The sequence below is a fragment of the Podarcis liolepis genome, assembly GCF_965112155.1.
Source record: "Podarcis liolepis genome assembly, contig: HAP1_SCAFFOLD_22, whole genome shotgun sequence".
Lineage (NCBI taxonomy): Eukaryota > Metazoa > Chordata > Lepidosauria > Squamata > Lacertidae > Podarcis > Podarcis liolepis.
In genome coordinates this window covers 4,909,379-4,980,837 of record NW_028148947.1, presented here as the reverse complement: position 1 = coordinate 4,980,837, position 71,459 = coordinate 4,909,379, and the positions used below count along the sequence as shown (strand labels likewise).

The 71,459-nt window shown below is 49.3% G+C and overlaps 1 long non-coding RNA gene across 1 annotated transcript; it reads left to right on the top strand.

The window, feature by feature from the left end:
- The first annotated feature begins 10,917 nt into the window (after positions 1-10,917).
- On the top strand, positions 10,918-71,001 carry LOC310698971. Its single transcript, XR_014521863.1, has 3 exons — positions 10,918-11,007; positions 53,506-55,933; positions 70,229-71,001. It is a non-coding gene; the product is annotated as an uncharacterized lncRNA (long non-coding RNA).
- Positions 71,002-71,459: the final 458 nt, after the last annotated feature.

Below are 71,459 nucleotides of genomic sequence, written 5' to 3'. Positions count from 1 at the left end.
TGCGCGGTCACAATTTCTGCTAAAAATCTGACGTTCTGCAATTCACTCAAAAATGTTGGCAAACTGTTGCAAGTGATCACCTGAAATGTTTTTCGGTGGAAACAGATGGGTTTTTAGCATCGGAAACAGAATTAGCGCTTGACTTCTGAACAACTTTTTTTGAAAAAATCCCTAAGCCGCGCGTTCACAATTTCTGCTAAAAATCTGACGTTCTGCAATTCACTCAAAAATGTTAGCAAACTGTTGCAAGTGATCACCTGAAATGTTTTTCGGTGGAAACAGATGGGTTTTTAGCATTGGAAACAGAATTAGCCCTTGACGTCTGAACAACTTTTTTTGAAAAAATCCCTAAGCCGCGCGGTCACAATTTCTGCTAAAAATCTGACGTTCTGCAATTCACTCAAAAATGTTAGCAACTTGTTGCAAGTGATCCCCTGAAATGTTTTTCGGTGGAAACAGATGGGTTTTTAGCATTGGAAACAGAATTAGCCCTTGACGTCTGAACAACTTTTTTTGAAAAAATCCCTAAGCCGCGCGGTCACAATTTCTGCTCAAAATCTGACGTTCTGCAATTCACTCAAAAATGTTGGCAAACTGTTGCAAGTGATTCCCTGAAATGTTTTTCGGTGGAAACAGATGGGTTTTTAGCATCGGAAACAGAATTAGCCCTTGACGTCTGAACGACTTTTTCTGAAAAAATCCCTAAGCCGCGCGGTCACAATTTCTGCTAAAAATCTGACGTTCTGCAATTCACTCAAAAATGTTAGCAAATTGTTGCAAGTGATCCCCTGAAAGGTTTTTTGGTGGAAACAGATGGGTTTTTAGCAACGGAAACAGATTTAGCCCTTGACGTCTGAACAGCTTTTTTTGAAAAAATCCCTAAGCCGCGCGGTCACAATTTCTGCTAAAAATCTGACGTTCTGCAATTCACTCAAAAATGTTGGCAAGCTGTTGCAAGTGATCCCCTGAAATGTTTTTCGGTGGAAACAGATGGGTTTTTAGCATTTGAAACAGAATTAGCCCTTGACGTCTGAACAACCTTTTTTGAAAAAATCCCTAAGCCGCGCGGTCACAATTTCAGCAAAAATCTGACGTTCTGCAATTCACTCAAAAATGGTACCAAACTGTTGCAAACGATCCGCTGAAAGGTTTTTCGGTGGAAACAGATGGGTTTTTATCATCGGAAACAGAATTAGCCCTCGACGTCTGAACAACTTTTTTTGAAAAAATCCCTAAGCCGCGCGGTCACAATTTCTGCTAAAAATCTGACGTTCTGCAATTCACTCAAAAATGTTGGCAAGCTGTTGCAAGTGATCCCCTGAAATGTTTTTCGGGGGAAACAGATGGGTTTTTAGCATCGGAAACAGAATTAGCCCTCGACGTCTGAACAACTTTTTTTGAAAAAATCCCTAAGCCGCGCGGTCACAATTTCTGCTCAAAATCTGACGTTCTGCAATTCATTCAAAAATGTTGGCAAACTGCTGCAAGTGGTCCCCTGAAATGTTTTTCGGGGGAAACAGATGGGTTTTTAGCATCGGAAACAGAATTAGCCCTCGACGTCTGAACAACTTTTTTTGAAAAAATCCCTAAGCCGCGCGGTCACAATTTCTGCTAAAAATCTGACGTTCTGCAATTCACTCAAAAATGTTGGCAAACTGTTGCAAGTGATCCTCTGAAATGTTTTTCGGTAGAAACAGATGGGTTTTTATCATGGGAAACAGAATTAGTCCTTGACGTCTGAACAACTTTTTTTGAAAAAATCCCTAAGCCGCGCGGTCACGATTTCTGCTAAAAATCTGACGTTCTGCAATTCACTGAAAAATGTTGGGAAACTGTTGCAAGTGATCCCCTGAAATGTTTTTCGGTGGAAACAGATGGGTTTTTACCATCGGAAACAGAATTTGCCCTCGACGTCTGAACAACTTTTTTTGAAAAAATCCCTAAGGCGCGCGGTCACAATTTCTGCTAAAAATTTGACGTTCTGCAATTCACTCAAAAATGGTACCAAACTGTTGCAAACGATCCGCTGAAAGGTTTTTCGGTGGAAACAGATGGGTTTTTATCATCGGAAACAGAATTAGCCCTCGACGTCTGAACAACTTTTTTTGAAAAAATCCCTAAGCCGCGCGGTCACAATTTCTGCGAAAAATCTGACGTTCTGCAATTCACTCCAAAATGTTGGCAAACTGTTGCAAGTGATCCTCTGAAATGTTTTTTGGTAGAAACAGATGGGTTTTTATCATCGGAAACAGAATTAGTCCTTGACGTCTGAACAACTTTTTTTGAAAAAATCCCTAAGCCGCGCGGTCATGATTTCTGCTAAAAATCTGACGTTCTGCAATTCACTCAAAAATGTTGGGAAACTGTGGCGAGTGATCCCCTGAAAGGTTTTCCGGTGGAAGCAGGTGGGTTTTTATCATCGGAAACAGAATTAGCCCTCAACGTCTGAACAACTCTTTTTGAAAAAATCCCTAAGCCGCGCGGTCACAATTTCTGCTAAAAATCTGACGTTCTGCAATTCACTCCAAAATGTTGGAAAACTGTTGCAAGTGATCCTCTGAAATGTTTTTCGGTAGAAACAGATGGGTTTTTATCATCGGAAAGAGAATTAGTCCTTGACGTCTGAAAAACTTTTTTTGAAAAAATCACTAAGCCGCGCGGTCACAATTTCTGCTAAAAATCTGACGTTCTGCAATTCACTCAAAATTGTTGGCAAGCTGTTGCAAGTGATCCCCTGAAATGTTTTTCGGTGGAAACAGATGGGTTTTTAGCATTGGAAACAGAATTAGCCCTTGACGTCTGAACAACCTTTTTTGAAAAAATTCCCTAAGCCGCGCGGTCACAATTTCTGCTCAAAATCTGACGTTCTGCAATTCACTCAAAAATGTTGGCAAACTGTTGCAAGTTATCCCCTGAAAAGTTTTTCAGTGGAAACAGATGGGTTTTTAGCATTGGAAACAGAATTAGCCCTTGACGTCTCAACAACTTTTTTTGAAAAAATCCCTAAGCCGCGCGGTCACGATTTCTGCTCAAAATCTGACGTTCTGCAATTCACTCAAAAATGTTGGCAAACTGTTGCAAGTGATCCCCTGAAATGTTTTTCAGTGGATACAGATGGGTTTTTAGCATTGGAAACAGAATTAGCCCTTGACGTCTGAACAACTTTTTTTGAAAAAATCCCTAAGCCGTGCGGTCACGATTTCTGCTCAAAATCTGACATTCTGCAATTCACTCAAAAATGTTGGCAAACTGTTGCAAGTGATCAACTGAAATGTTTTTCGGTGGAAACAGATGGGTTTCTAGCATTGGAAACAGAATTAGCCCTTGACGTCTGAACAACCTTTTTTGAAAAAATCCCTAAGCCGCGCGGTCACAATTTCTGCTAAAAATCTGACGTTCTGCAATTCACTCAAAAATGTTGGCAAACTGTTGCAAGTGATCACCTGAAATGTTTTTCGGTGGAAACAGATGGGTTTTTAGCATCGGAAACAGAATTAGCGCTTGACTTCTGAACAACTTTTTTTGAAAAAATCCCTAAGCCGCGCGTTCACAATTTCTGCTAAAAATCTGACGTTCTGCAATTCACTCAAAAATGTTGGCAAACTGTTGCAAGTGATCACCTGAAATGTTTTTCGGTGGAAACAGATGGGTTTTTAGCATCGGAAACAGAATTAGCCCTCGACATCTGAACAACTTTTTTTGAAAAAATCCCTAAGCCGCGCGGTCTCAATTTCTGCTAAAAATCTGACGTCCTGCAATTCACTCAAAAATGTTGGCAAGCTGTTGCAAGTGATCCCCTGAAATGTTTTTCGGTGGAAACAGATGGGTTTTTAGCATTTGAAACAGAATTAGCCCTTGACGTCTGAACAACCTTTTTTGAAAAAATCCCTAAGCCGCGCGGTCACAATTTCTGCTCAAAATCTGACGTTCTGCATTTCACTCAAAAATGTTGGCAAACTGTTGCAAGTGATTCCCTGAAATGTTTTTCGATGGAAACAGATGGGTTTTTATCATCGGAAACAGAATTAGCCCTCGACGTCTGAACAACTTTTTTTGAAAAAATCCCTAAGGCGCGCGCGCGTTCACAATTTCAGCAAAAATCTGACGTTCTGCAATTCACTCAAAAATGTTGGCAAGCTGTTGCAAGTGATCCCCTGAAATGTTTTTCGGTGGAAACAGATGGGTTTTTAGCATTGGAAACAGAATTAGCCCTCGACGTCTGAACAACTTTTTTTGAAAAAATTCCTAAGCCGCGCGGTCACAATTTCTGCTCAAAATCTGACGTTCTGCAATTCACTCAAAAATGTTGGCAAATTGTTGCAAGTGATCCCCTGAAAGGTTTTTTGGTGGAAACAGATGGGTTTTTAGCATCGGAAACAGATTTAGCCCTTGACGTCTGAACAACTTTTTTTGAAAAAATCTCTAAGCCGCGCGGTCACAATTTCTGCTAAAAATCTGACGTTCTGCAATTCACTCAAAAATGTTGCCAAACTGTTGCAAGTGATTCCCTGAAATGTTTTTCGGTGGAAACAGATGGGTTTTTAGCATCGGAAACAGAATTAGCCCTTGACGTCTGAACGACTTTTTCTGAAAAAATCCCTAAGCCGCGCGGTCACAATTTCTGCTAAAAATCTGACGTTCTGCAATTCACTCAAAAATGTTAGCAAATTGTTGCAAGTGATCCCCTGAAAGGTTTTTCGGTGGAAACAGATGGGTTTTTAGCAACGGAAACAGATTTAGCCCTTGACGTCTGAACAGCTTTTTTTGAAAAAATCCCTAAGCCGCGCGGTCACAATTTCTGCTAAAAATCTGACGTTCTGCAATTCACTCAAAAATGTTGGCAAGCTGTTGCAAGTGATCCCCTGAAATGTTTTTCGGTGGAAACAGATGGGTTTTTAGCATTTGAAACAGAATTAGCCCTTGACGTCTGAACAACCTTTTTTGAAAAATTCCCTAAGCCGCACGGTCACAATTTCTGCTCAAAATCTGACGTTCTGCAATTCACTCAAAAATGTTGGCAAACTGTTGCAAGTGATTCCCTGAAATGTTTTTCGGTGGAAACAGATGGGTTTTTATCATCGGAAACAGAATTAGCCCTCGACGTCTGAACAACTTTTTTTGAAAAAATCCCTAAGCCGCACGTTCACAATTTCAGCAAAAATCTGACGTTCTGCAATTCACTCAAAAATGTTGGCAAGCTGTTGCAAGTGATCCCCTGAAATGTTTTTCGGTGGAAACAGATGGGTTTTTAGCATCGGAAACAGATTTAGCCCTTGACGTCTGAACAACTTTTTTTGAAAAAATCCCTAATCCGCGCAGTCACAATTTCTGCTAAAAATCTGACGTTCTGCAATTCACTCAAAAATGTTGGGAAACTGTTGCAAGTGATCCCCTGAAAGTTTCTCAGTGGAAATAGATGGGTTTTTATCATCAGAACAGAATTAGCCCTTGACGTCTGAACAACTTTTTTTGAAAAAAATCCCTAAACCGCGCGGTCATGATTTCTGCTAAAAATCTGACGTTCTGCAATTCACTCCAAAATGTTGGCAAACTGTTGCAAGTGATCCCCTGAAAGGTTTTTCGGTGGAAACAGATGGGTTTTTATCATCGGAACAGAATCAGCCCTCGACGTCTGAACAACTTTTTTTGAAAAAATCCCTAAGCCGCGCGGTCACAATTTCTGCTAAAAATCTGACGTTCTGCAATTCACTCAAAAATGTTGCCAAACTGTTGCAAGTGATTCCCTGAAACGTTTTTCGGTGGAAACAGATGGGTTTTTAGCATCGGAAACAGAATTAGCCCTTGACGTCTGAACGACTTTTTCTGAAAAAATCCCTAAGCCGCGCGGTCACAATTTCTGCTAAAAATCTGACGTTCTGCAATTCACTCAAAAATGTTAGCAAATTGTTGCAAGTGATCCCCTGAAAGGTTTTTCGGTGGAAACAGATGGGTTTTTAGCAACGGAAACAGATTTAGCCCTTGACGTCTGAACAGCTTTTTTTGAAAAAATCCCTAAGCCGCGCGGTCACAATTTCTGCTAAAAATCTGACGTTCTGCAATTCACTCAAAAATGTTGGCAAGCTGTTGCAAGTGATCCCCTGAAATGTTTTTCGGTGGAAACAGATGGGTTTTTAGCATTTGAAACAGAATTAGCCCTTGACGTCTGAACAACCTTTTTTGAAAAATTCCCTAAGCCGCACGGTCACAATTTCTGCTCAAAATCTGACGTTCTGCAATTCACTCAAAAATGTTGGCAAACTGTTGCAAGTGATTCCCTGAAATGTTTTTCGGTGGAAACAGATGGGTTTTTATCATCGGAAACAGAATTAGCCCTCGACGTCTGAACAACTTTTTTTGAAAAAATCCCTAAGCCGCACGTTCACAATTTCAGCAAAAATCTGACGTTCTGCAATTCACTCAAAAATGTTGGCAAGCTGTTGCAAGTGATCCCCTGAAATGTTTTTCGGTGGAAACAGATGGGTTTTTAGCATCGGAAACAGATTTAGCCCTTGACGTCTGAACAACTTTTTTTGAAAAAATCCCTAATCCGCGCAGTCACAATTTCTGCTAAAAATCTGACGTTCTGCAATTCACTCAAAAATGTTGGGAAACTGTTGCAAGTGATCCCCTGAAAGTTTCTCAGTGGAAATAGATGGGTTTTTATCATCAGAACAGAATTAGCCCTTGACGTCTGAACAACTTTTTTTGAAAAAAATCCCTAAACCGCGCGGTCATGATTTCTGCTAAAAATCTGACGTTCTGCAATTCACTCCAAAATGTTGGCAAACTGTTGCAAGTGATCCCCTGAAAGGTTTTTCGGTGGAAACAGATGGGTTTTTATCATCGGAACAGAATCAGCCCTCGACGTCTGAACAACTTTTTTTGAAAAAATCCCTAAGCCGCGCGGTCACAATTTCTGCTAAAAATCTGATGTTCTGCAATTCACTCAAAAATGTTGGCAAACTGTTGCGAGTGATCCCCTGCAATGTTTTTCGGTGGAAACAGATGGGTTTCTATCATCGGAAACAGAATTAGCCCTCGACGTCTGAACAACTTTTTTTGAAAAAATCCCTAAGCCGCGCGGTCACAATTTCTGCTAAAAATCTGACGTTCTGCAATTCACTCAAAAATGTTGGCAAACTGTTGCAAACGATCCCCTGAAAGGTTTTTCGGTGGAGACAGATGGGTTTTTATCATCGGAAACAGAATTAGCCCTCTACGTCTGAACAACTTTTTTTGAAAAAATCCCTAAGCCGCGCGGTCACAATTTCTGCTAAAAATCTGACGTTCTGCAATTCACTCAAAAATGGTGCCAAAGTGTTGCAAACGATCCCCTGACAGGTTTTTCAGTGGAAACAGATGGATTTTTATCATTGGAAACAGAATTAGCTCTCCACATCTGAACTTGCGGGAAAAACTTTTTTTTGAAAAAATCCCTAAGCCGCGCAGTCACAATTTCAGCAAAAATCTGACGTTCTGCAATTCACTCAAAAAATGGTGCCAAAGTGTTGCAAACGATCCCCTGACAGGTTTTTCAGTGGAAACTGATGGGTTTTTATCATTGAAACAGAATGCGGAGAAAATATTTTATTCCCCCCCCCCCCAATTTTTGCGCAGCCATCCCCAAGCTAGAAGAGGGAGACGGAGCGCTCCGTCTCCCTCTTCTGACTTCAGGGACAGCCTCCCTAGCCTCTGTGGGGCAGCGCACTGCGCTGCCCTACAGAGGCTTTGCGCAACCATCCCCAAGCTAGAAGAGGGAGACGGAGGGCTCCGTCTCCCTCTTCTGCCTTCAGGGACAGCTTGCCCCGCTGTCCCCCGAGTTTGTGGGGCTGGCGGGGGAGAAGAAAGCTTGCTTCTCCCCCGCCCCCAGCCTCCAGATCAGGTCGGGGAATAGCGGGGTGGCGGTGCTCCGCCACCCCCTATCCCCCGAGCTTGTGGGGCTGGCGGGGGGGGAGAAGCAAGCTTGCTTCTCCCCCCCCGCCAGCCTCCAGATCAGGTCGGGGAATAGCGGGGTGGCGGTGCTCCGCCACCCCCCTCTCCCCCGAGCTTGTGGGGCTGCAGGCTGCTGCCCACAAGCCTTGCGAGCCCGCGGGACATCCCGCCGGGCTTGCAAGACTTGCAGATAGCTTCCTGAAGCCTGGAGAGCGAGAGGGGTCGGTGCACACCGACCCCTCTCGCTCTCCAGGCTTCAGCGAAAGCCTGCATTCACCCCATAGGACGCACACACATTTCCCCTTCATTTTTGTAGGGGAAAAAGTGCGTCCCATAGGGCGAAAAATACGGTACTTTGGGTGGTGGGTACTTAAGACATGTTTGCCTATGATGCGAAGCTTATACTGTACTTGGGTGTTGCCCTGACATAGCTGCCTATGCTAATCTTGTGTCACCCTCCCCTTTTGTGACATGTTAGTGATGTGGCAATGATGTATTGATGATGCTGTGCAAACTGTATTCTAACATATGGTGGGAAAGTTTTCAAAGTCAATGTGGCCCCATGCTCTGGGTTCACTGGCTGCTGTTGAACCTGTTGCGCAACAATAAAGGCTCTGAGGCTACTGACTGCTGTTTTGCTCCAAATTGCTTGCTTGCTGGAATTTCCTTCTTTTACTGACCACATGGACCTGTGGGGGGACCTGTACCCCGACAAGCTGGGCTGTTGAGTAGTCTCTCGACCCGGAATTTTCCTTACCAGTGTGGAACCTCTAATGGAGCAATCTCCCCACTCCCCCCAAAAATATTGTTCCTTAGACTGTCCCTGTGGCTGAGTTTTTGGTTTTTTAAGAAAAGCACATTTCACATCAAATTTAGCTGCAGATTAAGCTGGAGGAAGGGAGGGGTCACTTTCTCTCTCCTAAACCTCTCCTGTCCACCACCACCCTTTTCTGGGCACAAGTATTTTAGACAGCCCACCCCTGTTTCCTTCCTATGCAGAGTTTAGGCCCAATAAACTGCTATTACTGTTATTATTGTTAGCTTTGCAATGGTCATGGGGGATAATTTGCAGGAAATGTGTGGCTTACTGTGTTTCTTTTTTAAAAAAGATCTATTTGCAAAAGGTTTATATAGAAAATCAATCAATCAATTACTAATAGGTCCTCAAAACACCTGGGGAGGTACTGCTGCTAGAAACTATTCCCCCTCTCCGCCCGTCCCACTTCTAATGCAAACCCCCTTCCTTAGTCAAGATGGGATTTCTACTAAAAGAGAGTTGGACAACTTGGGGGTTTCAGCAGGAAATTCAAGGCAGCCCCCTGCCTGAATGAGACTGGATTCCCCTGCTAAAACAAAGAAGGGGGGCTGTTTAGGAGATAGATCCAGACAAACCCGCGTCTGAATCAGGAAGGGGTTTGCTTGGAATCCTGCCCAACTGAGCAGAATTTAAGCCCTGCTCATCGGCTGACGTTGAAAACCAGATATCGCCCGGCCCTGGGCAGGATGGCACACCGAGCCTCCTCACATCTGTTCAAAGGAGGCTGCAAAGCGGGGGTCATGTTTGTATCATTTCGCGGTCTTCTTTATTTCTATGCTCTTTTAGATGTGGCTTCATAGCCGAGTGAGAGATTTGAGCCCCAGTGCCTTCCAGGTCCTAGTTTGGCAGTCTAACCACTAGGCCGCACTGCCTCTCTACCTTCCTGCTTAAACCAGCTTTCTTTTTAGGACTGTGAAGTTTTAAGGCGCCCCCACCAAGAATCCTGGGAACTGTAGTTTGTTAAAGGTGCTGGGAACTGCAGCTTTCTCAGGGTTCTGGAAACCATATTGAGCTCTTTGGAATTCTCAGAGATTTTTTTTTTGGGGGGGGGCTGTTAACAGATGCTGCGGAAATGAATTCTTCTTGTGGTTTTCCGTGTACGAGATCCATCCCAGTATATAAGCACTACGGTTTGGGAGGAGGCCAGTTATTTGGAAAGCACAAGGTCGACAGAAAAAGACACCCAGACTTTTGTGGACTGTGGCAGATGAGGTCAGAGGGAGACTGCGATTTGGGGAGAATGTATCTTATTCTAAGGAAAGCTTAATTCCAAAGAAACAGAAAAGATGTTTGACTTTCTAGGATATGGCACTGCTGTTCAGATCGCAAGTTACCCAACCTCACAATTACTTAGAGTCATGCAAACAGACCGATAGCCCATTCTAGTCCAATGCACTGAAGTCCACAAAAGCCGGATGGGTGATTCAAAGAAGCTTCCAGGCAGGGCATGAAGGCATTTAGCTCTTCCCCCCCTCCCAGAACTGATATTCCAGGACAAACCTTTTTTATATCAGAACTTTAATGCGCTATTAGAATTAAAAGAGGGGGAAACCCAGCCGGATGGGCGGGGTCTAACTAAATAATTATTACGGTATTTTTTGCTCTATAGGGCGCACCTGACCATAGGGCGCACCTAGTTTTCAGAGGGGGAAATCAAGGGAAAAAATATGACCTCCCCCCATCCCTGGGAGCAGCCAAGTTACAGGGAACCAGGCAGATGCCTTCTCAGTGGTGGCGCCTTCTTCATGGTGGTCCACTACTGCTTTAAGGGAGGTCTTGAAATAAGTAGATTTGTTGCTGATCCAAAACACCCCCCCCACACACACACACATGAAAACAAAGACCACGACAGCCAACTACAAATGAATAACCACACCCTAGGCCACCCGACCCCACCCCCACCCATCTTCCCCCCCTCCACCTCTTTCCCCTTTCCTTCCTAATGTCTCAACAAATGAAAATGATTTGTAAAAATGTTACATGGGGGGAAAAACATGAGAGAGAGACATTGCACACTTTTGTAAATCAACAAAATCTTTAATAAATAAATAAATAAATACTAAAAAAAAAAATAATCATAAAAAGAGGCCTCCTCATTGGAAGGACATCAAAGCCCACCTGAAGTCCCAAAATCCCTGAAGTCCCGATCCACGCAGATCTATGCGTGTATGGAGTGATCTGCGTGGATCTGCATCTGACAGTTTACGACTCCCTGTTGTAGGGAATCACATGTATAATCGTATGATTGGGGACATCAGGTGGCCTATGATGTCCTTCAGGTAAGCTTTGGGTGTATGGCTTTCCTCCATTTCCACTGCGCAGGATTCCTCTGGAATGACAAGATCACTTGCCCAGCTTTCCTCCATCTCCACTACGCAGGATTCCTCTGGAATGACAAGATCACTTGCCCAGCTTTCCTCCATCTCTACTACGCAGGATTCCTCTGGAAAGACAAGATCACTTGCCCAGCTTTCCTCCATCTCCACTACGCAGGATTCCTCTGGAATGACAAGATCACTTGCCCAGCTTTCCTCCATCTCCACTACGCAGGATTCCTCTGGAATGCCAAGATCACTTGCACAGCTTTCCTCCATCTCCACTACGCAGGATTCCTCTGGAATGACAAGATCACTTGCACAGCTTTCCTCCATCTCAACTGTGCAGGATTCCTCTGGAATGACAAGATCACTTGCACAGCCTTCCTCCATCTTAACTGCACAGGATTTGACAAGATCTTCCGCATGGGTTTCCTCCATCTCCACTGCGGAGGATTTCTCTTGAATTACCAGGTCCAGCAGAGAACCACACTTTGAACAAGTAGTAAGACTCTCGCTTTTCCCCGCACTTCCTGGGGTAATCACCACTACAGTTTCTATTTGAGATGTATCTGTTGCGGTGGTCCTGATGCAACATCTCTCCATCCCAACCAATGCTGCACTCAGCAGCTGGAAACCCCCAGCAATACAGCCTAGATAAATAGAAGGTCCAATATGCTGCTCACTGGGAATTTGAGGCAACTCAAAAGTTTCAGGGAAGTCAATTTCCCCATTTTGTAAGACAGCAGACATGTTCCATATCACGGAAATCAGGACGAGTATCCCTGCTGGTAAGTTCAGCAGAGCTCCAAGCCCAAAAAAGGTTAAGAGAAAATCCTTATGGTTTCTGGTCTCGAACACATTGCAGAGGGCAAATGCCTGTAATCCAAGGGCCGCTGAATTCATAATGGCAGCTAAGGCCATTAAGTCCTGAGCAACAAAAATTTCCCTTGGGAGGTTTGGATGTTGTTCATGGAGCTCTTCACAATGGTAATAATAGTTTCCGTCGTTAGAAGGGTCTTTCAAAAAACAGACCTGCCAGATCCCGATCCAGATGTTTTCAGAGGCAATTCCCTTTATGTTTTCGACACGCCACACTCGCCAGTTGACAATGGCTATTGAGGCAATGCACATCATCCAGGCCATAATATCCATCAGGAATGCACATAAGAGGAGGCAGGACACCAATCTCAGCCACCTGACTACCAGGGAGCCTTCTTTCACCCGCAGGGGGGGGTTGGAGATGAGGGGAGCAGGGGAGACCTTGGAAGACATCCTGGAAACAAAAGAGAAGACAACATGCAGTGAGAGAGGGAATAACAAGCATGTCTAGTCATTGAAGGACATCCTTCCATGCACAGAAAGAAGCAGCAAAAGAAAGAGTTCCCCTGCGCTCTTCCCCCACCCCCCGGTTAGGTATAGACATCTGATCCACACATACTTTCTTCCAGCAAACTGCTACTGATTTAATATACAGTGGTGCCTCGCAAGACAAAATTAATTCGTTCCGCAAGTCTCTTCGTCTTGCGGTTTTTTTCTTCTTGCGATGCACGGTTTCCCATAGGAATGCATTGAAAATCAATTAATGCGTTCCTAGGGAAACCGCCTTCAGACCAGGTCCGGGGACAGTCTGTCCCCGGACCTCTTCTGAAGGCTGGGGGGGGGACAAGGGCTTTTCTTCCCACCCCCAGCATTTTAAAAAACCCTGGGACAGCGGAGGACTTCTCCGCTGTCCGGGCGATCTTAAAATGATGGCGGGCGGCATTTTAAAATCGCCCCGGGACAGCGGAGGACTTCTCCACTGTCCGGGGCGATTTAAAAGCCCCTGGGAAGGCAGGCAGGGGGGACAAAGACTTTCGCCCCCCACCCGCCTTCAGAAGGTGTTCCCGCCCCCCCCCCGCCCGGCTTCGCAGCAGCGCTACGAAGCCCGGCGGCTTGGGCAGGTGTTCCCGCCCCCCGCCCGGCTTCGCAGCAGCGCTACGAAGCCCGGCGGCTGGGGCAGGTGTTTCCGCCCCCCCCCACCCCGCTTCGGAGCAGCGCTACGAAGCCCGGCGGCTGGGGCAGGTGTTCCCGCCCCCCGCCCGGCTTTGCAGCAGCGCTACGAAGCCCGGCGGCTGGGGCAGGTGTTCCCGCCCCCCGTCCGGCTTCGCAGCAGCGCTACGAAGCCCGGCGGCTGGGGCAGGTGTTCCCGCCCCCCCACCCCGCTTCGGAGCAGCGTTCCGAAGCGGGGTGGCTGGGGCAGGTGTTCCCGCCCCCCCGCTTGGCTTCGCAGCAGCGCTACGAAACCCGGCGGCTGGAGCAGGTGTTCCCGCCCCCCCCCTGCTTCGGAGCAGAGTTCCGAAGCGGGGTGGCTGGGGCAGGTGTTTCCGCCCCCCGCCCGGCTTCGCAGCAGCGCTACGAAGCCCGGCGGCTGGGGCAGGTGTTCCCATCCCCCGCCCGGCTTCGCAGCAGCGCTACGAAGCCCGGCGGCTGGGGCAGGTGTTCCCGCCCCCCCTACCCGGCTTCGGAGCAGCGTTCCGAAGCGGGGTGGCTGGGGCAGGTGTTCCCGCCCTCCGCCCGGCTTCGCAGCAGCGCTACGAAGCCCGGCGGCTGGGGCAGGTGTTCCCGCCCCCCCCCCCGCTTCGGAGCAGCGTTCCGAAGCGGGGTGGCTGGGGCAGGTGTTCCCGCCCCCCCGCCCGGCTTCGCAGCAGCGCTACGAAGCCCGGCGGCTGGGGCAGGTGTTCCCGCCCCCCCCACCCTGCTTCGGAGCAGCGTTCCGAAGCGGGGTGGCTGGGGCAGGTGTTTCCCCCCCCCCGCCCGGCTTCGCCGCAGCGCTACGAAGCCCGGCGGCTGGGGCAGGTGTTCCCGCCCCCCGTCCGGCTTCGCAGCAGCGCTACAAAGCCCGGCGGCTGGGGCAGGTGTTCCCGCCCCCCCCACCCCGCTTCGGAGCAGCGTTCCGAAGCGGAGTGGCTGGGGCAGGTGCTCCCGCCCCCTGCCCGGCTTCGCAGCAGCGCTACGAAGCCCGGCGGCTGGGGCAGGTGTTCCCGCCCCCCCGCCCGGCTTCGCAGCAGCGCTACGAAACCCGGCGGCTGGGGCAGGTGTTCCCGCCCCCCGCCCGGCTTCGCAGCAGCGCTACGAAGCCCGGCGGCTGGGGCAGGTGTTCCCGCCCCCCCCCCCGCTTCGGAGCAGCGTTCCGAAGCGGGGTGGCTGGGGCAGGTGTTCCCGCCCCCCGCCGGCTTCGCAGCAGCGCTACGAAGCCCGGCGGCTGGGGCAGGTGTTCCCGCCCCCCCCACCCCGCTTCGGAGCAGCGTTCCGAAGCGGGGCGGCTGGGGCAGGTGTTCCCGCCCCCCGCCCGGCTTCGCAGCAGCGCTACGAAGCCCGGCAGCTGGGGCAGGTGTTCCCGCCCCCCCCCGCCCGGCTTCGCAGCAGCGCTACGAAGCCCGGCGGCTGGGGCAGGTGTTCCCGCCCCCCGCCCGGCTTCGCAGCAGCGCTACGAAGCCCGGCGGCTGGGGCAGGTGTTCCCGCCCCCCCACCCCGCTTCGGAGCAGCGTTCCGAAGCGGGGTGGCTGGGGCAGGTGTTCCCGCCCCCCGCCCGGCTTCGCAGCAGCGCTACGAAGCCCGGCAGCTGGGGCAGGTGTTCCCGCCCCCCCCCCCGCCCGGCTTCGCAGCAGCGCCACGAAGCCCGGCGGCTGGGGCAGGTGTTCCCGCCCCCCGCCCGGCTTCGCAGCAGCGCTACGAAGCCCGGCGGCTGGGGCAGGTGTTCCCGCCCCCCCCTGCTTCGGAGCAGCGTTCCGAAGCGGGGTGGCTGGGGCAGGTGTTTCCGCCCCCCGCCCGGCTTCGCAGCAGCGCTACGAAGCCCGGCGGCTGGGGCAGGTGTTCCCGCCCCCCCCCCGCCCCGCTTCGGAGCAGCGTTCCGAAGCGGGGTGGCTGGGGCAGGTGTTCCCGCCCCCCGCCCGGCTTCGCAGCAGCGCTACGAAGCCTGGCGGCTGGGGCAGGTGTTCCCGCCCCCCCACCCCGCTTCGGAGCAGCGTTCCGAAGCGGGGTGGCTGGGGCAGGTGTTCCCGCCCCCCGCCCGGCTTCGCAGCAGCGCTACGAAGCCCGGCAGCTGGGGCAGGTGTTCCCGCCCCCCCCGCCCGGCTTCGCAGCAGCGCCACGAAGCCCGGCGGCTGGGGCAGGTGTTCCCGCCCCCCGCCCGGCTTCGCAGCAGCGCTACGAAGCCCGGCGGCTGGGGCAGGTGTTCCCGCCCCCCCCCCGCCCCGCTTCGGAGCAGCGTTCCGAAGCGGGGTGGCTGGGGCAGGTGTTCCCGCCCCCCGCCCGGCTTCGCAGCAGCGCTACGAAGCCCGGCGGCTGGGGCAGGTGTTCCCGCCCCCCCCCGCCCCGCTTTGGAGCACCGGGAGAAGCGATCTCCCCGCCGCCCCTTGCTTCAAAAGAGAAGACCCGCTGTCCCCGGGGCAAGCTTCGTTTTGCGAAGCAAGCCCATAGGGAAATTCGTCTTGCGAGGCAACTCGAAAACGAAAAAACCTTTCGTTTTGCGAGTTTTTCGTCTCGCGAGGCGTTCGTCTTGCGGGGTACCACTGTACTCTTGCACTGTTGCTGTGAAAATCAGCAACCTGTTGTGGATGGGAGCTGCTCATGTTTCGCTGTCCTGCTATCTGCTACTGCAGCTATCCTTTTCCACCGAGCATAAACACACCTGATGGCATAGTGAGGAATGCTTAATCCATAAACTTACGTGAAATGCCTTCCTCAGCTACAGTCCAGAGTGCCAGGAACAGAGCAGGTATTTTCTAGGTACTCCTGAGCCTCAAGAAGACTGAGCTGTTGGCCACTGAGCTGACGTTCGCCTGAGCAGCCGGCCAGCCACAGCAGCAACTGCTTCGCAGAATTCTTAGGTCAGTTACAGTTAAAGTTAGAATCCTGACAACAACACAAATCATAACTCCAAGGTACTGGTCATTTGGAACATCAGGAAAGTGGAAAATGGGAGGGAACTCAGTTCCCTTCTTTCCCAATGCAGAGTGTCTTTTCCAGGACACTGTGCAGTTAAAAACACGTTCTTCCTGAAGTCAGATTCAGAGCAGTTCCAGCAGTAAAAATGGTGATGTGTGTATCTCAGTACAGATTTGTTTGATGGTCCTGAATGCATTTCATAAAGGATCTCCATGTACAAGAAAGGCTAATAGCATGAGGCCCTGAACAATAAGAATCTCCTTGGCAAAATTATTGAAGACTCCTTACAAACCTCTCATTCTTCTTCCCCATCCCATCTTGTTTGGACATTATAGTAAGGGAGAAGATCTTAGCTCTTTTCCTTTGCACTGGGATTACATGAAATTTGTGCCATGGGACCCCATCACTCACACCAATACGGGCAACACCATTTTCAGAACCTAGGTGCCCATGATTTAAAATCGCGTTCCTAAGACACTTCAGTCAAAATATTTGTGTTGCTTCCTTCCTGTTCCTTTCTGTGTTGATGCTCTGAATGTGAGGTGCTCAGCTGCATGCAGTTTCCACTGAAGTGTGTGTGTTTGTGTGTGTGTGTGTGTGTGTGTGTGTGTGTGTGTGATTAACATTCGGCCAAGCAATGGGCCTAAATCCATCTATTTCACCTGAAATAACTCATTTCAGGAGTTGTGACCATTGATAAGATGAAGCACTTTCACATCGCATGGCAGTGTGCAGTGCTTTTAAAAAGGTAAAGGACCCCTGACAGTTAAGTCCGGTCACGGCTCTGGGGTTGCGCCACTCATTGGCTTTACTGGCCGAGGGAGCTGACGTTGGTCCGCAGACAATTTTTCCGGGTCATGTGGCCAGCAAGACTAAGCCGCTTCTGGCGAAACCAGAGCAGCGCACAGAAACGCCGCTTACCGTCCCGCCAGAGCGGTACCTATTTATCTACTTGCACTTGGACGTGGTTTGGAACTGCTAGGTTGGCAGGAGCAGGGACCGAGCAACGGAAGCTCACCCCGTCAAAGACGCAAGTCCAGTTCTGTATCTGCATGACATCCTCCACACCCAAATGCTCTCCCCGTTCTGTTTCCCCCACTTAATCCGGATACACCATCTCCATTGAAAACTCTGCTCAGTGACACCCATCCAATAGAAAAGTGCTGACCGTCTTCCTGCAGATACACTTCCGTGCAGGGGTTTGGCCGACAACTTCTTTCCGAGTGTGGGGATGTTTTCAGGGGCTCTTTGCTTTTCCCTGCCTCCCCTTTCATCCTCACCTGAGGAGATCTTGGCCATTCTCTTGACAAGGACCTTCGTTCTCAGGCCAGATTTCTGTTTTCCTCCATTCCTCCTTCTCCCGGTCTGGTTCCCTGAGCAAATAAGAGAGAGGAGGTTTCATGCAAGTCAAGGTGTGCAATGGATCTTCAGGGCATTTGGGAGGAAGAACAGGTTCAGGAACAAGCGACGCAGCAGCCCCCCAAGCGGAAAAACACATTTGAACATATCGCTCATGAGATTCGCCCCCCCCCCTTAGGATATAAATGCCGAACATCCTACGCTCCTATTAATATAAAAAGTGGGGTATTTCATATGATAAGAGCAGAGGAAGCTGCCTTATATGGAGCCAGACCAATTTTGGGAAAGTGCTACATGGGCCAGTCCACCAATTGGCTACCAATGAGAACATAGCAAATCACAAATGGCTGCCATATGGTGTGGTATTAAATAAATTTGCCTGGCTGTGGGGCGTGAAGGGCGCACCCTGCTAGACCCTTTCCACGTGGCCTAGGCCCAGATTCGCTAGCCCCACAAAAGAGGCTCCTCATGAGGCCAGAGGAACATGGCCTGGCTGTGGGGCATGATTCGAAACCTCCAGTCCCAGTCCAGTGCTCTAACCACTAAACCACACTGCCCCCCATTGCAGTCTATAACAGCCTGGAGGGCCACAGGTGCCCCATATTCTCTGGCTCTGAGATTGGCCAAAGTTTCCTTTCTATCCCTTGTTGTGCAAAAAGAAAAATGCCCATGACAAAATGTGACATTTTTAGTTATTTGGAGACAGTTCTGCTTCTCTCTCTCTCTCTCTCTCTCTCCATTTAAAGGAGCCTCATCTCTTTTCCCACCCAACGTCCTCCTGCACCCCCCCCCCCAGCTTCAAGATTTTCATAAAGAACTAACTAACTAACCAACCCATGATTGGAATTTACGAGATTAAGGAGATAATTTAACATCGCTGGAGACATTGCAGAATCAGTTTCTCCATCGCCTCCTGAAACTCCCCATGTGTGTGAGCATCGGAATTTCCCCAGCGGACTCCCTAAAGATGAACTTACGCTCAGCTAAAAGCCTCATTGAGCAAAGATTAGCAGACATTGAAAATCAACATAACCTTGCCAGAGGTGGGGGTGTCTGCTCCCCCAGGTATCACGGAATAACCCCACCACTTGACCTTCCATCATACATGTCATCTCTTTCATCAGTACCACACCGACTTGCATTTATTCGTGCAAGGTTCAATGTCCTTCCATCGAACCTGCTGAGCCACAGATTTTCCAAGGGTTTGGTGTCTCCGCTATGCGTGTGTGATGGGAAAACTGTTGAATCTCTTCCACATATAATGTTCAACTGTCCCCTACATAGCATAGCCAGGACTAAATTCCTGGGCCCTGCTTTACTGCGCTTGGTTAGCAGGCCTGTTGAGTCACACGCCGCACTGCTTTTGCAGGATACAGATCCTTCTGTTACTCTGCAGGTGGCGAGATTCCTGAATGCGGTTATCTCACATGCAAAAACCACCAAAAAACAACAACAACATCAAAATCTAATCGGACAGTTATGATGAGAGTGCATGTCGGATCTCGTCTTCAGTTTTCCTTTTTCTGTGAACCGTCCCTTGGAGCTCTCCGGGCCACATCCTGTTATTTGGCTCTGCCCAATGACCCACCCTTGCATCGCAGTGTTCACCTTCTGTTGTCAGATATTTCGGTTTTTAAGCCTTTGTGCTTTTTTATGTTTGTACATATTTTATGGGCTAATAGCCGTAAATAAATAAATAAATAAAATAAATGAAAAAGGAGATAATTTATTTTTATATAAGGAAAATAGATGGGAGGATAAATTAACTGCGCAAGGCAAGAATATATAGGATGGCAAATATCAGAAGAAACAAAGATTATGATTTGGGTTCTTAAAATAACACCAACACATGCCTGCCCAGTGGATTTCAGAACAAATATGTCTCCGAGAACTACCATTCACAGAGTTCCCTGGGAAGTTGTGGGCATCTCTTTCGAGAGGCAATGCAGTGTGCCTCTGGGGGGTGAAATCAAAGGTTTTCAGCAGGCGCTAGAAGGAAAAACGAAGGAGACGCCTGCGAGAAGCCAAGTTACAGGGAACCAGGCAGAGGCCTTCTCGGTGGTGGCGCCTTCTTCATGGTGATCCACTACTGCTTTAAGGGAGGTTTTGGAATAAGTAGATTTCTTGCTGATCCAAAACACCCACCCACCCCACTCACACATGAAAACAAAGACCACCACAGCCGACTACAAATGAATAACCACACCCTAGGCCAACCCCAACCTCTCTCACCACCAAAGGAACACAAGCGAACGGCCAAGAACCTGCACAAACAACGCTGACACCAAACCCTACATATAGGAAGTAAAATAGAAAAATCGCCACCCAACCCCACCCCACCCCATCTTCCCACCCCCCCACCTCTTTCCCCTTTTCTTCCTAATGTCTCAACAAATGAAAATGATTTGTAAAAATTTTACATGGGGGGGGGGGGGAAACATGAGAGAGAGACATTGCACACTTTTGTAAATCAACAAAATTTTTAATAAATAAATAAATACTAGTTTTGGGGAGAGGGGTGCAAGTAGCTAGCGATGCCTAGGGAACAAAAGAGCCTGGCACCAGCACAAGGCCAACGAACACAAAAAGGAAAAACATCAATGGGGTACAGGCCAGCTGGGTAACCCTAGCTTCCACTGAGAGCTCCTCACCCAAGCCGAGAAGGGCTCCTGTGCTCTTCTGTGCAATGCAAAGTGCAAGATGTAGGTCTTTGTGACCTTGAGGCACATGCCAGAGGCAGATAAGTAGCTGGTGAGTAGTTGCTTGACCGAGGGGGAGAGGACAGCAGAACAGGGGGCTCCTTCAGCTCCTCCCAAACACACTCCCACCATCCAATTATACATTCACGTTCCAGAGATTGCACAATGTGGGGAAAACTGTGAAGCCAGCCAATGCCTCTACATAGCTCCATCCTTATTTCAGATATTGCCATATATCAATATATTCCAATATTTAGCAGTTTGCTACTCCCTGTTGCAGGGAGTAACATGTATGATGGTATGTTTGGGGTTTTCCTCCATCTCCACTTCGCAGGATTCCTCTGGAATGATAAAATCTTCCGCATGGCTTTCCTCCATCTCAAGTGCAGAGGATTTCTCTTCAATTACCAGATCCAGCAGAGAACCACACTTTGAACAAGTAGTTAGACTCTCGCTTTTTACCGCACTTCTCGGGGTAATCAGCCTAACAGTTGCTACAGTGGTGCCTCGCAAGACGAAAAGTATTCGTTCTGCAAGTCTTTTCGTCTTGCGATGTTTTTCATCTTGCGAAGCATGGTCCGTCGCAACTGCGCCTCTTCAAGCGGCTTTTTAAAAAAAGCGCAAGACGTTTTCGTCTTGCGAAGCAAGCCCATAGGGAAATTCGTCTAGCGAAGCAACGCAAAACCGAAAAACCCTTTCATCTAGCGAGTTTTTCGTCTTGCGAGGCATTCGTCTTGCGGGGCACCACTGTATTTGACATTTATCTGTTGCGGTGGTCTTGGCGCAAAATCTCTCAATCCCTACAGAACCTAGAGAAAATTTATCTCCGAAGGTGTTACGGAATTACGGGGGGGGCGGCACATCTTTAAAGTTGTTAAATGTTACAAACATTATGCCTGAACCTATCCTTTCGACTTGACAGCTCAGGGAAGATACCAAGCTGTATGAATCCTATAAAATCAACCCCTTTGCCAAGTTCCTCCATTCCAGCACCATTTTTGGAAAAAAGACTCTTTCCCTTTCTACCTCCCCAAGCTTGAAGACATGTGTACACACCTCCTGCCCCAGGAAATGCCCAGAGGTGACAATTGGTGGGCTCATTGTTAGCCAAGGGAAGACAAATCTCATCCCCAGACTTACCTCCGGCTCCAGAGATGCCAAGGAAGTTCTGTTGTACTTTGAGTGGTGGGTACTTAAGACATGTTTGCCTATGATGCTAAGCTTATACTGTACTTGGGTGTTGCCCCGACATAGCTGCCTATGCTAATCTTGTGTAACCCTCCCCTTTTGTGACATGTTAGTGATGTAGCAATGATGTATTGATGATGCTGTTCCTTGATGATGCTAGTTCCTTAGACTGTCCCTGTGGTCGGCTTTTTGGTTTTGTAAGAAAAGCACATTTCACATCAAATTTAGCGGCGGATTAAGCTGGGGGAAGGGAGGGGCCACTCTTTCTCTCCTAAACCTCTCCTGTCCACCACCACCCTTTTCTGGGCACAATTATTTTAGACAGCCCACCCCTGTTTCCTCCCTATGCAGAGTTAAGGCCCAATAAACTGCTATTAAAGGTAAAGGTAAAGGGACCCCTGACCATTAGGTCCAGTCGTGGCCAACTCGGGGGTTGCGGCGCTCATCTCGCTTTATTGGCCGAGGGAGCCGGCGTACAGCTTCCGGGTCATGTGGCCAGCATGACTAAGCCACTCCTGGCAAACCAGAGCAGTGCACGGGAACGTCGTTTACCTTCCCACCGGAGCGGTACCTATATATCTACTTGCACTTTGACGTGTTTTTGAACTGCTAGGTTGGCAGGATCTGGGACCGAGCAACGGGAGCTGACCCCGTCGCGGGGATTCGAACCTCCAACCTTCTGATCAGCAAGTCTTAGGCTCTGTGGTTTAACCCACAGCACCACCCTTGTCCCTATGTTGCTATTACTATTATTATTATTATTATTACTATTACTATTACTATTAGCTTTGGAATGGTCATGGGGGGTAATTTGCAGGAAATGTGTGGCTTACTGTATTTCTTTTTTAAAAAAGATCTATTTGCAAAAGGTATTTATAGAAAATCAATCAATCAATTAGTAATAGGTCCTCAAAGCACCTGGGGAGGTACTGCTGCTAGAAACTATTCCCCCTCCCCGCCCGTCCCACTTCTAATGCAAACCCCCTTCCTCAATCAAGATGGGATTTCAGCTCAAAGAGAGTTGGACAACTTGGGGGTTTCAGCAGGAAATTCAAGGCAGCTCCCTGCAGCTTTCTCAGGGTTCTGGAAACCATGAAATTTTCTGGAATTTTTTTTGGAATTTTCAGGATTTGGGGGGGGGGGGGCTGTTAATAGATGCTGCGGAAATGAATTCTTCTTGTGGTTTCCGTGTACGAGATCCATCCCAGTATATAAGCACTATGGTTTGGAAGGAGGCCAGTTGTTTGGAAAGCACAAGGTCGACAGAAAAAGACACCCAGACTTTTGTGGGCTGTGGCAGATGAGGACAGAGGAAGACTGCGATTTGGGGAGAATGTATCTTATTCTAAGTAAAGCTTAATTCCACAGAAACAGAAAATATGTTTGACTTTCTAGGAAATGGCACTGCTGTTCAGATAGCAAGTTACCCAACCTCACAATTACTTAGGGTCATGCAAACAGACCAATAGCCCATTCTAGTCCAATGCACTGATGTCCACAAAAGCCGGATGGGTGATTCAAGGAAGCTTCCAGGCAGGGCATGAAGGCACTTAGCTCTTCCCCCCTCCCAGAACTGATATTCCAGGACAAACTTTTTTTTATATCAGAACTCTAAAGCGCTATAAGATTTAAAAGAGAGGAAAACCCAGCTGGATGGGCGGGGTCTAACTAAATTATCGATATTATTATTGTTTTATTTTGTGTGTGTGTGTTTATCTTGTATAAAATATAAAAACATAAAAAACTCAAAGGCATCTTCAAATGTTAAATAAATCCAAGCAGTGAATTGCCAGGACTTGGAAGCCCCCTGGTGATGAATTCACTCTTTCCACCCACCCACCGCCGTTTCAAAAATGTGCATGGAATGAATGAGCTGGCATTCAAATTTTTCTTTAAAAAAGCATATTTTTTATTATTATTGGGTCCATTCTGACAAATATTGGGTCCATTCTCTCACTTCTGACCCTTCTTGATTCCCTCATTCCTGGGGGTTGGACTAGATGACCCCTGGGGTCCCTTCCAACTCTTCCATTCTACAATTCTCTCACCTACAATTCCGACACCCGCTTCAGGTTGTACCAATAATACCAGCAGAAAAACCACATTTTCTCCAGTTGATGGTCTTTTTTTAGGGGGTAGGAAGGAGCGTGGGTTTGTTTTGGAGGTTTTTGTTAGGAAATCCTGACGTCCAGGGGATGGGGAATGCCTGACAGCTGACGTTACACTCCCAACATCCACTTAAAAGCCATATGGTACCTTGAAACGCTTCCCCCAAAGGGATTCTGGGAGCTGTAGTGCTGAGAGCCGTTTGGAGACCCCCTATTCCCCTCCCAGAACTACCATTCCCAGGGTTCCCTGGGAAGTTGTGGGCATCTCTTTCGAGAGGCAATGGAGTGCACCTCTGGGGGGTGAAATCAAAACTTTTCAGCAGGCGCTGGAAGGAAAAAACGAAGGAGACGCCTGCGAGAAGCCAAGTTACAGGGAACCAGGCAGAGGCCTTCTCGGTGGTGGCGCCTTCTTCATGGTGATCCACTACTGCTTTAAGGGAGGTCTTTTAATAAGTAGATAGATTTGTTGCTGATCCAGAACACCCACCCACCCCACTCACACATGAAAACAAAGACCACCACAGCCAACTACACATGAATAACCACACCCTAGGCCAGGGGTCTGCAACCTTTAAGACAAAAAGAGCCACTTGGACCCTTTTTCCGAAGAAAAAAAACCTGGGAGCCGCAAAACCGGGAAGGTGACGTCGGGACAGTGCGTGACTAATGCACGCACCGCCCCCATGCGACGTCACAGCCAGTACAGCACCTGCCACAGTGGGGAGTTTCGGGGCGCACAATGCACCTCCTCCCCTCGCTAGTATCCGCTCTGGAGCCGCGGCAAAGGTGTAAAAGAACCACATGCGGCTCCCGAGCCGCAGGTTGCAGACCCCTGCCCTAGGCCAACCCCAACCATATGCTTTTTTAAAGAAAAAATTGATGCATCTCGTTTTTTTTGGGGGGGGGGGAATGAATAAAAAAAAATACCCCCCCCCCGCCGCGGCTGCCACCCCAAGCCTTGCGCACACCTGCCCGAAGCACGGGGCAACCTCCAAGTTTCCAAGCGCCCAACTTATTTAAAGGACTATGTTGTTGGACATGTATCACTGTTGGTCTAAGTATGGGAAATGGAACCGATATGCTTTTGTGCCTAATTGAACCATTACGTGTAGTGCTGTATATAAGGAAACCATTACGATTGTAACTAACGCCTTATCTCGGTGGGGAGGGGTGTTATGTACTAAAGTTCTCACCCTGGGCCAGCAGGGGGATAGTCTAGATAGTTTTCACTCAGGTCCACGTCAGTTATTTTAGGCGGGAAACCCTGGGATGTTGTTGCTACAATGTTGATAGCCGGCTGCCTATAAAAGCAGGCCGGCTGAGCTGTTTGCTGTTCAGTTCTGTCCAGCTTACAATAAAGAGCTTCTCTGGAGAAATCACTGTGTCATCTGCTATGTTCGCCCGCAACTTAACAGGTTGGTTAGTTAGTTAGTTCTTTATGGAAATTTTGAAGCTGTGTGCAGGAGGAAGTTGGGTTTGAAAAGGGATGAGGCTCCTTTAAATGGAGAGGGGGGGGGAGCAGAACTGTCTCCCAAGAACCAAAAATGTCACATTTTGTCATGGGCATTTTTCTTTTTGCACAACAAGGGATAGAAAGGAAACTTTGGGCAATCTCAGAGCCAGAGAATATGGGGCATCTGTGGCCCCCCAGGCTGTTATAGACTGCAATGGGGGGCAGTGTGGTTTAGTGGTTAGAGCACTGGACTGGGACTGGAGGTTTCGAATCATGCCCCACAGCCAGGCCATGTTCCTCTGGCCTCATGAGGAGCCTCTTTTGTGGGGCTAGTGAGTCTGGGCCTAGGCCACGTGGAAAGGGTCTAGCAGGGTGCGGCCTAATAGGAGCAGGGGATGTTCTGCATTTATATCCTAAGGGGGGGGGGCGAATCTCATGAGCGATATGTCCAAATGTTTTTTTATGCTTGGGGGGCTGCTGCGTCGTTTGTTCCTGAACCTTTTCTTCCTCCCAAATGCCCTGAAGATCCATTGCACACCTTGACTTGCATGAAACCTCCTCTCTCTTATTTGCTCAGAGAACCAGACCGAGAGAAGGAGGAATGAAGGAAAACAGAAATCCTGCTTGACAACGGAGGTCCCTGTCAAGAGAATGGCCAAGATCTCCTCCGGTGAGGATGAAAGGGGAGGCAGGGAAAAGCAAAGAGCCCCTGAAAACATCCCCACACTCAGGAAGAACTTGTCGGCCAAACCCCTGCACGGAAGTATATCAGCAGGAAGACGGTCAGCACTTTTCTCTTGGATGGGTGTCACTGAGTAGAGTTTTCAATGGAGATGGTGTATCCTGATTAAGTGGGGGAAACAGAACGGGAGAGCATTTGGGTGTGGAGGATGTCATGCAGATACAGAACTGGACTTGCGTATTTGACGGGGTGAGCTCCCGTTGCTCGGTCCCAGCTCCTGCCAACCTAGCAGTTCCAAACCACGTCAAAGTGCAAGTAGATAAATAGGTACCTCTCTGGAGGGACGGTAAACGGCGTTTCTATGTGCTGCTCTGGTTTTTCCAGAAGTGGCTTTGTCATGCTCGCCACATGACCCAGAAAAACTGTCTGTGGATCAACGTCAGCTCCCTCGGCCAGTAAAGCCAATGAGTGGCGCAACCCCAGAGCCGTGACTGGACTTAACTGTCAGGGGTCCTTTACATTTACCTTTTTAAAAGCACTGTACACTGCCATGCGATGTGAAAGTGCTTCATCTTATCAATGGTCACAACTCCTGGGATGAATGGATGGCTCCAATGCTCCATTTGCTGTCTTCCTTCAAACATTAACATTTGTGTATGTTCTAAGATGTTTAAAATAGTCAAAAAGATGACAGCTTTTAATTCCTCTGAATTTGGTATCTCCTTTAGATTTTTAAAGGCTGGCTCCCAAAGTTATTTCAAGTGAAATAGATGGATTTAGGCCCATTGCTTAACCAAATGTTAATCACACACACACACACACACACACACACACACACACTTCAGTGGAAACTGCATGCAGCTGAGCTGCTCCCATTCGGAGCATCAACACAGAAAGGAACAGAAGGAAAGCAACACAAATATTTTGACGGAAGTGTCTTAGGAAAGCCATTTTAAATCATGGACACCTAGGTTCTGAAAATGGTATTGCCTGTATTGGTGTGAGGGATGGGGTCCCATGGCACAAATTCCATGTAATCCCAGTGCAAAGGAAAAGAGCTAAGATCTTCTCCCTTACTATAATGTCCAAACAAGATGGGATGGGGAAGAAGAATGAGAGGTTTGTAAGGAGTCTTCAATAATTTTTCCAAGGAAATTCTTATGTCTCATGCTATTAGCCTTTCTCTGTACATGGAGATCCTTTATGAAATGCATTCAGGCCCATCAAACAAATCTGTACTGAGATACACATACTGTATCACCATTTTTACTGCTGGAACTGCTCTGAATCTGACTTCAGGAAGAACGTGTCCTGGAATAGACACTCTGCATTGGGAAAGAAGGGAACCGAGTTCCCTCCCATTTTCCACTTTCCTGATGTTCCAAATGACCAGTACCTTGGAGTTATGATTTGTGTTGTTGTCAGGATTCTAACTGGCCTGTAACTGACCTAAGAATTCTGCAGAGCAGTTGCTGCTGTGGCTGGCTGGCTGCTCAGGCAAACGTCAGCTCAGTGGCCAACCGCTCAGTCTTCTTGAGGCTCAGGAGCACCTAGCAAATACCTGCTCTGTTCCTGGCACACTAGACTGTAGCTGAGGAAGGCATTTCACGTAAGTTTATGGATTAAACATTCCTCACTATGCCATCAGGTGTGTTTATGCTTGGTGGAAAAGGATAGGTGTAGTAAAGGTAAAGGGACTCCTGACCATTAGGTTCAGTCCTGGCCGACTCTGGGGTTTGGCGCTCATCTCGCTTTAGTGGCCGAGGGAGCCGGCATACAGCTTCCGGGTCATTATTAAGCTGCTTCTGGCGAACCAGAGCAGCGCACAAAAATGCCGTTTGCCTTCCCGACGGAGCGGTACCTATTTATCTACTTGCACTTTGAAGTGCTTTCGAACTGCTAGGTTGGCAGGAGCAGGGACTGAGCAACGGGAGCTCACCCCGTCGTGGGGATTCGAACCACCAACCTTCTGATCGGCAAGTCCTAGGCTCTGTGGTTTAACCCACAAAACAGCGAAATCATGAGCAGCTTCCCATCCACAACAGGTTGCTGAGGTTCTGGCCATTTTCACAGGAACAATGCAACAGTAGATGAAATCAGTAGCAGTGTGCTGGAAGAAAGTCTGAGTGTCGGCGTCTCTGGATCAGATGCCTCTACCTAACCAGGGGGTGGGAGAGAGCAGGGGAACTCTTTCTTTTGCTGCTTCTTTCTGTGCCTGGAAGGAAGAATGCAGGAGGGAGGATTTCCTTCAATGACTAGACATGCTTGCTATTCCCTCTCTCACTGCATCTTGTCTTCTCTTTTGTTTCCAGGATGTCTGCCAAGGTCTCCCCTGCTCCCCTCCTCTCCAAACCCCCCCTGCGGGTGAAAGAAGGCTCCCTGGTAGTCAGATGGCTGCGTTTAGTTTCTGGTCTCCAGCTGTGTGCATTCCTGATGGTTATTTTGGCCTTGCCGATGTGTATTGTGTCAACCCTCAGTGTCAACTGGCGAGTGTGGAGTGTGGAAGACATCGAGGGAATCGGCTCTGGAAACATCTGGATTGGAATCTGGGATGTCTGCTTTTGGAAAGACCCTTCTAATGACGGCAACTCTTTTTGGCATTGCGAAGATCTCGATGAGCAACATCCAACCCTCCCGAGGGAAATTTTTATTGCACAGGATTTAATGGCATTAGCTTCCATTATGAATTCAGTGGCCCTGGGATTAATTTCTTTTGCCTCGTACAATGTGTTCAAGCCCAGAAAACATAAGGATTTTCTCTTTCGCTTTTTTAGGCTTGGAGCTTTCCTGAACTTATCTGCAGGGATACTCGTCCTGATTTCTGTGGTCTGGAACACGTCTGCTGTCTTGCAAAATGGGGAAATTGACTTCCCTGAAACTTTTGAATTGCCTCAACTTCCGAGCGAGCAGCATATTGGACCTTCTATTTATGTAGGCTATATCGCTGCAGGTTTCCAGCTGCTGAGTGCAGCATTGGTTGGGATTGAGAGATGTTGCATCAGGAGCACCACAACAGATACATCTCTAATAGAAACTGTAGTGGTGATTACCCCAGGAAGTGCGGTGAAAAGCGAGAGTCTAACTACTTGTTCAAAGTGTGGTTCTCTGCTGGACCTGGTAATTCAAGAGAAATCCTCCACAGTGGAGATGGAGGAAAGCTGTGCAAAAGATCTTGTCATTCCAGAGGAATCCTGCACAGTAGAGATGGAGGAAAGCCGTACGCCCCAAAGCTCACCTGAAGGACATCAAAGTCCACCTGAAGTCCCAAAACATACTATTATACATGTTATACCCTACAACAGGGAGTCGTAAACTATCAGATCCAGATCAACGCAGATCGCTCCATACACGCATGGATCTGCATGGATCAGGATATGATAATTTTGTTTTGGGACTTCAGGTGGGCTTTGATATCCTTCAGGTGAGGAGGCCCTTTTTATGACTAGTAGTTAGTTAGTTAGTTATTTATTAAAATTTTTGTTGATTTACAAAAGTGTGCAATGTCTCGCTTTCATGTTTTTTCCCCCCAGTTAACATTTTTATAAATCATTTTCATTTGTTGAGACATTAGGAAGAAAAGGGGAAATAGGTGGAGGGGGGAACGATGGGTGGGGGTGGGGTCCGGTAGCAATTTTTCTATTTTACTTACTATACGTAGGGTTTGGTGTCAGCATTGTTTGTGCAGGTTCCTTGCTGTTTGCTTGTAATTAATAAACCAATTAATAAACCAATATTAATTAAAATATTGACTCTGTTTGCATGATCTTGGCCAGTCTTAATGCACGCTCTCGTCCCGTTTTTTCAGAGCCTCCTCCAGAGCAGACCCACTAAAGCCTAACCGGTGGGTTTACTCCTGTGTAGGATTCAGTTCTTGATAGTTGTGCACTTGGGTCTGGGTTAAAGGCGGATCTACACGGATCCTCATGGATCCTCCACTTTTTTAAAAATAACTCCATCAAATGCAGTGTCAAATCACACCTGGAAGGCACGCCTACAGACTGGACTATCAAAAACGTGGCTGCAGCACCACAAAAACTTGGATCCGAGGCATGGATCCTCATGAATTCATATGATTTTTATAGTGAAACAAAATAAAAACACCATGATACTGTAGACCACTTTTTAGTCTGTAAGCAGAACCAAAGAAATCACGCATCCACTGTTTCGTGCTGCCGTGCTTTCGTGGAGCTGACGTGCTTTCGTGGAGCAAAAACATGGTTAAAAAACATGGATCCTGATGGATCCTCATGATTTTTGCATTAGATCAGGCCAAAGTCACCATCAGCTCAAATATCATGGCCATGGGCACAGTATCCACCACAAAAATCACGAATCCACGGCTTCCTGGCGACACCGTAGCCCAAAAACGTGGTTTTGAAGCACGGATCCTCATGGATCCTCACGCTTTTTGCACTAGATCAGCCCAAAGTCACTGTCAAATCACACATCATGTCTAGGGGCACAGCCTGCATCACAAAAAACTCAGATCCACGACATTTCTGGTCATACCCTGGCCCAAAAACGTGGTTTTGAAGCACGGATCCTCCTGGATCCTCACGCTTTTTGCATTGAGCCACCCCAAAGTCACCGACAAATCACACATCATGTCCACAAAAAACTCAGATCCACGGCTTCCTGGTCAGCCCCAAACACTCAGTCTCATAACAAAAAATACTCAACGGAGTTAGGGCTGAGGGTAGGGGAAGTACAATCATGATCTTTCCAGTCCTCTAGAAGCTGACCCTTTTGGTCATTTTGATCATGGAGCCAAATATCTCTTCCCAAGTTTTAAGAGCCTAAACAAGTAAAGAACAAGCTTGCCCTTTACATGCAAAAGCCCTGAAATTCAGCCCATTGGGCAACTGATCATGGGGCTGGGAGAAGGAATAGCACCTTCTCTGCCCTCCACCTCCAACAGCTACACCTGAAAGTTTCATGATGGGGTTCGATTTAAGAAGCTGAATGTTTATAAAGGCACTTAGCGAATTTCTGCCACGGAAATTCTGAACAGAAACACTCTGCAGGTTCAGCCCCTAACAGAAACTGCTGTACGGTCTCTGTGTTGGGAAATGGGAACAGATCTTACTCATCACCAACCTTCCCTCCAGAAATCAGTATCACTATGAGGCTGAACTGAACAGCTTGCTCCAGAGTTTTAAGAGATACGTTTCTGTGGTGTAGTGGTTAAGAGCGGTGGACTCTAATCTGGTCAGCTGGGTTCGCTTCTCCGCTCCTCCACATGCAGCTGCTGGGTGACCTTGGGCCAGTCACACTTCTCTCTGAACTCTCTCAGCCCCACCTACCTCACAAGGTGTCTGTTGTGGGGGTGGAAGGGAAAGGAGATTTTTAGCCACTTTGAGACTCCTTCAAGTAGAGAAAAGCAGGATATAAAAACCAACTCCATGAATAAGAATTCTATGGAAAAGGACCATCCCTGCCATGATGATGAAAACTTCATCATCTTCATCCTGGGAAAAAATGACTATTGGGGTTCCACAAGGTTCTGCCCTGGGCCTGGTGCTATTCAATATTTTTATAAATGATTTGGATGATGGAATAGAGGGCATGCTAATCAAATTTGCAAATGACTGCAAACTGGGAGGGGTTGCTAATACACCAGAGGGCGGGTCAGAATTCAAAAATGACCTGAATAGCCTAGAGAGCTGGGCCAAAACCAACAATATGGAGTTCAGTAGGGAGAAATGTAAGGTACTACACTTGGATAAAAAAAATGAAATGCACGGGTGGGGGACACTTGGCTTGACAACAGTACCTGTGAAAGGGATCTGGGAGTCTTAGCCGACCACAAGCTGAACATGAGTCAACAGTGTGATGTGGCAGCTAAGAACGCCAATGCAATTCTGGGCTGCATCAGTAGGAGTATAGTGTCTAGATCAAGCGAAGGAATGCTACCACACTATTCTGGTTGGTCAGACCACACCTGAAATACTGTGTCCAGTTCTGGGCACCACAGTTGAAGAAGGATATTGTCAAGCTGGAGCATGTTCAGAGGAGGGTGACCAAAATGTAAAAGGTCTGGAATCCAAGCCCTATGAGGAGAGACTTAGGGAGCTGGATTTGCTTAATCTAGAGAAGAGAAGATTAAGGAGTGACATGATAGCCATGTTTAAATATTTGAAGGGATGTCATATTGAAGAGGGAGCAAGCTTGTTTTCTGCTGTTCTAGAGACTAGGATGCAGAATAATGGATTCAAACTATGGGAAAAGAGATTCCACCTAAACATTAAGAAGAACTTTCTGTCAGTAAGGGCTGTTGGACAGTGAAATATGCCACCTCGGAGAGTAGTGGAGTCTCCTTCTTTGGAGGTTTTTGAGTGGAGGCTGGCTGGCCATCTGTCAGGAGTGCTTTGCTTGTGTGTTCCAGCATGGTCTTTGCGATCTCTTCCAGCTCTATGATTTTATGATTCTATGACACTAGCTAGCACGCTGCACTGTTCCATTAGATAGATATTGTTGCTATTTTTTAAATTAAAGGTTATGTATAGCTGCCATCTATTAGTCTTTGAGCCAGTGTGGTGTAGTGGTTAAGAGCGGTGGACTCGTAATCTGGTGAGCTGGGTTCGCTTCCCCGCTCCTCCACATGCAGCTCCTCACAGGGTGTCTGTTGTGGGGAAGGAAGGGAAAGGAGATTGTTAGCTGCTTTGAGTCTCCTCAAGGGGAGTGAAAGGCGGAATATCAAGTCCAAACTCTTCTTCCAAACTCTTTGTAATAAATAGTGACATTTCCCATAAATATGCTGAGACACAACTGAATGATGTTATAGATTTCAATGGGATTCATGGAAGGGCCAAGTTTATTCAGCAGTTTAAATGAATGGGGCATGGAAGGGCTTAACTGGTTCTTAAGCAGGGCCAAAACCTGGGGGAAGGAATCTTCAGTCTCTGCAGAAAACAGCAGGCACAACAACATTTTGTATGGAATGCAGAGCCAGTTCTTCTCATAAGCAAGCAAGGGGAGCCCCTGAGGTGCTGGAAGCACCACTAGAGCTGGTGGCATGGTGTGAGTACCAAGGTTGGTTTTGCTCTCTGCATTTTTCCTGAAGTTGTTGAGCTGTGAAAATCATGCCCACTGCCCCCTAGAAGGCTGAAAACCATTTTGGGATTCAGGAAGGGTCACCTCGGATAATGTTAAGAGACGGTTTGTTAAGATCCTTGCAAGCATTTTGCCGGCCACAGCTAGTAGAGAGATGCCGCGTTAGTTTCCACAATCAGTTCTGTCACCTTTTTAAAAAGAGATTGATAATTTGGGCATCCCTGAAGTCTGCTGGGATCGCTTCTCTCTCCCAGATTTTTTTAATGCGCTTCTGAAGTTGTTGTGTAAGTTCAATTCCACCCGCTTGGAAGATTTCAGCAGGTATCCCATCAGGTCCACTGGCTTTGTTGTTTTTCACTTGGTTAATAGCTGTACACAACTCTCCCAGATTTGGAGATACAGCAAGCTTATCTCTAATTTGTTTTTGCGGGATTTGTGAGAGGACCTCAGCAGCTATGGGGGAGTTGTGGTTAAGGAGATGTTGGTAGTGTCCTTTCCAGCACAGCGCAATAGCTTCTTTTTCTTTTAGAAGTGTGGTACCATCTGCTGAGCGTAGGGGGCATATGCCATGATTTATTGGTCCATAGATGGTCTGTGTGGCTTTAAAGAAACTCTGTGCATCATGAGTGTCGGATAAGTGCTGGATCGCTTGAGGTTTTTTTTATCCACCAGGTGTTTTTTAGTTCTCTGGTTCTTAGCAAGCAGTGAATTGCCAGGACTTGGAAGCCCCCTGGTGATGAAATCACTCTTTCCACCCACCCACCCCCCTTTCAAAAATGTGCATGGAATGAATGAGCTGGCATTCAAATCTATTCTTTTAAAAGCATATTTTCTATTATTGTTGGGTCCATTCTGACAAATATTGGGTCCATTCTCTCACTTCTGACCCTTCTTGTTTCCCTCATTCCTGGGGGTTGGACTAGATGACCCCTGGGGTCCCTTCCAACTCTTCCATTCTATTATTCTCTCGCCTACAATTCTGACACCCGCTTCAGGTTTTACCAATCATACCAGCAGATAAACCGCATTTTCTCCAGTTGATGGTCTTTTTTTAGGGGGTAGAAAGGAGCGTGGGTTTGTTTTGGAGGTTTTTGTTAGGGAATCCTGACATCCAGTGGATGGGGAACGCATGACAACTGACGTTACACTCCCAACATCCACTTAAAAGCCATATGGTACCTTGAAACGCTTCCCCCAAAGGGATTCTGGGAGCTGTAGTGCTGAGAGCCGTATGGTTTTTTCTATTGCAAAACCATTTTTCTTGTCAATCTTAAATAATTCATTAATTTGATAATATTGAAGCCAATTCACTTGATCTTTAATTTGATCAAACGGTTTTAACTTAATACCTTCCTGATCCTCAATCTGTAAGTCTGAGCATCTCAACCATTTATTTTCCATATTTTACTTTTTTGGGGCCCGTGCTTCCATTGGCAAAAGCCATTTAGGGATCCACTACTGCTTTAAGGGAGGTCTTGGAATAAGTAGATCTGTTGCTGTTCTCCTGCGCTCCCTGCCTCCCGCCCTGGTCCGTGTGCCCTTCTCCCAAGCTCTGCATACTCTTTCATATTTGGTTCTGCATTGCAATAGTGCAACGATGAGAGCATGTTGGCAGGGGGAACTATTCTGACAGGGGTGGGGCCAAAGGACCTACGTATGTGCTCTTTCCATCTGTCGATCCTGGCTAGCTGACAAATCCAGAAGGCTTTGAAGTAAGTTGGTTCCAAACGACACTGCACTGCGTCCCTTCGCAACACCCCCCAAACGCAAATTCTTAGGGTGACTTTGCCCTTGTAAACGAGTGGTTTTTGCTAGCAAAAAGTCCGGCTTCTTGTTGCTGCAAGGTGGTATCTGTACTACGACTTCAGGGCCTGATACTCACCATTTCACCCCCTGCACCAAGGCATTCCCACACTTGACTAATGCTCTCAAGCTCCACCAACCTTGAAGCTTCCTGCTTTTCTCTTTGGGACATTGCCTCTTGAACAACTGCTTCCTGGAAGCCCATTTTGGGGAGCCCTTGTCAATTTCAATACTGTAAATTGTGCACGCTTGCTACCTTAGAGCTTGCAGGCTCAGTCTTGGCTGTCATTGTTGAGTGGTGCCAAAACAGCTGGTTGCATGGACCCAGGAAGCAGAGTGCCACAGTCTTGAATTGAGATTAATTTTTCCACATCTCTTGACTTCCAGGTTTTTCTTTGTTTGCTTGTGGTCCATATCATTGAGGAGTCCAAGATCACTTTTTAATACAGATTTATTAGCTAATAATTGGGAAATTTAACCAATAATCATAGTAAACCACAACAAAATCCTTAAATTCCTCTACCTATAATCACATTAAATACTACTAAAGAATACAATGAAGATCAATGGACCAACGTACTGGAGTTAATTTCAAAACATAAAACATAATCTATTAGGAATTATAAAACAATTGTATGCAGAAAATGATATAAAATAGGAATGTCTATTGATGGCATCCTACAGCATTAAAAGATGATATCCTATAACATTAAAAGGAAAAAATCCCTAATTTGTCTATTTATTCAAGGTACTACCGATAAACTGATCGCCAAAGAATTGATGCTTTTGAATTATGGTGCTGGAGGAGACTCTTGAGAGTCCCATGGACTGCAAGAAGATCAAACCTCTCCATTCTGAAGGAAATCAGTCCTGAGTGCTCACTGGAAGGACAGAATGTGAAGCTGAGGCTCCAATACTTTGGCCACCTCATGAGAAGAGAAGACTCCCTGGAAAAGACCTTGATGCTGGGAAAGATGGAGAGCACAAGGAGAAGCGGACGACCGAGGACGAGGTGGTTGGATAGTGTTCTCGAAGCTACCAGCATGAGTTTGACCAAACTGTGGGAGGCAGTGGAAGACAGGAGTGGCTGGCGTGCTCTGGTGGCGTAGCGTGGGGGGTGCAGGGGGGCCGGCCGCACCGGGCGCAACACCTGGGGGTTAGGGTTAGGGGGCGCAAATCCACGGGTTAGGGGGCGCAAATTACTTGCCTTGCCCCGGGTGCTGACAACCCACGCTACGCCACTGGGTCCATGGGGTCATGAAGTCGGACACGACTAAACGACTAAACAACAACCGATAAACACTCCTCCAGAGAAATGAAAGAGCTGACAAAAAATGTAAATCTATGAGTACACACAGGAAAGAAATCCAGACGAGGAACAAGCTAAAGGGAACAAGGACACAAATGGTAGAGAACACGTAAAAGAGGCCTCCATGTGATTCCCTTCCACCGTAAAGAGCAAACTATCAGATCCAGATCCATGCAGATCTCTACAGTTTGTTCAGGGCGTCGGGAACTGTAGTTTCTTTGGGGCTCTGGAAAGCGCAGTGTGTCAAGGGAGCTGGGAACTGCAGTTTAAGGGTGCTGGGACCTGTAGCTCCCGGGATGTGCATATGCACGCGTTTGCTTTAAGCGCAATTCCGCAACCCAAAAGAAGGTTTATCATGAGGACTACACTCTTGTGCACGGAATTGAAATTACAGAACCCTTGAATTTTATATTTTTTAAAAATTGAAAGTGTAGGTTTGCTTGGAAGGGACTTGAGTGTTGTGATGTACCAGGTTGTTTTTATGTGCATATCTATATAACATATGGGACCAAAGGGGGTGGGAAATATGTCTACGTCTGAACTGTAGTTAAATGCGGAGAAAATATTTGCAGTTCCTACGGAAACTACCGGGGGGGGGCACATCTTTAAAGTTGTTAAATGTTACAAATATTAGGCCTGAACGTATCCTTTCGACTTGACAGCTCAGGGAAGATACCAAGCTTTATGAATCCTATAAAATCAACCCCTTTGCCAAGTTCTTCCACTCCAGCACCATTTTGCCCTTGGAAAAAATACTCTTTCCCCTTCCACCTCCCCAGGATTGAAGACATGTGTACACACCTCCTGCCCCAGGAAATGCCCAGAGGTGACAATTGCTGGGCTCCTTGTTCTCCAAGGGAAGACAAATCTCATCCCCAGACTTGCCTCCGGCTCCAGAGATGCCAAGGAAGTTCTGTTGTACTTTGGGTGGTGGGTACTTAAGACATGTTTGCCTATGAAGCTAAGCTTATACTGTACTTGGGTGTTGCCCTGACATAGCTGCCTATGCTAATCTTGTGTAACCCTCCCCTTTTGTGACATGTTAGTGATGTAGCAATGATGTATTGATGATGCTGTGCAAACTGTATTCTGACATATGGTGGGAAAGTTTTCAAAGTCAATGTGGCCCCATGCTCTGGGTTCACTGGCTGCTGTTGAACCTGTTGCGCAACAATAAAGGCTCTGAGTCTACTGACTGCTGCTTTGCTCCAAATTGCTTGCTTGCTGGGATTTCCTTATTTTACTGACCACATGGACCTGTGGGGGGACCTGTACCCCAACAAGCTGGGCTGTTGAGTAGTCTCTCGACCCGGAATTTTCCTTACCAGTGTGGAACCTCTAATGGAGCTATCTCCCCACTCCCCCCAAAAATACTGTTCCTTAGACTGTCCCTGTGGCTGAGTTTTTGGTTTTTTAAGAAAAGCACATTTCACATCAAATTTAGCTGCAGATTAAGCTGGAGGAAGGGAGGGGCCACGCTTTCTCTCCTAAACCTCTCCTGTCCACCACCACCCTTTTCTGGGCACAATTATTTTAGACAGCCCACCCGTTTCCTTCCTATGCAGAGTTAAGGTCCAATACGCTGCTATTACTCTTGTTATTATTAGCTTTGCAATGGTCATGGGGGATAATTTGCAGGAAATGTGTGGCTTACTGTGTTTCTTTTTAAAAAAAGATCTATTTGCAAAAGGTTTATATAGAAAATCAATCAATCGATTAGTAATAGGTCCTCAAAACACCTGGGGAGGTACTGCTGCTAGAAACTATTCCCCCTCCCTGCCCGTCCCACTTCTAATGCAAACCCCCTTCCTCAGTCAAGATGGGATTTCTGCTAAAAGAGAGTTGGACAACTTGGGGGTTTCAGCAGGAAATTCAAGGCAGCCCCCTGCCTGAATGAGACTGGATTCCCCTGCTAAAACAAAGAAGGGGGGCTGTTTAGGAGATAGATCCAGACAAACCCGTTTCTGAATCAGGAAGGGGTTTGCTTGGAATCCCGGCCAACTGAGCAGAATTTAAGCCCTGCTCATCGGCTGACGTTGAAAACCAGATATCGCCCGGCCCTGGGCAGGATGGCACACCGAGCCTCCTTACATCTGTTCAAAGGAGGCTGCAAAGCGGAGATCATGTTTGTATCATTTCGCGGTCTTCTTTATTTCTATGCTCTTTTAGATGTGGCTTCATAGCCGAGTGAGAGATTTGAGCCCCAGTGCCTTCCAGGTCCTAGTTTGGCAGTCTAACCACTAGGCCGCACTGCCTCTCTACCTTCCTGCTTAAACCAGCTTTCTTTTTAGGACTGTGAACTTTTAAGGCGCCCCCACCAAGAATCCTGGGAACTGTAGTTTGTTAAAGGTGCTGGGAACTGCAGCTTTCTCAGGGTTCTGGAAACCATATTGAGCTCTTTGGAATTCTCAGAGATTTTTTTTTGGGGGGGGGCTGTTAACAGATGCTGCGGAAATGAATTCTTCTTGTGGTTTTCCGTGTACGAGATCCATCCCAGTATATAAGCACTACGGTTTGGGAGGAGGCCAGTTATTTGGAAAGCACAAGGTCGACAGAAAAAGACACCCAGACTTTTGTGGACTGTGGCAGATGAGGTCAGAGGGAGACTGCGATTTGGGGAGAATGTATCTTATTCTAAGGAAAGCTTAATTCCAAAGAAACAGAAAAGATGTTTGACTTTCTAGGATATGGCACTGCTGTTCAGATCGCAAGTTACCCAACCTCACAATTACTTAGAGTCATGCAAACAGACCGATAGCCCATTCTAGTCCAATGCACTGATGTCCACAAAAGCCGGACGGATGATTCAAGGAAGCTTCCAGGCAGGGCATGAAGGCATTTAGCTCTTCCCCCCTTCCCAGAACTGATATTCCAGGACAAACCTTTTTTATATCAGAACTTTAATGCGCTATTAGAATTAAAAGAGGGGGAAACCCAGCCGGATGGGCGGGGTCTAACTAAATAATTATTACGGTATTTTTTGCTCTATAGGGCGCACCTGACCATAGGGCGCACCTAGTTTTCAGAGGGGGAAATCAAGGGAAAAAATATGACCTCCCCCCATCCCTGGGAGCAGCCAAGTTACAGGGAACCAGGCAGATGCCTTCTCAGTGGTGGCGCCTTCTTCATGGTGGTCCACTACTGCTTTAAGGGAGGTCTTGAAATAAGTAGATTTGTTGCTGATCCAAAACACCCACCCCCCCACACACATAAAAACAAAAACCACCACAGCCAACTACAAATGAATAACCACACCCTAGGCCACCCGACCCCACCCCCACCCATCTTCCCCCTCTCCACCTCTTTCCCCTTTCCTTCCTAATGTCTCAACAAATGAAAATGATTTGTAAAAATGTTACATGGGGGAAAAAACATGAGAGACATTGCACACTTTTGTAAATCAACAAAATCTTTAATAAATAAATAAATAAATACTAAAAAAAAATTAATCATAAAAAGAGGCCTCCTCACTGGAAGGACATCAAAGCCCACCTGAAGTCCCAAAATCCCTGAAGTCCTGATCCACGCAGATCTATGCGTGTATGGAGTGATCTGCGTGGATCTGCATCTGACAGTTTACGACTCCCTGTTGTAGGGAATCACATGTATAATCAATCGTATGATTGGGGACATCAGGTGGCCTATGATGTCCTTCAGGTAAGCTTTGGGTGTATGGCTTTCCTCCATCTCCACTGCGCAGGATTCCTCTGGAATGACAAGATCACTTGCCCAGCTTTCCTCCATCTCCACTACGCAGGATTCCTCTGGAAAGACAAGATCACTTGCCCAGCTTTCCTCCATCTCCACTACGCAGGATTCCTCTGGAAAGACAAGATCACTTGCCCAGCTTTCCTCCATCTCCACTACGCAGGATTCCTCTGGAATGCCAAGATCACTTGCACAGCTTTCCTCCATCTCCACTACGCAGGATTCCACTGGAATGACAAGATCACTTGCCCAGCTTTCCTCCATCTCCACTACGCAGGATTCCTCTGGAATGACAAGATCACTTGCCCAGCTTTCCTCCATCTCCACTACGCAGGATTCCTCTGGAATGACAAGATCACTTGCCCAGCTTTCCTCCATCTCCACTACGCAGGATTCCTCTGGAATGACAAGATCACTTGCACAGCTTTCCTCCATCTCAACTGTGCAGGATTCCTCTGGAATGACAAGATCACTTGCACAGCCTTCCTCCATCTTAACTGCACAGGATTTGACAAGATCTTCCGCATGGGTTTCCTCCATCTCCACTGCGGAGGATTTCTCTTGAATTACCAGGTCCAGCAGAGAACCACACTTTGAACAAGTAGTAAGACTCTCGCTTTTCCCCGCACTTCCTCGGGTAATCACCACTACAGTTTCTATTTGAGATGTATCTGTTGCGGTGGTCCTGATGCAACATCTCTCCATCCCAACCAATGCTGCACTCAGCAGCTGGAAACCCCCAGCAATACAGCCTAGATAAATAGAAGGTCCAATATGCTGCTCACTGGGAATTTGAGGCAACTCAAAAGTTTCAGGGAAGTCAATTTCCCCATTTTGTAAGACAGCAGACATGTTCCATATCACGGAAATCAGGATGAGTATCCCTGCTGGTAAGTTCAGCAGAGCTCCAAGCCCAAAAAAGGTTAAGAGAAAATCCTTATGGTTTCTGGTCTCGAACACATTGCAGAGGGCAAATGCCTGTAATCCAAGGGCCGCTGAATTCATAATGGCAGCTAAGGCCATTAAGTCCTGAGCAACAAAAATTTCCCTCGGGAGGTTTGGATGTTGTTCATGGAGCTCTTCACAATGGTAATAATAGTTTCCGTCGTTAGAAGGGTCTTTCAAAAAACAGACCTGCCAGATCCCGATCCAGATGTTTTCAGAGGCAATTCCCTTTATGTTTTCGACACGCCACACTCGCCAGTTGACAATGGCTATTGAGGCAATGCACATCATCCAGGCCATAATATCCATCAGGAATGCACATAAGAGGAGGCAGGACACCAATCTCAGCCATCTGACTACCAGGCAGCCTTCTTTCACCCGCAGGGGGGGGGGTTGGAGATGAGGGGAGCAGGGGAGACCTTGGAAGACATCCTGGAAACAAAAGAGAAGACAACATGCAGTGAGAGAGGGAATAACAAGCATGTCTAGTCATTGAAGGACATCCTTCCATGCACAGAAAGAAGCAGCAAAAGAAAGAGTTCCCCTGCTCTCCCCCCCCACCCCCCGGTTAGGTATAGACATCTGATCCACACATACTTTCTTCCAGCAAACTGCTACTGATTTAATATACAGTGGTGCCTCGCAAGACGAAATTAATTCGTTCCGCAAGTCTCTTCGTCTTGCGGTTTTTTCGTCTTGCGATGCACGGTTTCCCATAGGAATGCATTGAAAATCAATTAATGCGTTCCTAGGGAAACCGCCTTCAGACCAGGTCCGGGGACAGTCTGTCCCCGGACCTCTTCTGAAGGCTGGGGGGGGGGGGGACAAGGGCTTTTCTTCCCACCCCCAGCATTTTAAAAAACCCTGGGACAGCGGAGGACTTCTCCGCTGTCCGGGCGATCTTAAAATGATGGCGGGCGGCATTTTAAAATCGCCCCGGGACAGCGGAGGACTTCTCCACTGTCCGGGGCGATTTAAAAGCCCCTGGGAAGGCAGGCAGGGGGGACAAAGACTTTCGCCCCCCGCCCGCCTTCAGAAGGTGTTCCCGCCCCCCCCCCCGCCCGGCTTCGCAGCAGCGCTACGAAGCCCGGCGGCTGGGGCAGGTGTTCCCGCCCCCCGCCCGGCTTCGCAGCAGCGCTACGAAGCCCGGCGGCTGGGGCAGGTGTTCCCGCCCCCCCCACCCCGCTTCGGAGCAGCGTTCCGAAGCGGGGTGGCTGGGGCAGGTGTTTCCGCCCCCCCACCCCGCTTCGGAGCAGCGCTACGAAGCCCGGCGGCTGGGGCAGGTGTTCCCGCCCCCCGCCCGGCTTCGCAGCAGCGCTACGAAGCCCGGCGGCTGGGGCAGGTGTTCCTGCCCCCCCATCCGCTTCGGAGCAACGTTCCTAAGCGGGGTGGCTGGGCAGGTGTTCCCGCCCCCCCACCCCGCTTCAGAGCAGCGTTCCGAAGCGGGGTGGCTGGGGCAGGTGTTTCCGCCCCCCCACCCCGCTTCGGAGCAGCGCTACGAAGCCCGGCGGCTGGGGCAGGTGTTCCCGCCCCCCCACCCCGCTTCGGAGCAGCGTTCTGAAGCGGGGTGGCTGGGCAGGTGTTCCCGCCCCCCGTCCGGCTTCGCAGCAGCGCTACGAAGCCTGGCAGCTGGGGCAGGTGTTCCCGTCCCCCGCCCGGCTTCGCAGCAGCGCTCCGAAGCCCGGCGGCTGGGGCAGGTGTTCCCGCCCCCCCACCCCGCTTTGGAGCAGCGTTCCGAAGCGGGGTGGCTGGGGCAGGTGTTCCCGCCCCCCCAACCCGCTTCGGAGCAGCGTTCCGAAGCGGGTTGGCTGGGGCAGGTGTTCCCTCCCCCCCGCCCGGCTTCGCAGCAGCGCTACGAAGCCCGGCGGCTGGGGCAGGTGTTCCCGCCCCCCCACCCCGCTTCGGAGCAGCGTTCCGAAGCGGGGTGGCTGGGGCAGGTGTTCCCGCCCCCCGTCCGGCTTCGCAGCAGCGCTACGAAGCCCGGCGGCTGGGGCAGGTGTTCCCGTCCCCCGCCCGGCTTCGCAGCAGCGCTCCGAAGCCCGGCGGCTGGGGCAGGTGTTCCCGCCCCCCCACCCCGCTTTGGAGCAGCGTTCCGAAGCGGGGTGGCTGGGGCAGGTGTTCCCGCCCCCCCAACCCGCTTCGGAGCAGCGTTCCGAAGCGGGTTGGCTGGGGCAGGTGTTCCCTCCCCCCCGCCCGGCTTCGCAGCAGCGCTACGAAGCCCGGCGGCTGGGGCAGGTGTTCCCGCCCCCCCACCCCGCTTCGGAGCAGCGTTCCGAAGCGGGGTGGCTGGGGCAGGTGTTCCCGCCCCCCGTCCGGCTTCGCAGCAGCGCTACGAAGCCCGGCGGCTGGGGCAGGTGTTCCCGCCCCCCGCCCCGCTTCGCAGCAGCGCTACGAAGCCCGGCGGCTGGGGCAGGTGTTCCCGCCCCCCCCCCCGCTTCGGAGCAGCGTTCCGAAGCGGGGTGGCTGGGCAGGTGTTCCCGCCCCCCCACCCCGCTTCGGAGCAGCGTTCCGAAGCGGGGTGGCTGGGGCAGGTGTTCCCGCCCACCCCCCCGCTTCGGAGCAGCGTTCCGAAGCTGGGTGGCTGGGGCAGGTATTCCCGCCCCCCGTCCGGCTTCGCAGCAGCGCTACGAAGCCCGGCGGCTGGGGCAGGTGTTCCCGCCCCCCGCCCGGCTTCGCAGCAGCGCTACGAAGCCCGGCGGCTGGGGCAGGTGTTCCCGCCCCCCCCCGCTTCGGAGCAGCGTTCCGAAGCTGGGTGGCTGGGGCAGGTGTTCCCGCCCCCCCACCCCGCTTCGGAGCAGCGTTCCGAAGCGGGGTGGCTGGGGCAGGTGTTTCCGCCCCCCCACCCTGCTTCGGAGCAGCGCTACGAAGCCCGGCGGCTGGGGCAGGTGTTCCCGCCCCCCCCGCTTCGGAGCAGCGTTCCGAAGCGGGGTGGCTGGGGCAGGTGTTCCCGCCCCCCCGCCCGGCTTCGCAGCAGCGCTTCGAAGCCCGGCGGCTGGGGCAGGTGTTCCCGCCCCCCCGCCCGGCTTCGCAGCAGCGCTACGAAGCCCGGCGGCTGGGGCAGGTGTTCCCGCCCCCCCCCACCCCGCTTCGGAACAGCGTTCCGAAGCGGGGTGGCTGGGGCAGGTGTTCCCGCCCCCCCGCCCGGCTTCGCAGCAGCGCTTCGAAGCCCGGCGGCTGGGGCAGGTGTTCCCGCCCCCCGTCCGGCTTCGCAGCAGCGCTACGAAGCCCGGCGGCTGGGGCAGGTGTTCCCGCCCCCCGCCCCGCTTCGCAGCAGCGCTACGAAGCCCGGCGGCTGGGGCAGGTGTTCCCGCCCCCCCCCCGCTTCGGAGCAGCGTTCCGAAGCGGGGTGGCTGGGCAGGTGTTCCCGCCCTCCCACCCCGCTTCGGAGCAGCGTTCCGAAGCGGGGTGGCTGGGGCAGGTGTTCCCGCCCACCCCCCCGCTTCGGAGCAGCGTTCCGAAGCTGGGTGGCTGGGGCAGGTATTCCCGCCCCCCGTCCGGCTTCGCAGCAGCGCTACGAAGCCCGGCGGCTGGGGCAGGTGTTCCCGCCCCCCGCCCGGCTTCGCAGCAGCGCTACGAAGCCCGGCGGCTGGGGCAGGTGTTCCCGCCCCCCCCCCCCGCTTCGGAGCAGCGTTCCGAAGCTGGGTGGCTGGGGCAGGTGTTCCCGCCCCCCCACCCCGCTTCGGAGCAGCGTTCCGAAGCGGGGTGGCTGGGGCAGGTGTTTCCGCCCCCCCACCCTGCTTCGGAGCAGCGCTACGAAGCCCGGCGGCTGGGGCAGGTGTTCCCGCCCCCCCCGCTTCGGAGCAGCGTTCCGAAGCGGGGTGGCTGGGGCAGGTGTTCCCGCCCCCCCGCCCGGCTTCGCAGCAGCGCTTCGAAGCCCGGCGGCTGGGGCAGGTGTTCCCGCCCCCCCGCCCGGCTTCGCAGCAGCGCTACGAAGCCCGGCGGCTGGGGCAGGTGTTCCCGCCCCCCCCCACCCCGCTTCGGAACAGCGTTCCGAAGCGGGGTGGCTGGGGCATGTGTTCCCGCCCCCCGCCCGGCTTCGCAGCAGAGCTACGAAGCCCAGCGGCTGGGGCAGGTGTTCCCGCCCCCCCCGCCCCGCTTCGGAGCAGCGTTCCGAAGCGGGGTGGCTGGGGCAGGTGTTCCCGCCCCCCGCCCGGCTTTGCAGCATCGCTACGAAGCCCGGCGGCTGGGGCAGGTGTTCCCGCCCCCCCCCCCGCTTCGGAGCAGCGTTCCGAAGCGGGGTGGCTGGGGCAGGTGTTCCCGCCCGGCTTCGCAGCAGCGCTACGAAGCCCGGCGGCTGGGGCAGGTGTTCCCGCCCCCCGCCCCGCTTCGCAGCAGCGCTACGAAGCCCGGCGGCTGGGGCAGGTGTTCCCGCCCCCCCCCCCCGCTTCGGAGCAGCGTTCCGAAGCGGGGTGGCTGGGCAGGTGTTCCCGCCCCCCCACCCCGCTTCGGAGCAGCGTTCCGAAGCGGGGTGGCTGGGGCAGGTGTTCCCGCCCACCCCCCCGCTTCGGAGCAGCGTTCCGAAGCTGGGTGGCTGGGGCAGGTATTCCCGCCCCCCGTCCGGCTTCGCAGCAGCGCTACGAAGCCCGGCGGCTGGGGCAGGTGTTCCCGCCCCCCGCCCGGCTTCGCAGCAGCGCTACGAAGCCCGGCGGCTGGGGCAGGTGTTCCCGCCCCCCCCCCGCTTCGGAGCAGCGTTCCGAAGCTGGGTGGCTGGGGCAGGTGTTCCCGCCCCCCCACCCCGCTTCGGAGCAGCGTTCCGAAGCGGGGTGGCTGGGGCAGGTGTTTCCGCCCCCCCACCCTGCTTCGGAGCAGCGCTACGAAGCCCGGCGGCTGGGGCAGGTGTTCCCGCCCCCCCCGCTTCGGAGCAGCGTTCCGAAGCGGGGTGGCTGGGGCAGGTGTTCCCGCCCCCCCGCCCGGCTTCGCAGCAGCGCTTCGAAGCCCGGCGGCTGGGGCAGGTGTTCCCGCCCCCCCGCCCGGCTTCGCAGCAGCGCTACGAAGCCCGGCGGCTGGGGCAGGTGTTCCCGCCCCCCCCCACCCCGCTTCGGAACAGCGTTCCGAAGCGGGGTGGCTGGGGCAGGTGTTCCCGCCCCCCCGCCCGGCTTCGCAGCAGCGCTTCGAAGCCCGGCGGCTGGGGCAGGTGTTCCCGCCCCCCGTCCGGCTTCGCAGCAGCGCTACGAAGCCCGGCGGCTGGGGCAGGTGTTCCCGCCCCCCGCCCCGCTTCGCAGCAGCGCTACGAAGCCCGGCGGCTGGGGCAGGTGTTCCCGCCCCCCCCCCGCTTCGGAGCAGCGTTCCGAAGCGGGGTGGCTGGGCAGGTGTTCCCGCCCTCCCACCCCGCTTCGGAGCAGCGTTCCGAAGCGGGGTGGCTGGGGCAGGTGTTCCCGCCCACCCCCCCGCTTCGGAGCAGCGTTCCGAAGCTGGGTGGCTGGGGCAGGTATTCCCGCCCCCCGTCCGGCTTCGCAGCAGCGCTACGAAGCCCGGCGGCTGGGGCAGGTGTTCCCGCCCCCCGCCCGGCTTCGCAGCAGCGCTACGAAGCCCGGCGGCTGGGGCAGGTGTTCCCGCCCCCCCCCCCGCTTCGGAGCAGCGTTCCGAAGCTGGGTGGCTGGGGCAGGTGTTCCCGCCCCCCCACCCCGCTTCGGAGCAGCGTTCCGAAGCGGGGTGGCTGGGGCAGGTGTTTCCGCCCCCCCACCCTGCTTCGGAGCAGCGCTACGAAGCCCGGCGGCTGGGGCAGGTGTTCCCGCCCCCCCCGCTTCGGAGCAGCGTTCCGAAGCGGGGTGGCTGGGGCAGGTGTTCCCGCCCCCCCGCCCGGCTTCGCAGCAGCGCTTCGAAGCCCGGCGGCTGGGGCAGGTGTTCCCGCCCCCCCCCGCCCGGCTTCGCAGCAGCGCTACGAAGCCCGGCGGCTGGGGCAGGTGTTCCCGCCCCCCCCCACCCCGCTTCGGAACAGCGTTCCGAAGCGGGGTGGCTGGGGCATGTGTTCCCGCCCCCCGCCCGGCTTCGCAGCAGAGCTACGAAGCCCAGCGGCTGGGGCAGGTGTTCCCGCCCCCCCCGCCCCGCTTCGGAGCAGCGTTCCGAAGCGGGGTGGCTGGGGCAGGTGTTCCCGCCCCCCGCCCGGCTTTGCAGCATCGCTACGAAGCCCGGCGGCTGGGGCAGGTGTTCCCGCCCCCCCCCCCGCTTCGGAGCAGCGTTCCGAAGCGGGGTGGCTGGGGCAGGTGTTCCCGCCCGGCTTCGCAGCAGCGCTACGAAGCCCGGCAGCTGGGGCAGGTGTTCCCGCCCCCCCCACCCCGCTTCGGAGCAGCGTTCCGAAGCGGGGTGGCTGGGGCAGGTGTTCCCGCCCCCCCCCCGCTTCGGAGCAGCGTTCCGAAGCGGGGTGGCTGGGGCAGGTGTTCCCGCCCCCCGCCCGGCTTCGCAGCAGTGCTTCGAAGCCCGGCGGCTGGGGCAGGTGTTCCCGCCCCCCCCGCCCGGCTTCGCAGCAGCGCTACGAAGCCCGGCGGCTGGGGCAGGTGTTCCCTCCCCCCCCACCCCGCTTTGGAGCAGCGTTCCGAAGCGGGGTGGCTGGGGCATGTGTTCCCGCCCCCCGCCCGGCTTCGCAGCAGAGCTACGAAGCCCGGCGGCTGGGGCAGGTGTTCCCGCCCCCCCACCCCGCTTCGGAGCAGCGTTCCGAAGCGGGGTGGCTGGGGCAGGTGTTCCCGCCCCCCGCCCGGCTTCGCAGCAGCGCTACGAAGCCCGGCGGCTGGGGCAGGTGTTCCCGCCCCCCCCCCCGCTTCGGAGCAGCGTTCCGAAGCGGGGTGGCTGGGGCAGGTGTTCCCGCCCGGCTTCGCAGCAGCGCTACGAAGCCCGGCAGCTGGGGCAGGTGTTCCCGCCCCCCCACCCCGCTTCGGAGCAGCGTTCCGAAGCGGGGTGGCTGGGGTAGGTGTTCCCGCCCCCCCGCCCCGCTTCGGAGCACCGGGAGAAGAGATCTCCCCGCAGCCGCTTGCTTCAAAAGAGGTCCGGGGGCAGCGGGAAGCGCTTCCCGCTGCCCCCGGACCTCTTTTGAAGCAAGGGGCGGTGGGGAGAAGCGATCTCCCCGCCGCCCCTTGCTTCAAAAGAGAAGACCCGCTGTCCCCGGGGAAAGCTTCGTTTTGCGAAGCAAGCCCATAGGGAAATTCGTCTTGCGAGGCAACTCGAAAACGAAAAAACCTTTCGTTTTGCGAGTTTTTCGTCTCGCGAGGCGTTCGTCTTGCGGGGTACCACTGTACTCTTGCACTGTTGCTGTGAAAATCAGCAACCTGTTGTGGATGGGAGCTGCTAATGTTTCGCTGTCCTGCTATCTGCTACTGCAGCTATCCTTTTCCACCGAGCATAAACACACCTGATGGCATAGTGAGGAATGCTTAATCCATAAACTTACGTGAAATGCCTTCCTCAGCTACAGTCTAGAGTGCCAGGAACAGAGCAGGTATTTGCTAGGTGCTCCTGAGCCTCAAGAAGACTGAGCTGTTGGCCACTGAGCTGACGTTCGCCTGAGCAGCCGGCCAGCCACAGCAGCAACTGCTCTGCAGAATTCTTAGGTCAGTTACAGTTACAGTTAGAATCCTGACAACAACACAAATCATAACTCCAAGGTACTGGTCATTTGGAACATCAGGAAAGTGGAAAATGGGAGGGAACTGAGTTCCTTTCTTTCCCAATGCAGAGTGTCTTTTCCAGGACACTGTGCAGTTAAAAACACGTTCTTCCTGAAGTCATATTCAGAGCAGTTCCAGCAGTAAAAATGGTGATACAGTATGTGTATCTCAGTACAGCTTTGTTTGATGGTCCTGAATGCATTTCATAAAGGATCTCCATGTACAATAAAGGCTAATAGCATGAGGCCCTGAACAATAAGATTTGCCTTGGCAAAATTATTGAAGACTCCTTACAAACCTATCCTTCTTCCCCATCCCATCTTGTTCGGACATTATAGTAAGGGAGAAGATCTTAGCTCTCTTCCTTTGCACTGGGATTACATGAAATTTGTGCCATGGGACCCCATCACTCACACCAATACGGGCAACACCATTTTCAGAACCTAGGTGTCCATGATTTAAGATCGCGTTCCTAAGACACTTCAGTCAAAATATTTGTGTTGCTTCCTTCCTGTTCCTTTCTGTGTTGATGCTCCGAATGTGAGCTGCTCAGCTGCATGCAGTTTCCACTGAAGTGTGTGTGTGTGTGTGTGTGTGTGTGTGTGTGTGTGTGTGTGATTAACATTCGGCCAAACAATGGGCCTAAATCCATCTATTTCACCTGAAATAACTTTGGGAGCCAGCCTTTAAAAATCTAAAGTAGATATCAAATTCAGAGGAATTAAAAGCTGTCATCTTTTTGACTATTTGAAACATCTTAGAACATACACAAATGTTAATGTTTGAAGGAAGGCAGCAAATGGAGCATTGGAGCCATCCATTCATCCCAGGAGTTGTGACCATTGATAATATGAAGCACTTTCACATCGTATGTCAGTGTGCAGTGCTTTTTAAAAGGTAAAGGACCCCTGACAGTTAAGTCCAGTCACGGCTCTGGGGTTGCGCCACTCATTGGCTTTACTGGCCAAGGGAGCTGACGTTGGTCCGCAGACGATTTTTCCGGGTCATGTGGCCAGCATGACTAAGCTGCTTCTGGAAAAACCAGAGCAGCGCACAGAAACGCTGTTTACCTTCCCGCCGGAGTGGTACCTATTTATCTACTTGCACTTTGACGTGGTTTGGAACTGCTAGGTTGGCAGGAGCAGGGACCAAACAACGGGAGCTCACCCCGTCAAATACGCAAGTCCAGTTCTGTATCTGCATGACATCATCCACACCCAAATGCTCTCCCGTTCTGTTTCCCCCACTTAATCCGGATACACCATCTCCATTGAAAACTCTGCTCAGTGACACCCATCCAATAGAAAAGTGCTGACAGTCTTCCTGCTGATACACTTCCGTGCAGGGGTTTGGCCGACAACTTCTTCCCGAGTGTGGGGATGTTTTCAGGGGCTCTTTGCTTTTCCCTGCCTCCCCTTTCATCCTCACCTGAGGAGATCTTGGCCATTCTCTTGACAGGGACCTCCGTTCTCAGGCCGGATTTCTGTTTTCCTTCATTCCTCCTTCTCCCAGTCTGGTTCCCTGAGAAAATAAGAGAGAGGAGGTTTCATGCAAGTCAAGGTGTGCAATGGATCTTCAGGGCATTTGGAAGGAAGAAAAGGTTCAGGAACAAGCGACGCAGCAGCCCCCCAAGCGGAAAAACACATTTGACATATCGCTCATGAGATTCCCCCCCCCCCCCCCGTGGATATAAATGCAGAACATCCTGTGCTCCTATTGGGCCGCACCCTGCAAGACCCTTTCCACGTGGCCTAGGCCCCGACTTGCTAGCCCCACGAAAGAGGCTCCGCATGAGGCCAGAGGAACATAGCCTGGCTGTGGGGCATGATTCAAAACCTCCAGTCCCAGTCCAGTGCTCTAACCACTAAACCGCACTGCCCCCATTGCAGTCTATAACAGCCTGGAGGGCCACAGGTGCCCCATATTCTCTGGCTCTGAGATTGCCCAAAGTTTCCTTTCTATCCCTTGTTGTGCAAAAAGAAAAATGCCCATGACAAAATGTGACATTTTTGGTTCTTTGGAGACAGTTCTGCTCCCCCCCCCTCTCCATTTAAAGGAGCCTCATCCCTTTTCAAACCCAACTTCCTCCTGCACACAGCTTCAAAATTTCCATAAAGAACTAACTAACTAACCAATCATAATTGGAATGTACGAGATTAAGGAGAGAATTTATTTTTATATAATGAAAATAAATGGGAGGATAAATTAATTGCGCAAGGCAAGAATATATAGGATAGCAAAAATTAAAAGAAACAAAGATTATGATTTGGATTCTTAAAATAACAACAACACATGCCTCCTCAGTGGATTTCAGAACAAATATGTCTCTCTCTTTTTAAATTACCCAAACGCTATAATGCAAGGAGTTGTAGTGACAATGCAGTGAGATTCTACTCAGAGTAAGCCTATTGGAATGAAAGGGTTTGAATTAGTTGTGTCCTTTAGTTCTTGCTTTTTATCTAGATAATACCTAATTAGGAATACAGTGGTGCATCGCAAGACGAAATTAATTCGTTCCGCAAGTTTTTTCTTCTTGCGAGTTTTTCGTCTTGCGATGCACGGTTTCCCATAGGAATGCATTGAAAATCAATTAATGCGTTCCTAGGGAAACCGCCTTCAGACCAGGTCCGGGGACACTCTGTCCCCGGACCTCTTCTGAAGGCTGGGGGGGGGGGGACAAGGGCTTTTCTTCCCACCCCCAGCATTTTAAAAAACCCCGGGACAGCGGAGGACTTCTCCGCTGTCCGGGGCGATCTTAAAATGCTGGCGGGCGGCATTTTAAAATCGCCCAGGACAGCGGAGGACTTCTCCGCTGTCCGGGGCGATGTAAAAGCCCCTGGGAAGGCAGGCAGGGGGGACAAAGACTTTTGCCCCCCGCCCGCCTTCAGAAGAGGTCCTGGACCTCTTCTGAAGGCGGGCGGGGGGCAAAAGTCTTTGCCCCCCCCCCCGCCTGCCTTCCAAAGCCGCCCGGGACAGCAGAGAAACGTGCTGCCTTTCTCCACTCTCCCGGGAAGGCAGGCAGGGGGGAGCAAAGACTTTCGCCCCCCCCCCCCCGCCTTCAGAAGAGGTCCAGGACCTCTTCTGAACGCGGGCGGGGGGCGAAAGTCTTTGCTCCCCCCCACCTGCCTTCAAAAGCCGTCCGCGATAGCGGGAAGCGCTTCCCTGCTATCCTGGACTGCTTTTAAAATGCTGGCGGTGGGGAGCAAAGCCTTTCAGCCCCCGCCGGCCTTCCTGGACCTCTTCTGAAGGCCGGAGGGGGGGAAAGGCTTTGCTCCCCACCACCAGCATTTAAAAGAGGTCCCCGGAGATTTCCCTATGGGCTTTCGTCTTGCGAAGCAAGCCCATAGGGAAATTCATCTTGCGAAGCGCCTCCAAAACAGAAAACCCTTTCGTCTTGCGGATTTTCCATCTTGCGAGGCATTCGTCTTGCGGGGTACCACTGTAGGGATTGGTTTGCTTTCTTTCTGTTCTTGTTTTTATTACCGTATTTTTCGCCCCATAGGACGCACTTTTTCCCCTCCAAAAATGAAGGGGAAATGTGTGTGCGTCCTAAGGCTTTCGCTGAAGCCTGGAGAGCGAGAGGCATCGGTGCGCACCGACCCCTCTCGCTCTCCAGGCTTCAGGAAGCTATCCGCAAGTCTTGCAAGCCCGGCGGGAGTTCCCGCGGGCTCACAAGGCTTGTGGGCAGCAGCCTGCAGCCCCGGCGAGTGTCCACAAGCCTTGCGTGCCCAGCAGGAGGTCCCGCCGAGCGCGCGAGGCTTGGGGCGGCAGCCTGCAGCCCGAAGCACGCAAAGCCCTCCGGAGGTTGCCCCGTGCTTCAGGCAGGTGTGCGCAAGGCTTGGGGTGGCAGCCGCGGCGGGGGGGGGGGGAAATATATTTTTTTTATTCATTCCCCCCCCCAAAAAAAACGAGATGCGTCCTATGGCCCGGTGCACCCTATAGGATGAAAAATATGGTAAGTATTTTGTTGTGTTGTTGTTGTTGTTGTTGTTGTTGTTGTTGAAATTCCACAAATTGCACATCAGGATTCATTACATAGTAAGCCCCCCCCCCTTTCTATTATCTGCTTCCCATCCCATTTCCTAGGATGTTTTTTTTCTTTTCCACCCTTAGCTGCAACCTATCTTCCCTCTTTTATATCAGAACTCTAATGCTCTATTAGAATTAAAAGAGGGGGAAACCCAGCTGGATGGGCAGGGTCTAACTAAATTATTATGGTTGTCTTATTTATTTGTGTTTTTATCATGTATAAAAGATAAAAACACAAAAAAAAACCAAAGTTGAAGCAAGAAGGAATCTTCAAATATTAAAAAAATGCAAGGAGTGAATTGCCAGGACTTGGAAGCCCCCTGGTGATGAATTCACTCTTTCCACCCACCCCCCTTTCAGAAATGTGCATGGAATGAATGACCTGGCATTCAATTTTTTCTTTAAAAAAGCATATTTTTTATTATTATTGGGTCCATTCTGACAAATATGGGGTCCATTCTCTCACTTCTGACCCTTCTTGATTCCCTCATTCCTGGGAGTTGGACTAGATGACCCATGGGGTCCCTTCCAACTCTTCCGTTCTACAATTCTCTCGCCTACAATTCCGACACCCGCTTCAGGTTGTACCAATCATACCAGCAAATAAACCGCATTTTTGCCAGTTGATGGTCTTTTTTTAGGGGGTAGAAAAGAGCGTGGGTTTGTTTTGGAGGTTTTTGTTAGGATGTCCTGACGTCCAGTGGATGGGGAACGCCTGACAGCTGACGTTACACTCCCAACATCCACTTAAAAGCCATATGGTACCTTTAAACGCCTCGCCCAAAAGGATTCTGGGAGCTGTAGTGCTGAGAGCCGTTTGGAGACCCCCTATGCCCCTCCCAGAACTCCCATTCCCAGAGTTCCCTGGGAAGTTGTGGGCATCTCTTTCGAGAGGCAATGGAGTGGGCCTCTGGGGGGGTGAAATCAAAGGTTTTCAGCAGGCGCTAGAAGGAAAAACGAAGGAGACGCCGGCGAGAAGCCAAGTTACAGGGAAGCAGGCAGAGGCCTTCTCGGTGGTGGCGCCTTCTTCATGGTGATCCACTACTGCTTTAAGGGAGGTCTTGGAATAAGTAGATTTCTTGCTGATCCAAAACACCCACCCACCCCACTCACACATGAAAACAAAGACCACCACAGCCGACTACAAATGAATAACCACACCCTAGGCCAACCCCAACCTCTCTCACCACCAAAGGAACACAAGCGAACGGCCAAGAACCTGCACAAACAACGCTGACACCAAACCCTACATATAGGAAGTAAAATATGAAAATCGCCACCAGACCCCACCCCACCCATCTTTCCCCCCTCCACCTCTTTCCCCTTTTCTTCCTAATGTCTCTACGAATGAAAATGATTTGTAAATGTGTTTCATGGGGGGGACGGACGGACACGAGAGAGAGACATTGCACACTTTTGTAAATCAACAAAATCTTTAATAAATAAATAAATACTAGTCATAAAAAAGAGGCCTCGTCACCTGAAGGACATCAGAGCCCACCTGATGTCCCCAAACATACGATTAGACATGTGATTCCTTTAATTAAACATGTCTAATCGTATGTTTGGGGACATCAGGTGGGCTCTGATGTCCTTCAGGTGAGCTTTGGGGTGTATGGCTGTGGCGTTTGCCTCCTAGGATGGGTCATAAGGAAAGGGTTAAAATGGGTGTGATGTGATTGGCCAGTGAGAATGCAAGGGGAGAGTAAAACTTAGAGTGGGAGGTTTTGACAGTTGAGATTTGGGAGTTGGAGAAGGAAAAGGGAGGAATAGGCAGTGGGTTGGTCAAGTTGTATTGTGAGAGAGTGAGAGGAATTGTTAGGGAGAGTCATAGTTGGAATAATCAGTTTGGAGTTGTTAGGAACTAAAGTTAAGAAACTGAGAAGAGAAAAATAAACTGAAACCATACGCTTGTTCCTGCATTTAAGAATAAACTTGATTATTTGTTAATGTTAACAACTGTCTGGACTCCGTGTGTGTCCCTGTGAGAAGCGGGGTGGTGGCAGCCAAGAAAGCAATCACAGTGGTGGCCACGTGTGGCGGGAGTGTGAAAAGATGAAAAAAATTTGGGACTTTATATATAATGAACTGAAGAAACTTTTTAAGTATACATTCCCGAAAAAACTGGAGGCTTTTTTAATAGGGATAATAGGGGAGGAAGTAAAAAAGGAGGATCATAAATTATTCCAATATGCTCCAGTAGCAGCTAGGATCCTTGTAGCTCAAAAGTGGAAGTCACAGCAGACCCCAACGGTTATGGAATGGCAGGCTAAATTTTTTGAATTCACAGAATTAGCTAAAAGGACGTATAAAATCCGGGACCAAAAAGGGACAAAGTTTGAAGAAGAATGGGGTAAATTTGTGGCATACATAAGAATTAATTGTAGAAGTTTAAAAACTACAGCAGGGTTAACATAAATCCTGTGATGTGTATAGAAGTGAATAAGAATCTGTAAGAGAAGATCTATATTAAGAAAACCGCAGCTGGGAAGGAAGGAAGTCTGGGCGTGTATATACGCAGTGTAAATAAGATGACATCAAATGATGACTAAAAGATTGTTTTATTTTGTTTGTGAAAAAACTCAATAAAAAGCATTTGCAAAAAAAGAAAGCAATCACAGTGGTGGCACAGGGTCAATAGACCGTCAAACGTCCCGGGGCCCTGTGTGATCGCCACAAAATTGGTGGCAGCAGTGGGATCACAACCGTACCTGCGGTGGAATAACATCCCTACCTGTCACCACAGAAGTGGTAGGCAAGTGGTGGGATTCGGTGGGAAAAACAATACACCTGGAGCTTGGGGAGAAAATCTCAAACTACCTCACAAAATGGTTAGAACAGGAGAGGGCAGCCTCTGTTCCAAAAATCAGAGAAGCATTTGCTCTGGAACAATTTTATGAAACAATAAACGACCAATTAAAATATCTTATAAAGGAAAGACACCCTCAATCACTTCAAGAAGCCGCTAACTTAGCTGACCAAATAAATGAAATAAGGGACCATAGGTTCAATGAACCAAGTTTTGGTGGGAAAGTGTGGGGGACTAACAGAAATAAATTCCAACAAGCAAAGGGAAACCCCTCTTCAGAGAAAGACAAGGGAAAGAGGCCATTGTCAAAGGGGCAAAATGACAAGGCCCAAGCCAACACCAGTCTCACTGAGGAGAAAGGGTGGAAAACAAATTATACAAATCCCAAAGAAGTTCAATGCTGGGGATGTGGAAAATTTGGCCACAAAAGTTTTAATTGTAGAGCTGGAGGAGAAAAGTCTGGTAATATTAGCCCTCAGAAAAAAATGTATTGCATCAAAGCTGAGGAGAGTCAAGCTAGGCAGGATAGGCCGAAGCCTATCACTACAACTCCTTGCATTATAGTGTTTGGGTAATTTAAAAAGAGAGAGACATATTTGTTCTGAAATCCACTGAGGAGGCATGTGTTGTTGTTATTTTAAGAACTCAAATCATAATGTTTCTTTTGATTTTTGCCATCCTATATATTCTTGCCTTGCGCAATTATCCTCCCATCTCTTTTCATTATATAAAAATAAATTATCTCCTTAATCTCGTAAATTCCAATTATGGGTTGGTTGGTTGGTTGGTTGGTTCTTCATGGAAATCTTGAAGCTGTGTGCAGGAGGAAGTTGGGTGGGAAAAGGGATGAGACTCCTTTAAATGAAAAGAGAGAGAGAGGGAACCAGAACCGTCTCCAAAGAGCCAAAAATGTCACATTTTGTCATGGGCATTTTTCTTTTTGCACCACAAGGGAGAGAAAGGAAACTTTGGGCAATCTCAGAGCCAGAGAATATGGGGCATCTGTGGCCCTCCAGGCTGTTATAGACTCCAATTGAAGGGCCTCAGAAATAGAAATTTCAGCATGCTGTTATCAAAGCCACTGTTACAAGACGGACAAGGCCATAAGCAGGCAGACAAACAAAGAATGAGTAAATTAGGAAGTGTTAAGCTTCAAAAGGAGAAACATGGAAAGTTAGAGCCTGATTGGATAAGAATGTAAAGTCTCACGCTCTGTTTTTGTTGTTGTTGTTGTTTTGGTATAGTCTATAAAAAGTGGGCGCATCCTGACTGGGGTGTGCAGATTGCGAGCTTATGGCGCTGTGCCTTTCTCCTGCATATGCATTTCAAATAAATCCTTTTGAATCCTGCAAGGTTGATTGCCACGCTGTATGAATCTGCGCTCCGGGGACCCAATAGCAGACATGGAGCAGGTCCAACAGTTAGACTGCCAGATTAGGACCTGGGAGGCACCGGGGTTCAAATCCCCCTCTCAGCTATGAAGCCACATCTAAAAGAGCATAGAAATAAACAAGACGACGAAATGATAAAAGCATGTCCCCCCGTTTTCAGCCTCCTTTGAACAGAAGTGAGGAGGCTCAGTGTGCCATCCTGCCCAGGGCCGGGCGATGTCTGGTTTTCAACGTCAGCCGATGAGCAGGGCTTAAATTCTGCTCAGTTGGGCGGGATTCCAAGCAAACCCCTTCCTGATTCAGAAGCGGGTTTGTCTCCTAAACAGTCCCCCTTCTTCGTTTTAGCAGGGGAATCCAGTCTCATTCAGGCAGGGGGCTGCCTTGGATTTCCTGCTGAAACCCCCAAGCTGTCCAACTCTCTGAGCTGAAATCCCATCTTGATTGAGGAAGGGCGTTTGCATTAGAAGTGGGATGGGTGGGGAGGGGGAATAGTTTCTAGCAGCAGTGGCGATGTTTCAATTTTACTTCCTATATGTAGGGTTTGGTGTCAGTGTTGTTTGTGCAGGTTCTTTGCTGTTCGCTTGTGTTCCTTTGGTGGTGAGAGAGGTTGGGGTTGGCCTAGGGTGTGGTTATTCATTTGTAGTCGGCTGTGGTGGTCATTGTTTTCATGTGTGAGTGGGGTGGGTGGGTGTTTTGGATCAGCAAGAAAGCTACTTATTCCAAGACCTCCCTTAAAGCAGTAGTGGATCACCATGAAGAAGGCGCCACCACTGAGAAGGCCTCTGCTTGGTTCCCTGTAACTTGGCTTCTCGCAGGCGTCTCCTTCATTTTTCCTTCTAGTGCCTGCTGAAAACCCTTGAGTTCACCCCCCAGAGGCACACTCCATTGCCTCTCGAAAGAGATGCCCACAACTTCCCAGGGAACTCTGGGAATGGTAGTTCTGGGAGGGGAATAGGGGGTCTCCAAACGGCTCTCAGCACTAGAGCTCCCAGAATCCTTTGGGGGGAAGCGTTTAAGGTACCATATGGCTTTTAAGTGGATGTTGGGAGTGTAACGTCAGCTGTCAGGCGTTCCCCATCCACTGGACGTCAGGACATCCTAACAAAAACCTCTAAAACAAACCCACGCTCCGTTCTACCCCCTAAAAAAAGACAATCAACTGGCAAAAATGCGGTTTATCTGCTGGTATGATTGGTACAACCTGAAGGGGGTGTCAGAATTGTAGGTGAGAGAATTGTAGAATGGAAGAGTTGGAAGGGACCCCATGGGTCATCTAGTCCAACCCCCAGGAATGAGGGAATCAAGAAGGGTCAAAAGTGAGAGAATGGACCCAATATTTGTCAGAATGGACCCAATAATAATTGAAAATATGCTTTTAAAAGAATAGATTTGAATGCCATCTCATTCATTCCATGCACATTTTTGAAAGGGGGGTGGGTGGGTGGAAAGAGTGATTTCATCACCAGGGGGCTTCCATGTCCTGGCAATTCACTGCTTGCTAAGAACCAGAGAACTAAAAAACACCTGGTGGATTAAAAAAAGCAAAAGCGATCCAGCACTTATCCGACACTCATGATGCACAGAGTTTCTTTAAAGCCACACAGACCATCTATGGACCAATAAATCATGGCATATGCCCCCTACGCTCAGCAGATGGTACCACACTTCTAAAAGAAGCTATTGCACTGTGCTGGAAAGGACACTACCAACATCTCCTTAATCACAACTCCCCCATAGCTGCTGAGATCCTCTCACAAATCCCGCAAAAACAAATTAGAGATGAGCTTGCTGTATCTCCAAATCTGGGAGAGTTGTGTACAGCTATTAACCAAGTGAAAAACAACAAAGCCAGTGGACCTGATGGGATACCTGCTGAAATCTTCCAAGCGGGTGGAATTGAACTTACACAACAACTTCACAAGCGCATTTAAAAAACCTGGGAGAGAGAAGCGATCCCAGCAGACTTCAGGGATGCCAAAATTATCAATCTCTTTTTAAAAAGGTGTCAGAACTGATTGTGGAAACTATCACGGCATCTCTCTATTAGCTGTGGCCGGCAAAATGCTTGCAAGGATCTTAACAAACCGTCTCTTAACATTATCCGAGGTGACCCTTCCTGAATCCCAAAATGGTTCCCAGCCTTCTAGGGGGCAGTGGGCATGATTTTCACAGCTCAACAACTTCAGGAAAAATGCAGAGAGCAAAACCAACCTTGGTACTCACACCATGCCACCAGCTCTAGTGGTGCATCCAGCACCTCAGTCAGGGGCTCCCCTTCCTTGCTTATGAGAAGAACTGGCTCTGCATTCCATACAAAATGTTGTTGTGCCTGCTGTTTTCTGCAGAGACTGAAGATTCCTTCCCCCACGTTTTGGCCCTGCTTAAGAACCAGTTAAGCCCTTCCATGCCCCATTCATTTAAACTGCTGAATAAACTTAGCCCTTCCATGAATCCCATTGAAATCTATAACATTATTCAGTTGTGTCTCAGCATATTTATGGGAAATGTCACTATTACAAAGAGTTTGGAAGAAGAGTTTGGACTTGATATTCCGCCTTTCACTCCCCTTGAGGAGACTCAAAGCAGCTAACAATCTCCTTTCCCTTCCTTCCCCACAACAGACACCCTGTGAGGAGCTGCATGTGGAGGAGCGGGGAAGCGAAACCAGCTCACCAGATTACGAGTCCACCGCTCTTAACCACTACACCACACTGGCTCAAAGACTAATAGATGGCCGCTATACATAACCTTTAGCTTAAAAAATAGCAACAATATCTATCTAATGGAACAGTGCAGCGTGCTAGCTAGTGTCATAGAATCATAAAATCATAGAGCTGGAAGAGACCGCAAGGACCATGCTGGAACACACAAGCAAAGCACTCCTGACAGATGGCCAGCCAGCCTCCGCTCAAAAACCTCCAAAGAAGGAGACTCCACTACTCTCCGAGGTGGCATATTCCACTGTCCAACAGCCCTTACTGACAGAAAGTTCTTCTTAATGTTTAGGTGGAATCTCTTTTCCCATAGTTTGAATCCATTATTCTGCATCCTAGTCTCTAGAACAGCAGAAAACAAGCTTGCTCCCTCTTCAACATGACATCCCTTCAAATATTTAAACATGGCTATCATGTCACTCCTTAATCTTCTCTTCTCTAGATTAAGCAAATCCAGCTCCCTAAGTCTCTCCTCATAGGGCTTGGATTCCAGACCTTTTACATTTTGGTCACCCTCCTCTGGACATGCTCCAGCTTGACAATATCCTTCTTCAACTGTGGTGCCCAGAACTGGACACAGTATTTCAGGTGTGGTCTGACCAACCAGAATAGTGTGGTAGCATTCCTTCGCTTGATCTAGACACTATACTCCTACTGATGCAGCCCAGAATTGCATTGGCGTTCTTAGCTGCCACATCACACTGTTGACTCATGTTCAGCTTGTGGTTGGCTAAGACTCCCAGATCCCTTTCACAGGTACTGTTGTCAAGCCAAGTGTCCCCCACCCGTGCATTTCATTTTTTTCTATCCAGGTGTAGTACCTTACATTTCTCCCTACTGAACTCCATATTGTTGGTTTTGGCCCAGCTCTCTAGGCTATTCAGGTCATTTTTGAATTCTGACCCACCCTCTGGTGTATTAGCAACCCCTCCCAGTTTGCAGTCATTTGCAAATTTGATTAGCATGCCCTCTATTCCATCATCCAAATCATTTATAAAAATATTGAATAGCACCAGGCCCAGGGCAGAACCTTGTGGAACCCCAATAGTCATTTTTCCCCAGGATGAAGATGATGAAGTTTTCATCATCATGGCAGGTATGGTCCTTTTCCATAGAATTCTTATTCATGGAGTTGGTTTTTATATCCTGCTTTTCTCTACTTGAAGGAGTCTCAAAGTGGCTAAAAATCTCCTTTCCCTTCCACCCCCGCAACAGACACCTTGTGAGGTAGGTGGGGCTGAGAGAGTTCAGAGAGAAGTGTGATTGGCCCAAGGTCACCCAGCAGCTGCATGTGGAGGAGCGGAGAAGCGAACCCAGCTCACCAGATTAGAGTCCACCGCTCTTAACCACTACACCCCAGAAACGTATCTCTTAAAACTCTGGAGCAAGCTGTTCAGTTCAGCCTCATAGTGATACTGATTTGCGGAGGGAAGGTTGGTGATGAGCAAGATCTGTTCCCATTTCCCAACACAGAGACCGTAGAGCAGTTTCTGTTAGGGGCTGAACCTGCAGAGTGTTTCTGTTCAGAATTTCCGTGGCAGAAATTCGCTAAGTGCCTTTATAAACATTCAGCTTCTTAAATCGAACCCCATCATGAAACTTTCAGGTGTAGCTGTTGGAGGTGGAGGGCAGAGAAGGTGCTAGTCCTTACCTCCCTCCTCCCAGCCCCATGATCAGTTGCCCAATGGGCTGAATTTCAGGGCTTTTGCATGTAAAGGGCAAGCTTGTTCTTTACTTGTTTAGGCTCTTAAAACTTGGGAAGAGATATTTGGCTCCATGATCAAAATGACCAAAAGGGTCAGCTTCTAGAGGACTGGAAAGATCATGATTGTACTTCCCCTACCCTCAGCCCTAACTCCGTTGAGTATTTTTTGTTATGAGACTGAGTGTTTGGGGCAGACCAGGAAGCCGTGGATCTGAGTTTTTTGTGGACATGATGTGTGATTTGACGGTGAGTTTGGGGTGGCTCAATGCAAAAAGCGTGAGGATCCAGGAGGATCCGTGCTTCAAAACCACGTTTTTGGGCCAGGGTATGACCAGAAAAGTCGTGGATCCGAGTTTTTTGTGATGCAGGCTGTGCCCCTAGACATGATGTGTGATTTGACAGTGACTTTGGGCTGATCTAGTGCAAAAAGCGTGAGGATCCATGAGGATCCGTGCTTCAAAACCACGTTTTTGGGCTACGGTGTCGCCAGGAAGCCGTGGATTAGTGATTTTTGTGGTGGATACTGTGCCCATGGCCATGATATTTGAGCTGACGGTGACTTTGGCCTGATCTAATGCAAAAATCATGAGGATCCATCAGGATCCGTGTTTTTTAACCATGTTTTTGCTCCATTTCGGCAGCACGAAACAGTGGATGCGTGATTTCTTTGGTTCTGCTTACAGACTAAAAAGTGGTCTACAGTATCATGGTGTTTTTATTTTGTTTCACTATAAAAATCATATGAATTCATGAGGATCCATGCCTCGGATCCAAGTTTTTGTGGTGCTGCAGCCACGTTTTTGATAGTCCAGTCTGTAGGCGTGCCTTCCAGGTGTGATTTGACACTGCATTTGATGGAGTTATTTTTTAAAAAGTGGAGGATCCATGAGGATCCGTGTAGATCCGCCTTTAACCCAGACCCAAGTGCACACTTATCAAGAACTGAATCCTACACAGGAGTAGACCCACCGGTTAGGCTTTAGTGGGTCTGCTCTGGAGGAGGCTCTGAAAAACGGGACGAGAACGTGCATTAAGACTGGCCAAGATCATGCGAACAGAGTCAATATTTTAATTAATATTGGTTTATTAATTGGTTTATTAATTACAAGCAAACAGCAAGGAACCTGCACAAACAATGCTGACACCAAACCCTACGTATAGTAAGTAAAATAGAAAAATCGCTACCCGACCCCACCCCCACCCATCGTTCCCCCCCTCCACCTATTTCCCCTTTTCTTCCTAATGTCTCAACAAATGAAAATGATTTATAAAAATGTTACCTGGGGGGAAAAAACATGAAAGAGAGACCTTGCACACTTTTGTAAATCAACAAAATCTTTAATAACTAACTAACTAACTAACTAACTAACTAACTAACTACTAGTCATAAAAAGGGCCTCCTCACCTGAAGGATATCAAAGCCCACCTGAAGTCCCAAAACAAAACTATCATATCCTGATCCACGCAGATCCATGGGTGTATGGAGCGATCTGCGTTGATCTGGATCTGATAGTTTACGACTCCCTGTTGTAGGGTATAACATGTATAATAGTATGTTTTGGGACTTCAGGTGGACTTTGATGTCCTTCAGGTGAGCTTTGGGGCGTACGGCTTTCCTCCATCTCTACTGTGCAGGATTCCTCTGGAATTACAAGATCTTTTGCACAACTTTCCTCCATCTCCACCGTGGAGGATTTCTCTTGAATTACCAGGTCCAGCAGAGAACCACACTTTGAACAAGTAGTTAGACTCTCGCTTTTCACCGCACTTCCTGGGGTAATCACCACTACAGTTTCTATTAGAGATGTATCTGTTGTGGTGCTCCTGATGCAACATCTCTCAATCCCAACCAATGCTGCACTCAGCAGCTGGAAACCTGCAGCGATATAGCCTACATAAATAGAAGGTCCAATATGCTGCTCGCTGGGAAGTTGAGGCAATTCAAAAGTTTCAGGGAAGTCTATTTCCCCATTTTGCAAGACAGCAGACGTGTTCCAGACCACAGAAATCAGGACGAGTATCCCTGCAGATAAGTTCAGGAAAGCTCCAAGCCTAAAAAAGCGAAAGAGAAAATCCTTATGTTTTCTGGGCTTGAACACATTGTACGAGGCAAAAGAAATTAATCCCAGGGCCACTGAATTCATAATGGAAGCTAATGCCATTAAATCCTGTGCAATAAAAATTTCCCTCGGGAGGGTTGGATGTTGCTCATCGAGATCTTCGCAATGCCAAAAAGAGTTGCCGTCGTTAGAAGGGTCTTTCCAAAAGCAGACATCCCAAATTCCAATCCAGATGTTTCCAGAGCCGATTCCCTCGATGTCTTCCACACTCCACACTCGCCAGTTGACACTGAGGGTTGACACAATACACATGGGCAAGCCCAAAATAACCATCAGGAATGCACACAGCTGGAGACCAGAAACTAAACGCAGCCATCTGACTACCAGGGAGCCTTCTTTCACCCGCAGGGGGGGTTTGGAGAGGAGGGGAGCAGGGGAGACCTTGGCAGACATCCTGGAAACAAAAGAGAAGACAAGATGCAGTGAGAGAGGGAATAGCAAGCATGTCTAGTCATTGAAGGAAATCCTCCCTCCTGCATTCTTCCTTCCAGGCACAGAAAGAAGCAGCAAAAGAAAGAGTTCCCCTGCTCTCTCCCACCCCCTGGTTAGGTAGAGGCATCTGATCCAGAGACGCCGACACTCAGACTTTCTTCCAGCACACTGCTACTGATTTCATCTACTGTTGCATTGTTCCTGTGAAAATGGCCAGAACCTCAGCAACCTGTTGTGGATGGGAAGCTGCTCATGATTTCTCTGTTTTGTGGGTTAAACCACAGAGCCTAGGACTTGCCGATCAGAAGGTTGGTGGTTCAAATCCCCGTGACGGGGTGAGCTCCCGTTGCTCAGTCCCTGCTCCTGCCAACCTAGCAATTCGAAAGCACTTCAAAGTGCAAGTAGATAAATAGGTACTGCTCCGTCGGGAAGGCAAACGGCGTTTCTGTGCGCTGCTCTGGTTCGCCAGAAGCAGCTTAATAATGACCTGGAAGCTGTATGCCAGCTCCCTCGGCCAATAAAGCGAGATGAGCGCCAAACCCCAGAGTCGGCCACGACTGGACCTAATGGTCAGGAGTCTCTTTACCTTTACTGCACCTATCTTTTTCCACTGAGCATAAACACACCTGATGGCATAGTGAGGAATGTTTAATCCATAAACTTACGTGAAATGCCTTCCTCAGCTAGAGTCTAGCGTGCCAGGAACAGAGCAGGTATTTGCTAGGTGCTCCTGAGCCTCAAGAAGACTGAGCGGTTGGCCACTGAGCTGACGTTCGCCTGAGCAGCCAGCCAGCCACAGCAGCAACTGCTCTGCAGAATTCTTTGGTCAGTTACAGGCCAGTTAGAATCCTGACAACAACACAAATCATAACTCCAAGGTACTGGTCATTTGGAACATCAGGAAAGTGGAAAATGGGAGGGAACTGAGTTCCCTTCTTTCCCAATGCAGCGTGTCTTTTCCAGGACACTGCACAGTTAAAACACGTTCTTCCTGAAGTCAGATTCAGAGCAGTTCCAGCAGTAAAAATGGTGATACAGTATGTGTATCTCAGTACAGATTTGTTTGATGGGCCTGAATACATTTCATAAAGGATCTCCATGTACAAGAAAGGCTAATAGCATGAGACATAAGAATTTCCTTGGCAAAATAATTGAAGACTCCTTACAAACCTCTCATTCTTCTTCCCCATCCCATCTTGTTTGGACATTATAGTAAGGGAGAAGATCTTAGCTCTTTTCCTTTGCACTGGGACCACATGGAATTTGTGCCATGGGACCCCATCCCTCACACCAATACAGGCAACACCATTTTCAGAACCTAGGTGTCCATGATTTAAAATGGCTTTCCTAAGACACTTCCATCAAAATACCGTATTTTTCGCTCTATAAGACGCACCAGACCACAAGACGCACCTAGTTTTTAAAGGAGGAAAACAAGAAAAAAAATATTCTGAATCTCAGAAGCCAGAACCGCAAGAGGGATCGCTGCGCAGTGAAAGCAGCAATCCCTCTTGCGGTTCTGGCTTCTGGGATAGCTGCGCAGCCTGAATTCGCTCCATAAGACGCACACACATTTCCCCTTACTTTTTATGAAGGAAAAAGTGAGTCTTATAGAGCAAAAAATACGGTATTTGTGTTGCTTTCTTTCTGTTCCTTTCTGTGTTGATGCTCTGAATGTGAGCTGCTCAGCTGCATGCAGTTTCCACTGAAGCGTGTGTGTGTGATTAACATTCGGCCAAGCAATGGGCCTAAATAACTTTGGGAGCCAGCCTTTAAAAATCTAAAGGAGATATCAAATTCAGAGGAATTAAAAGCTGTCATCTTTTTGACTATTTTAAACATCTTAGAACATACACAAATGTTAATGTTTGAAGGAAGGCAACAAATGGAGCATTGGAGCCATCCATTCATTTCAGGAGTTGTGACCATTGATAAGATGAAGCACTTTCACATCGCATGGCAGTGTGCAGTGCTTTTAAAAAGGTAAAGGTAAAGGACCCCTGACAGTTAAGTCCAGTCACGAGCAACTCTGGGGGTGGGGGTGCCACTCATCTGGCTTTACTGACCGAGGGAGCCAACATTGGTCCGCAGACAGTTTTTCCAGGTCATGTGGCCAGCATGACTAAGCCACTTCTGGCGAAACCAGAACATCACACAGAAACAACGTTTACCACCCCTCCAGAGAGGTACCTATTTATCTACTTGCACTTTGACGTGGTTTGGAACTGCTAGGTTGGCAGCAGCAGGGACCGAGCAACGGGAGCTCACCCCGTCAAATACGCAAGTCCAGTTCTGTATCTGCATGACATCCTCCACACCCAAATGCTCTCCCGTTCTGTTTCCCCCACTTAGTCAGGATACACCATCTCCATTGAAAACTCTGCTCAGTGACACCCATCCAATAGAAAAGTGCTGACCGTCTTCCTGCAGATACACTTCCGTGCAGGGGTTTGGCCGACAACTTCTTCCCGAGTGTGGGGATGTTTTCAGGGGCTCTTTGCTTTTCCCTGCCTCCCCTTTCATCCTCACCTGAGGAGATCTTGGCCATTCTCTTGACAGGGACCTTCGTTCTCAGGCCGGATTTCTGTTTTCCTCCATTCCTCCTTCTCCCGGTCTGGTTCACTGAGCAAATAAGAGAGAGGAGGTTTCATGCATGGGTCATCTAGTCCAACCCCCAGGAATGAGGGAATCAAGAAGGGTCAGAAGTGAGAGAATGGACCCAATATTTGTCAGAATGGACCCAATAATAATAAAAAATATGCTTTTTTAAAGAAAAATTTGAATGCCAGCTCATTCATTACATGCACATTTTTGAAACGGCGGTGGGTGGGTGGAAAGAGTGAATTCATCACCAGGGGGCTTCCAAGTCCTGGCAATTCACTGCTTGGATTTATTTAACATTTGAAGATGCCTTTGAGTTTTTTATGTTTTTATCTTTTATACAAGATAAAAACACACACACAAAATAAAACAATAATAATATTGATAATTTAGTTAGACCCCGCCCATCCAGCTGGGTTTTCCTCTCTTTTAAATCTTATAGCGCTTTAGAGTTCTGATATAAAAAAGGTTTGTCCTGGAATATCAGTTCTGGGACGGGGGAAGAGCTAAATGCCTTCATGCCCTGCCTGGAAGCTTCCTTGAATCATCCGTCCGGTTTTTGTGGACATCAGTGCATTGGACTAGAATGGGCTATTGGTCTGTTTGCATGACTCTAAGTAATTGTGAGGTTGGGTAACTTGTTATCTGAACAGCAGTGCCATTTCCTAGAAAGTCAAACATCTTTTCTGTTTCTGTGGAATTAAGCTTTACTTAGAATAAGATACATTCTCCCCAAATCGCAGTCTCCCTCTGTCCTCATCTGCCACAGTCCACAAAAGCCTGGGTGTCTTTTTTGGCCAACCTTGTGCTTTCCAAACAACTGGCCTCCTTCCAAACCGTAGTGCTTATATACTGGGATGGATCTCGTACACGGAAACCACAAGAAGAATTCATTTCCGCAGCATCTATTAACAGCCCCCCCCCCCAAAAAAAATCCTGAAAATTCCAAAGAGCTCAATATGGTTTCCAGAACCCTGAGAAAGCTGCAGGGGGCTGCCTTGAATTTCCTGCTGAAACCCCCAAGTTCTCCAACTCTATTTTAGCTGAAATCCCATCTTGATTGAGGAAGGGGATTTGCGGAGAGGGGAAATAGTTTCTAGCAGCAGTACCTCCTCAGGTGTTTTGAGGACCTATTACTAACCGATTGATTGATTTTCTATATAAACCTTTTGCAAATAGATCTTTTTTAAAAAAGAAAAACAGTAAGCCACATATTTCCTGCAAATTATCCCCCATGACCATTGCAAAGCTAACAATAATAACAGTAATAGCAGCTTATTGGGCCTAAACTCTGCATAGGAAGGAAACAGGGGTGGGCTGTCTAAAATACTTGTGCCCAGAAGAGGGTGGTGATGGACAAGAGAGGTTTAGGAGAGAAAGAGTGACCCCTCCCTTCCCCCAGCTTAATCTGCAGCTAAATTTGATGGGAAATGTGCTTTTGTTAAAAAACACACAAAAAGTCAGCCACAGGGACAGTCTAAGAAACAATATTTGGGGGGGGGACATTGCTCCATTAGAGGTTCCACACTGTTAAGGAAGATTCCGGGTTGAGAGACTACTCAACAGCCCAGCTCCTCGGGGTACAGGTCCCCCCCCCCCTGCAGGCCCATGTGGTCAGTAAAAGAAGGAAATTCCAGCAAGCAAGCAATTTGGAGCAAAACAGCAGCCAGTAGACTCAGAGCCTTTATTGTTGCGCAACAGGTTCAACAGCAGCCAGTGAACCCAGAGCATGGGGCCACATTGACTTTGAAAACTTTCCCACCATATGTCAGAATACAGTTTGCACAGCATCTTCAATACATCATTGCTACATCACTAACATGTCACAAAAGGGGAGGGTTACACAAGATTAGCATAGGCAGCTATGTCAGGGCAACACCCAGGTACAGTATAAGCTTAGCATCATGTCTTAAGTACCCACCACCCAAAGTACAACAGAACTTCCTTGGCATCTCTGGAGCCGGAGGCAAGTCTGGGGATGAGATTTGTCTTCCCTTGGAGAACCAGGAGCCCACCAATTGTCACCTCTGGGCATTTCCTGGGGCAGGAGGTGTGTACACATGTCTTGAAGCTTGGGGAGGTGGAAGGGGAAAGAGTCTTTTTTCCAAGGGCAAAATGGTGCTGGAATGGAGGAACTTGGCAAAGGGGTTGATTTTATAGGATTCATACAGCTTGGTATCTTCTTCCCTGAGCTGTCAAGTCGAAAGGATAGGTTCAGGCATAATGTTTGTAACATTTAACAACTTTAAAGATGTGCCCCCCCCCGCCCGTAATTCCGTAACACCTTCGGAGATAAATTTTCTCTAGGTTCTGTAGGGATTGAGAGATTTTGCGCCAAGACCACCGCAACAGATAAATGTCAAATACAGTGGTGCCCCGCAAGACGAATGCCTCGCAAGACGAAAAACTCGCTAGACGAAAGGGTTTTTGGGTTTTGCGTTGCTTCGCTAGACGAATTTCCCTATGGGCTTGCTTCGCAAGACGAAAACGTCTTGCACTTTTTTTAAAAAGCCGCTTGAAGAGGCGCAGTTGCGATGGACCGTGCTTCGCAAGATGAAAAACATCGCAAGACGAAAAGACTCGCGGAACGAATACTTTTCGTCTTGCGAGGCACCACTGTAGCAACTGTTAGGCTGATTACCTCAAGAAGCGCAGTAAAAAGCGAGAGTCTTACTACTTGTTCAAAGTGTGGTTCTCTGCTGGATCTGGTAATTGAAGAGAAATCCTCCGCACTTGAGATGGAGGAAAGCCATGCGGAAGATTTTATCATTCCAGAGGAATTCTGCGAAGTGGAGATGGAGGAAAACCCCAAACATACCATCATACATGTTACTCCCTGCAACAGGGAGTAGCAAACTGCTAAATATTGGAATATATTGATATATGACAATATCTGAAATAAGGATGGAGCTATGTAGAGGCATTGGCTGGCTTCACAGTTTTCCTCACATTGTGCAATCTCTGGAACGTGAATGTATAATTGGATGGTGGGAGTGTGTTTGGGAGGAGTTGAAGGAGCCCCCTGTTCTGCTGTCCTCTCCCCCTCGGTCAAGCAACTACTCACCAGCTACTTCTCTCCCTCTGGCATGTGCCTCAAGGTCACAAAGACCTACATCTTGCACTTAGCATTGCACAGAAGAGCACAGGAGCCCTTCTCGGCTTGGGTGAGGAGCTCTCAGTGGAAGCTAGGGTTACCCAGCTGGCGTGTACCCCATTGATGTTTTTCCTTTTTGTGTTTGTTGGCCTTGTGCTGGTGCCAGGCTCTTTTGTTCCCTAGGCATGGCTAGCTACTTGCACCACTCTCCCAAAAACTAGTATTTATTTATTTATTAAAAAATTTGTTGATTTACAAAAGTGTGCAATGTCTCTCTCTCATGTTTTTCCCCCCATGTAAAATTTTTACAAATCATTTTCATTTGTTGAGACATTAGGAAGAAAAAGGGAAAGAGGTGAGGGTGGGGTGGGAAGATGGGGTGGGGTGGGGTTGGGTGGCGATTTTTCTATTTTACTTCCTATATGTAGGGTTTGGTGTCAGCGTTGTTTGTGCAGGTTCTTTGCTGCTTGCTTGTGTTCCTTTGGTGGTGAGAGAGGTTGGGGTTGGCCTAGGGTGTGGTTATTCATTTGTAGTCGGCTGTGGTGGTCTTTGTTTTCATGTGTGAGTGGGGTGGGTGGGTGTTTTGGATCAGCAACAAATCTACTTATTCCAAGACCTCCCTTAAAGCAGCAGTGGATCACCATGAAGAAGGCGCCACCACCGAGAAGGCCTCTGCCTGGTTCCCCGTAACTTGGCTTCTCGCAGGCGTCTCCTTCGTTTTTCCTTCTAGCGCCTGTTGAAAACCTTTGATTTCACCCCCCAGAGGTGCACTCCATTCCCTCTCAAAAGAGATGCCCACAACCTCCCAGGGAACTCTGGGAATGGTAGTTCTCGGAGACATATTTGTTCTGAAATCCACTGGGCAGGCATGTGTTGGTGTTATTTTAAGAACCCAAATCATAATCTTTGTTTCTTTTGATATTTGCCATCCTATATATTCTTGCCTTGCGCAATTAATTTATCCTCCCATCTATTTTCCTTATATAAAAATAAATTATCTCCTTAATCTCGTAAATTCCAATCATGGGTTGGTTAGTTATTTAGTTCTTTATGAAAATATTGAAGCTGGGGGGGGGGTGCAGGAGGAATTTGGGTGGGAAAAGAGATGAGGCTCCTTTAAATGGAGAGAGAGAGAGAGAGAGAGAGAGAGAAGCAGAACTGTCTCCAAAGATCCAAAAATGTCACATTTTGTCATGGGCATTTTTCTTTTTGCACAACAAGGGATAGAAAGGAAACTTTGGCCAATCTCAGAGCCAGAGAATATGGGGCATCTGTGGCCCTCCAGGCTGTTATAGACTGCAATGGGGGGCAGTGTGGTTTAGTGGTTAGAGCACTGGACTGGGACTGGAGGTTTCGAATCATGCCCCACAGCCAGGCCATGTTCCTCTGGCCTCATGAGGAGCCTCTTTTGTGGGGCTAGCGAATCTGGGACTAGGCCTTGTGGTGTAGCATCCTGCTTGTGGTTAACGCTTAGCTGGAATGAAATATTCAACGCAGCAATAGAGAAATTAAAATAATTATTTATTTGTCAGACAAATAAATGAGAGGCACAGTGGTATATGGTTACCAAGCTCTGGCCTGGCCTCCTGCCATTATGGCCAGCACTTATATTCCCTTAATCCAGCCCCCTTTGCTCCTCCTTGGGCTGCCTCTGTCCAATCAGCCTGGTTGGATTTCCTATTGGCTGATTGCTATAACCAATCCTAAAAGATACACTCATATCCTCCTGTCCTTATATGGAACACAAAGAGCTATATATTGTTACATCTATAAATGACAAATAAGTAGTAATATATCTTACATGTGTCTCAACAAGGAATCTTAATTACCAGCTCACCTCTTGCCCTCCTTGCCCTATTGCCTTCTAAAACAAATGGTTAATCTTAAATTTTTATCTTAAACATATGTCAAGGATCTTGAGTTTCACATCAACATTGAAAGATCTCCTTCATTTGAAGGTTTCTAAACAAATGTCTGACAGCTATATATATCAGGACTGCTCGGATGGCGTCTTCTTGTCTGGCAGGGGGCTGGGCTCAATGGCCCCTGTGGTCTATTCCAACTCTAGGACTCTATGATTCTATGAAATAAGAATCTAACATCTAAATTTGTTACTTTCTAAATCCTTTGCATAGTTACATTTAAGACAATATATTTAATACACAACACAGGTAGCCTCTTAAAAGGAATAAGGCCTTTGTAAAGTAGAAGTAGAAAAGGGAACTCAGTAAAAAAGGAACACAGTAAAAAGCCGCTTTAAAAGAAGCCTCTTCAGTTTACATCCCCCCCCTTCAGCCAGCTGCTTTCCCCTTAGCTCTTCCCAACATTTATTGCCCTCAGCTTTAAAAAGACTTCCCAGCTAGATGCTTCTCCATTTGGTCTTGGCCTTTTTAACCTTAGAAGATCTGGCTCATTTTACTGGGAGGCACATTGGCATTATTTTACTATTTACTCATTCCTAATCATGTTTATCTCTGCCTTTTTTATCTTCTATAACATGTAGGGTCAGTGTCCTTACTCAGTCTGTAATTTCAGCTTTTACGACTTTGAGAATTGTTTTCTGCTATCAATCAAGGGGCCCCTTTGTCTAGGAAAAACATTGCCAGTGTTTTCTTAAGCAGCTAGCCTTCTTGCCTGGCATGAAACTTTTGAAAGTCTAAGCCCTC